Raw genomic sequence first — 71123 nt, forward strand, 5'->3', positions numbered from 1 at the left:
GGAGACGCAGACGGGAGACAGGATCCGGGGCCGCGGGCGTTTCTGACGAACGTCGGTAAAGGCCGGGCAAGGCTGGGGAAGGCCGGAAACAGTGCTGCTGCCTCCACACCCCCAGCCCTCCCACAGCAGCCGAAACAGAGAGAGGATGTGACGTCGCCAGGGAGGTGCAGCGACACGAAACCCTGCCTGTCACCCGCCCGCGGATGCGGTGCCAGGCGCCTTGGTGGCCGTGGCCGTGCAGGCACTCTCACTCTGCCCTGGCCAGGACGCACACTTTGCTTTCCCCGGAGACGGAAACGTCGCCTGCTCCTCCTTTCAGGAGCTTCCCAGGCCTCGTGATCCACGCATTCCGTATTTGCAAATTCACCCACCCTCTAAAATGCGCTGCCCCCTCAAATCAACGCGCGGGGCCTCGCGGTCCTCCCTGGACGCGCTGCGTTGCCCAGGGGCCGGGCCCGCCTCCTGCTGCCGCGCTCAGACTGAGAACACACGTGCTCTTCAGGGTCTGTTCAGGGCCACGCTTCTCAAATCTTCATGCTTCTTCTTGGTGATTTCACTGTTTACAACTGCCCTGTGTGTGATGCTGGTGGGCTGGAGGGTGTCCTGAGCCCAGGAAGGCAGTGAGGCCCTTCGCGGAGGGAACACGCGTGTGAGGCGAGCCTCCTTCGGGGCGAGTTGCAGGGATGCTGGCCCTGAGCTCCACGGGCGTGAATCCGTGGTACGTGCTCCAAAAGGTGCCCGTGGTGGGGGGACCAGCCCTGAGGGTCATCGCAGGGCCCTCCTTCCCAACAGCGCCAATAGTGGGGAAAAGAACTGCAAACTGTCCCGGCCGGCCTCACAATTATCACTTAGCATACACTGTACGTGTGTAACATTACACACCGTGTGTATTATATAGACACACACAGAGAGACAGAACCCGCGGTCCACATCGAATTTCTCACATCGTGAGGAGTGAGACTTAAACTCAGAATAATACTCCCCCTTTGCCTGTACCTCATCACAGTCTTAAAATTCACTAAAACCCCCGGAAAATGTTGCTCAGCTGACGTCTAAGGCCAGGATTCTCAGGTGTTTTGTAATCCCATAATTAGCAGTTAAATTTGGTTTTGCAAAGCTACATGCTGCTCACGGTGTCTGTCCCCAGCCGTCACACAGGTGGGTGCGAGGCCTCTTCTTAACTTGACCGCCCACTTGATTCTTTGGATCCACACAGCAAAAATTAAGGTGTCTTATCTTCAGCAACGAGGACAAAGCCGGGCTCCACAGTGAGGAGCCTCAGCTGACGTGGGTCTCCTTCCAGCCGTCTACACCAAGCTCTGCCTCTGCCGAGCTCGGCCCACATTGGCTGTGGCCACCCTGCCCCAGGGAGCCGTCTGATGCATTTGGGGCAAGGAGGACTTGAACTTAAAAACACAAAAAACTCCATTGGCCATTTCTCAAATCTGCAAACGCCAGTGGAAAGGCTGTTTACAGAACAGAGCCTCTGGAACGACACCCCCGGGAGGCTAAGACGGTGCCAGGATTGTACGTGGTTCGTCTCACTTGGCTGCAAGTTTCTGCCGCCGTCCCCGGTTCTCCAGCCTGAGAATCTGGGCATGAAAGCGTGGTCATCGTGGAAAGAGCAGCTCTCCCCAGGTGACGCCAACAGGGCAGTCATCACAACAGTGTCCCCTGTGCAGCAGCCAAAGCTGCCTCTCCAGGGCCCTGCACTGCCTTACACGCAGGAGCTGAGGACGCACACGGCACCAGCCAGGGCACGACGGCCACGCCAGGGACCCCGCGGTGCCGCCCGCCGTCAGCAGGAGCCATGGTCCTTTGCCAGACATCTGCACATCCGTCCCCCCGTCAGCATGGCCTTCAGTTATTCAGATCCCACCTCGGAGGTGAGAACAGTGTTTTGGTAACAGACAACAGCACGGCGGCAGACAGCAGGCAGCTAAACCAGCCCGACCCCCCGGGCACATACACACTCACACTCATGTGTTCTCACACACGCAGGTACGCACACACACGCAGGCACACACACGCGCATGAACACGCAGGAACACATGCGTGTACACGTGCAAACACACTCACACGTTCACACACATGCACACATTCACACACACGCACAGACGCACATGCATACACACATGCACACACAAACATGTGCGCACTCACACGTGTACACGCACAGACAGACATACACGCACACATCCACACTTAACACGCACAAACACACATGTGCATACACTCACACATGCACACACATGCACACACCTTCACACATGTGTACACGCATTTATTTATCTGGCAGAGGTGAATCATCTGCTTTGAAACTTACCCTGAGGGACAGTTGCTCATCTGAGAAATGCTTTGCGCTCAGCCTTAACCTTCACAGCTGAGGGGCCGGGGGTGGGGGCAGAGGGGGCAGGGGGGGCAGACCAGGCAGCCCCGCTCGGAGCGGTGTCACCCCTTCCCTTCCACATCGCGATTCTCACTGCACAGGCCTCTTCCGTGCGGCCCCGCACCTGAGGGTCTGCGCACGTTCCCCACACCCCGTGTCACAGGGCCTGGAGTGACTGTGGCTGCTTCGTGGACAAGAGCCCTGAGACCCAGAGACGTGTGGGGAGCCGCGAGCCAGTCCCTCCTCGGCAGCTTCAGACCACGTGGCCTCTTCCAGCGCCGCCCACATTGGCCGCGGCGTCTGGGACCCACACCTGTCCCCCGGGGCAGGCGAGCAGCCCCCCAGAGCCCTAAGATCTCCCAGAGCCTAGATCTGTCCTGTTTTGCTCGCTGACAAGCTTAGTTCCTGACCCACACAAAAACACTTTACCCAGAGAATTGTCTGAGTTCTATCCGTAAAGGAAATTGCCAAAGATTCGCATGCACAGAAATGCACAGACGCACACCTGACGTGATCGCAGGGCTGCGGGTGAGAGCAGCCGCGGGGACCTCCAGTGCAGCCGCCTCACCTTGCAGACGGGGAGAATGAGAACCCGGAGAGCACCACAAAATCCCCCCGCCCGGATCTTCTTCTTTCCTGGAGGTGTCTGCTGGGAAATATATAAATTCAGCCATGAGATAAAATCAGCATTTCCTGCACCCAGAACAACAGCAGCCTCAGAAGACCATCCAGGCAGACGGCACAGAAGCCGAGACTGAGCTCCAGGGAGCTTCTGCAACCCCACACCATTATCCACAGAGACACACTCGCAAGTACTGACGCCTCCCGTTCCCATCTGCCCCCTCCACCCACGTAAACAGAAACCCAAGGAGGCGCCCCAAGGAACCCTCTAGAACAGACTTGAGCCCTGTCTCAGGGACCTCGCGAGGAACCAAGGCAAATTTCAGGATCAGACAGGAATTTGGAGCCGCAGATACTCGGGACAGCCTCTCCTGTCCAGAACCCGCTGGGACACAGACTCTCGTCCCGAACCTGACCCTGCGTGTTTCACAGCCCCCTCCCGGCCTGTCCCCCCGCACCCATGTGTCTGCGAAGCTGCCCCAACCTCACGGCCACTTCTAGCCCTGGGAAACCAGCCAGCTGGTACCCACTGGAGACCCAGGGCCAGTCTCTACCCCTCGGGTCCCGACACTCCAGCCAGAGGCTCACCCGCCCCTGTGGGTCATTTTTAGTGCTGCGAGGGCCATGCCCCTCTGCACCTTTCCGCTTCTCCCCTCTTTCAGACCATCTGCTCCTTGAGACCAGGGATGTGCCTTATTTATTCTTCTGTTTCTAAGGCTGAGAACATTGCCTGACACGCGGTGGGCTCAGCAAACGTGCGCAAGGGGTTAGGGTGAAGCTGAGCGAAGCCCTGCGATCCACGGCGGGGCGCGTGGCCGCGCTGGAAACCGGGAGGCTGGCTGATGGCTAAGTTCGGCGTTAATGCAGCCGTATTAACTACATGCTGTGTGGAATGCTGCCAGGCTAGACATTCAGAGGATTAAGGTCAGGATAAGATTTTAAAAGGAAATAGTGAAAAAGGAAGGAAGGAAGGAGGAGGACGGGAGGGAGGCTAATCTGTTGTCCAAAGACTGAACACCCATCAGTGAAAATATTTACATCACATATATCTAGAGGGAGCATTTACAATATTTACCGCACACCTTGTGAAATATGCATCCGATATTAAAAAGGAGAAAGCATTACATAGAGAACCTAAGAAAGAACACAAATACAAGAATAACAATTTACACTGCCAAAAGATTCTAGTCTTTAAAACAATATTATCTCTAATTTCTTTCAAGAGAGAAAAAAGAAAGTTCCCTAGTAAATCTGAGATGCAAAGCACAATTTGTTTAAATTCGATGTACTCTGCTAGCGACATGCAGTGACGAGCAGGCTGAGTCCCACACACTAGACACAAGGCAGGAAGGGTCCCCGCCTGAGTTGGGGCGGGGGGCTTGACCACTGGACAGGCCTCTGTTGGACTCTGAGCCCAGGGCATAGACGAATCCTGCAGGACAGCCCGGGACTCCCAGCTCTCAGAACCCAGGGCCCCTGTGGGAAGCATCAGGCCCTCACCTTCCAAGGAGTCAGGGTCTCGGCCAGACCCAGGCGGCCTGGACATCCCAGGCCCTTTAGGGCTTCAGAGGGGGCGGCGAGCAAGGGCCCCACCCAGCCGAGGACACGGCCAGGCCTGTGCTCCCTCCCAGCTCCACGTCCACTTGGCCAATTTCTTCCTCCACATGGTGACACCGGCTGAGGGTCTGGGACAGGCGTCGCGCACGGCCGGCAAGGACGTTAGAGGCCCCGCGGGAAAGAGACTTGGATTAAGTGGCGGGTCACGGAGAGTCCCATCGTGAAAAAGCCATGAGGACACTGAAGGCAAGGTCGCAGGAACGGCCGAGGTCCAGCCTGGTCCCTGCTTTCTGAGGAACACAGTGCTCCGACACCTTCTGTCTCATCCTCTCTGTTGCTTTTTATTTTGTTTCTGTCTAAGTGCTAGTTGTCATGAACCCAGAAGTTTGAAAGTCACTGGCTGGTGGGACCTTGGACGTCTCCCCGGGGCCTCGCTGCTCTGGGGTCTCACGGGGAAACCCCCCGGGGGCTCCACTGCCCCTGCTCTCCTTCGCAGCCCTGAGGATGTTCCGGCCACGTTGGCTCGGGGGGAGCGCTGCCCGAGGGGTAGGCTGCCTGCCAGGGCCGCGGGCTCCCACGCAGTCCTGGACCTGCTGGCCTCCAAGCCCCCGCAGACAGGCGGCCCGACCGCGGCCTGGCTCGGTGGAAACGGCGCCCGCCTCGGGGGTCCGGGGACGGAAGAGAGGACCAGGGTTGGCAGTGAGGCCGCAACCTACTGCAGCTGCTGGGTGGTGGTTATTTAAGGACAGGTGATTTGCCCACATTTCCAGGACCAGCCGAAGGACAAGGCAGAGGGTGGACGCTGCTCTTTTGGCATCTGGAAGGCGTGTCTGCTGCCCCTCAGATCCTTGAGCTCCTGTCCTGGCTATAACCGACCTCTGCGTGCACCGTCCACCCTCACACGGCAGCAGCATCACGGCCTCCATCGCCCTGCTGTCTCCTTGCCATCCCGGTCTCTCCTGAACCCAGGGAGACCACGGCCACACCAAGGAGCGTACTTTAGAAACCAAAGTCTTCTTTCACCTGTCACTGGACAGCTATTAAGTTTTCAAAGTCAAAGACATGGCTCAAATTTTAGCAGCCAAATACACATGCAGAAAAAAATCATTCTTCATCCAACTCAATGAATGTTGGAAGACATGGCTTTCCTGCTGACTTGCATGGCCTGCTGTGGATTGTGTCAAATAACGCACCATGCCAGGTGCCCCAGCGTGGTGACATACTGTAACACATTCCATCAACCTCCCGGAGGTTAAAAAGCACTAAATTGAAAACCCTGAAACTATAGGAACTTGCGATGGTCTGGACGACATGAACTTTCAGTTTCAGTCCTCCAGCGCACTGCGGAGTTTCAGAGTGGGCGTGTCCCGTGAGAGTCACGGAGGGCTGTGACGGTGACGGGAGGGGGCTCAGGCGCGGCCCCTCGGCGGCTCCTGGACGTGACGGCACCGCTGGGGTCGCTCGCGTCCCGTCCGGAGAGGTCGTCGGAGTGGCCCCTACAGCCGGGCAGGTCCTCGCTGAGGCAGTCACTGCCCCAGGACCTCAAAAGACAAGAATTCCATTTTTTAAAAACCTAGTTAACATATCAAAGAGCAGTAAATGTGCAAATTGCTGTTGCAAGGGATCCTTTATTGCCTTTCCTTTTCAGATGTCCTCCCCGCCCCCTGCGCCCGGCCCCTCTGACGAGGTTACTCATCGGGGAGAAGAGCAAGCTATTTATGTTCCTCAGATGTTTACCTTCAGTAAAGACACTTCAAAGGGCGCTTTCGGGGCGCTCCCCGCCTGGCAAACACTTAAAACCTCTCGCCGTGATGGATGGAGCCTCTCCCCAGGTTTCATAAACAGGAGCCGCGGCCGCTTCCCTCTTCGGGCAGCTGTTTTCCTAATGGGCGCGCAGCTCACGGGTGGCCTGGCTGGCACAGCTCGAGAGTTAGGCACGGCTGCAGCCACGACCCAGGGCCCTCTTTTTGTTCCTTCCCCCACGTCTCCCGTCCCAGAGCCCGACAGGCTGCTGCTGTTTCCTGCCCCAGCATTCCACAGCCCTGACGTCATCTCCCTGCAGAGGATGATCCCGTAAAGATGACTCGCTCTCCTTTTAATATCCAGTGGCCCAAATGGGTCTGACGAGCATCCTTAATTAAGGAGAGAATGTAAATACACCTAAACGTTACCTCATCAAACACATGAAGTTGCTCCAAAGGCTTGATGACATCAGGAGCTCCCAGGAGGACACCCAAGGGGCAGAGCCCTGTCCGAACAACACAGGTTGGAGCGCTCACTAACACCAGCCAGGCTTCCATCCAGCGGCCGCAGAGGGCTTGGAAAGGCACTCGCGCAGGGGCTCTGTTCAGGCAACAGACAGCCCATCATAACTGTAGGGCCCGAGGCGTGCGGTACCCAGGACACTTTGGGACACTCACCCAGCTTCCTAATCTCTGTATTACTGGCCCCTTTTAAACACACAGTGAGGCTGGGAGAGGTCAAGCGTCTGGGCCGGGATCCCTCAGCAGCCTGACCTTCCGGCCCATTCCTGAGCTTGCAACCATGCTCTCTGATCGCCTGACCCCATGTCCTCAACGCGAGGGCGACTGAGAAGAGGGGGCGCACCGCCAACCACACGCAGCTCAGAGACCAGTTTCAACGTCCACGGAGCCCCGAGAGACAGAGGTGTGTCCCCACGCGGACAGGGACAGGTGCCCCGAGGTGCTTCGGAACAGCCAGGGCAGCGTGTTGCCACAACACAAGAGAATTCTGAACGGCGCCTGTCGTTTCCAAAGTTCGTTCGTTCCCTGCGCTGAAGACGAACACACAGCTGCAGCCTGCGCGTCGGGTTTCGTGGAGAAGGGGGCTTCTGCCCGACGGCCGCTGCCTGCGCTTCGGGGTGTGTCCTGGTCCCAGCTGCAGAGCCAGGGTTCTGGGCAGCCATGCGGAGCCCCATGACGCTGGACGGTTCTGCCTACAGGGATCCCCCAGCAGGAGGGCAGGACGGTGCATGGCCGAGGCCACAGCAGACACCCCAGGAGGAGAGGCCCTGTCAGGTAAACCCTCCGATGCCTGTGAGTTGAGGGCAACAGAGGAAATTAATTCAGGAAATACATGATGCTTTTGTGTCATTTCTACATCCTAGTGAGTCCTAAGTGACTTAGAAATGTAACCACAGATGGGAAAAACTAAAACTTGATCTTCCAGGAGAAAAAAGAAAAGTTCAGCCAACGGGTGGTGGGTCAAGCCCTGAAACCGCGATCGAGACGCCTGGCAAATTCCTGCGCAGACGCCTCCAGCCCTGGCCTGGCCCAGCCCCCGGCAGCACTTGGGCAGACCCCGAACCTCTTCCCAAGGACCGGTCACGTCCAAGATGAGTCCCCTAGTTTTATTCGGAGGTGTTCCCTTGACTTTCCATCCTGGAGCCGCAGGACGAGTTAGAGGTCGGAAACGGAAGGAGCGGGGGCTGCGTGTTCTCGAGCTGACGTCCCCTCCCCTCTCAGGGTCACAAGGCGGGACGGCCCCCCACCCCGCGACCCCGGACCCTGCAGCAGACACGCCGCCCGGACCAAGCCTGGCAGCCGAGGCCGCTGCTCTCCGTGCGGCCGGCACCGCCCTGGGTCCCAGACCCCCAGGGACGCGCAGCGGGCTGTGTGGCGTGCCCTTTACCTCCGGGGAGAGGAGGCGAGCAGCTGAGGCCATCTGCCCGGGGCCACCTTCCTCGTGGCAAAGCCCGGATTTGAGCCCAGGAGACCGGCTCCAAAGTTGGTGCCTTACCTGCTATGCTGGGTTCACAGCAATCGACCGGCCTGTGTCTGTGTCCACAATCTCTGTCCACCCGGTGTTTGTGTGGGAACTGACATGAGGGGAGGTGAGCGGGTGTCCCCGGGCTGCTGTCACCCAGGGAAACTTCCGGAAGCTTTGTGCCCTCACCTCAGGGCCACAGTCACCTCCACCATCCCCTACCCTCGGCCCATCGTGGCTCCTCCTCACGTCTCCAGGCTCCATCTCGAGGGCAAGCTCCCAACTCCAGCGCCCTCTGTCCTCACGAGGCTGCCCCCCTGGAAAAAAACCTCATCTCCGGGGCTCTGGGACCCCCAGGCTGGTCCCGTCACTTCTACAGTCTGCCCTCCATCAGCTCAGCCCACACCCCACCGAGTGCCTGCTGTGTACAGGACACACTCGGGCAGGAGAGCAAAGCCCCCCCGGGGACGTGTCCCCCACAGAGGCAGGCGGGCGTGTCCTCCACCCTGTCAGCGGCAGGGCGACACTGGGGACATGGGAACAGGACCCAGGGACTGCCTCTGTACCCAAACACAGGTCATTAACTCCATTCTTAAAATTAGTCCTGCCGGGCAGAGGTGCGTTGTACTCAACACCATCAGCCTAAAGGAAGGATGGAAAACAATGCAAGTCCTATGACAGTAGCGTTTTTAAGACTTACTGTGGTGATTCTGCGGTTACTCCTATTATCATTCAATAAATAGCATTTGTTTTTCTCTAAGAGGAAAGCTTTGGGGGGAAAGGACATGATAGATTCGGACTGAGGGCAACCCTCTTCAAGCAGACACCGGAACCGCGGACTACGCCAGATCCCGAGGACGGGACGCGGTGGCGTCACCGAGGGTCAGGTGACAATCGCTTAGCACAGTAAAGGTTTCTGTGTGCTGACGTGTGCAGAAGGGGTGCATGTGCTGAGTGTGCGTGTGTGTGCACACGTGTGTCTGTGCCTGTGTCTCTGCGTGTGTCTGTGTGTCTGTCCTCCACGGCACGTTCATCTTGCCATCCTAAAATATCAGCTCCAGGGTAATGAGTGACCCTAACTCGCCACGACGCGAGTTCATTGGGAAAGACGGAACTCTCTGGGCCCCAGCACAGGCAGGGGCGGCTGCTCCCGCGGGCCGCTCAATTCTGCTGCAGGTGCCTTTGATGGAGGCACACGTTGTAGTGTTGTAGCTAAACGACCAACAGAGTTAATTAAAAAGAGAGAAGAGTACTCATCACACTCTCAGGGAAACGAGGGATGTGTGCACTCGGCTGAGGACCGGCCTGCAGAGCCCCTAGGAAGATGTGGGGGTTGCCCCCCGAGGCCGGCTCCTCCTGAGATTACGGAAGCGGAGTGACTCCTGATGGCCGTGTCCTTCAGGTCTGGGTGGACGAGAAGGGGCAGAGAGATGCTCGGCCAGGCGTCCGGGGCCCCGCGGCAGCGTCCACGTGGCCTGCGTAGGCTGCCCGCCTGCCCACGGCCGCTCTGCTGTCACGCCCACCAGGGACGGGCAGCGAGGAGGCTGGCGTGGAGCTTTGCTGCACCTGAGGCCCCGACTCGAGATCAACCTCGCGCAACCCCAGCGGGGCCTCCGTCCGGAAACGCTGGGGGTCGGCATCGCTCCTCGGGTCCGAGCACCTGTGAAGACCCAAACCCAGAAGCCTCCCTTCACGAAGACCCCAGGACAAGGTCCCAGGGCTCTCTGCGGCGGCCGGCGGGGTGCTGGGCGGAAGGGGCCTGGGGGTGGCCCGCGGGCACCGGCCCCGCCCCGCCCTGGGCCCTCAGGAAGGGACGGAGAGCAGGGCATCACCAGAGGTGCGGGCCCGCGCCGGCTTGCACGTCCTCCACAGAACCTCGTCCTGGGAGCAGGCCCCGTCCCAGCAAAGCAGAGGCTGACCAGAAGGGCCCGGCCAGGGCCTGGGGGACACCGGGCTCCCGGGTCCCGCCCCTCGGCCGGCCCACCTGGCTCTGGCGCGGCTCCGGAGGGCCCTGCAGCGTCACAGCGTCCGCGACCCAGACCCCGGCTCCCTGCCCCGGACACTCTGCATCACGGTGTCAGGAAAAGTCACCCGCACGCGTTTGGGGAGCTCTGCCAAGTGGCAGGCGCCGGGAGGACGCGGAGACAGGGTGGGAGACGGGGAAGAGGAGCCCTTGTGTCTGGTCAGCTCCGGAAGCACAGCCAGGCCGGGGCGGGCCAGGACGCAGCGGCTCTCAGCGTTCTTCAGAATCAGGACCACGCCAGGGACCCCTCAGACGCCACGTGGCTCCGTGGACGGTGTGCAGACAGCCCCAGGGCTGAATTCTGCACGGGAGGAAATACCGTCCATTTTCGTTTTAACTGAACTGACCAGTCAGAAGGCAGGTACGGCTGTCAGAATCCAAGACGTACGATGCTTCTTTAACGTTTAACCGTGTGAGACTTTGCTCCTGTGCACCAGAGGCGCCAGGGCCCGGTCTCACGTGCCCAGCAGGCGGCGCCCCTCCCGACCCCGCCGCGCCCCGCACACCCTCCGTCCAGGCAGCGAGGACCGGGCCTCGGACGGCACGGCAGACCCCGCAGGGGTCCTCAGTCAGAGCCCTTGCTTCCTTACATTTTTAGGGCGACGCAAACAACTCGGATGTGGACACTCGCGCCACCAGCCGTTTCCCCTCCACTCCCCGCGGCCTCTGTGAGCACACCTCCCTCACTGCCCCCGCCTGAGGGTTTCTTCCTTCTTCACGCTGACCCCAATCTCTCTCTTTTTCACTGAAACACGGCACAGCGCCTTTTTTAAAGGGATCTATACTGTTATTTCTTCTCTTTCGCGACTATTTTAGGAGGAAAATAACAACCGTCTATGACGTAACAGCTCAGGATGATCAGATAAGAGGCATGATCTCGTGGGTTTTCTGATTTCTGGGAACAGGAAACACGTGCTGCTTTAGGGCTTGGTTCTGGGATCCGGACTCTGCCCACAGCTCCCTGCCCGCACCCCCAAAGCACAGAACACGGCAGAATGCGGCCGTCTAGGGCCCTCGCGTGGGTCCCTGGAGGTGAAGCGACCTGGTGTCCTCACGTCCCCGGCAGCTGCCGATGCACAAGCCGTGAGGCGGGCGGGCGGGCGGGCAGCACCGCAGCCTGGCCTGAGGTGTCAGAGCCGCGTCGGCACAAAGTCAGGGCAGCCCTTTCGTCTGGGAGAGCGATGCCGTCTGGGCGAGCTGGCTGCCAGCGGGCCCTGGTCTCCAGTGCGGCCACGTCGCCCAAGAAGGCGTGGGAGCACGCCCTCTGACTTGCAGCCTCTCCAAGCTCCACCAGTGACCAGCCGTGTGTACCTGGGCTGGGGTCTCGGGATGTAGAGCTGGCCTGGTGCTCTCAGGATCTCGGGGTGCCGGGCTGAGCTGTCAGGATCTCGGGGTGCTTGGCTGAGCTGTCAGGATCTCGGGGTGCCAGGCTGAGCTGTCAGGATCTCGGGGTGCCGGGCTGAGCTGTCAGGATCTCGGGGTGCCGGGCTGAGCTGTCGGGATCTCGGGGTGCCGGGCTGAGCTGTCAGGATCTCAGGGTGCCAGGCTGAGCTGTCAGGATCTCGGGGTGCCAGGCTGAGGTGTCAGGATCTCAGGGTGCAGGGCTGAGGTGTCAGGATCTCAGGGTGCAGGGCTGAGGTGTCAGGATCTCGGGGTACATGCCTGGCCTGGTGCTGTCAGGGGTTCCTACGCTGGTCCGCGGTCAGGCCCCACCTCTCTGCATGTGTATGAGCTGAGGGGCCCTCCTAGTCCTCCCAGCAGCCGACCCCTCGGAGGCAGCTCGTGTCTAAACCACCTGTTTGGTCACAGGAACCTCCCAGCAGGGTCCTCCTGGCTGCCCACAGGGTGGTCGCTGACCGACGGGGTCGACAAATCCATCTCAAGTTCCGGAACACAGAGAAGCAAGTGGCAGGGAGAGCAGAGCCAGCGTGAAGCCACACAGCCCTGGAGGGCAGGCGTCCCCTCCGAGCGGCCAGCCGGGCTCCGCTGCCTCTTCGTCCACGGAGGGGTCGTCGCCCTCGAGTGGGAACCAGCATCCCGTCCAGTCCCTCGGCAGAACCCGAGGAGCTGGCTGTCCCTGCAGGTGCCCCGGACACGCGTGCTCTGTGGTCAAAATGAACCCCATCCTCTGTCCCGAAGGCCGCTTCTCATTAATGCCACCATTGTAATTAAGAGTTTAAAAAATGCAAGAAATGCAGCATTCAAAAGTCCAGTTGCTCTGCAAGGTAGGTGTGCGCCTTCTGATTGTCACGTTTCTCACCCAGGACCCCTGTTGCCTGTCAGAGCGTCTCCTGTTACCGCCACCACTGGCGTCGGATTCTAAGGAACAGTGAATTTCCCGAGAGTGGAGAGCAATTAGCCGAGACGCGCGCACTTGACCGCAGGGGAGCCCGGGAGTGACCCTGTCGTGGCCAAAACAGTGGAGGAAACGGGGCTGGCGTGGGGGAGGGGCCGGGTCGCTCCCGTTCTGCGCCTTTGGGAGAAGTCGGGCTTTCTGCACAGGGTCCACTGTCGCGCACTTGCTTCAGAAGCACAGCTTGGTTCCCGCTTGGTGTCAAATGCTGGGTGCACGAGGGTCCCGGTCTGCGATTTGGGAACCCCCCCCCCCCCGCAGAAGCGCTGCCGGGCGTCAGGGCGCCTGGACGGGCCCCGAGGGAGAGGCGGCACCAGCGCGGCGGAGGGTACGGCGCTCGGAGCCCGCCCAGCCCGCGCACCCAGCCCTGCAGCCGCGGACCATTGAGTCTGGGGGTGGAGGGAACTCAGCTCGCGCCCCTCCGCCGTGATTATAACTTGCTGCCGACGTCCAGCTCGGACAGGCTCCATCCCGTCTGCCCCTTGGCTCTGTGGCATTTGTTTACAACCTCGGAAACGTCTCAAACCCAGCGGCTGGCGCAGATGCCAGGGTCGGTGACGGATGGACGGTGCAGAGTGAGTGGGACAAACAGCGGAGCGGTGACGGCCACGCAAGTTCCTCAGAAACCGCGCGGGCGGCCTCTGTGGCCGGAGCCACGGTGACCTCCGTGGACGGCGGGGCCGCGCACGAGGGCGCTGGCTCACCGCCTCACCCCACGTTGACGGTGTCTCCGGCCTACCCACTTCAGCCCGAGGTCCCTGCGCCTGGGAGAACGGAGCAGGCCCCCACCCGGGCATGCGCTGCCCGCTCGCCCTGGCCGCCTCTCCTCTCCTCATTCTCACAGGCGCCTCTGCACGTGACTTGTGGCACCGACCTGGGGCAGCTTATACTCCCTCTACCTGCCCAGCTGACGCACCACAGACCTGCCACGTGGCAGCGTGGTAAAAGATGCCACGGCCTTATGCAGAACAGAGCCCGGCACGTGGCAGGTGTCCGTCGCTGGCCGTGAGGACCAGAGCAGGTGGTTCCTGCCACGTGCGCTGTGAGGATGAGCAGGGAGACCGCACCCAGCCCTGTTCTCCATGAACAAAGCCTGACCCGTGTCATGCTCCTGAGAAGGTTATCAGAAGTGAGGCTAGAGGCCAGACATTTGAAAGACAAATCCCTCGAATGACAGAAAAATTTGCGTTTTACATAGAATATCCCATTTTCAATAATATATTATTAAACTTTGCAAAATCACATTTTATCATATAATTTCATGCATAAATGGCTGCTACGCTTCCTGTGAGTACACGGGCGTGTGTGGAGTGTGAGAAAGGGAGCGTGGTCTTCGGGGCACACGGTCTCGCTTCCCGCGGACCTGCGGGCTCGTGTGTCCGCCCGCGCAGGGGCTCGGTGCCGCAGCCTCCGCGGCTCCCAGGAGGGGAGGCCCTGCGTGTGCGTGTCTACTTTGTGTCGGTCTCGGCTCTGGGGGGCAGCTGGCCAGCATTCGACAGAGCAGCCGCTCTCCGCCGGAGGGGCTCCTCTGTGTCCCCCTGCAGACCGCGCTGGAGCAGGGCCCGGTACGGTGGGAACGGCTTACCCGCGCTAAAGGGTTAGAGCAGGAGCTACGCGCCCAGCGGGACAAGAGCGTGAAAGACACAAACGCGCCCGCGTCAGAAGCCTTGACGGAGACGCAGCGCGTGTGCGGTCAGCCCCTCCACCCGGGCCTCCTGCTCGGAGCCCTCCGGCCGCTCGGGGCTTCTCCCTGGCCGCGTGCGGGGCCGCCGCCCAGAGAGACAACGAATGGTGGTGGGCTTGTTTTTCAAGGGCGCATCTTCCTTCCAAGCCCACACCTCCTCCTGTCCCTCTCACCCCTGGCGTGAGTAAAACCCTACAGATCCCTGGGTCACTGAGAAATGCTCTTATTAGGGCTCCTTTGCTGGAGGGATTGGGACAATTATCCTTCTTTCTTTCCTAAGAGCGAGCGGAATCCACTTCCCAGCGGGGCAGAGGCCGCCGGCGCTTGGTGGCCTGGGGCGGGAGCCGGGCCTGAGGGAGGAGGCACCAGCCGTGGAGGAACAGGCGGTGAGGAGGCTCCGGGCGGGGCCAGGAGGGAAGATCAGGGAGGACATTCCAGCACCTCCACTCCGGGGGCCGGGCCCACAGTCCCTGCCGCATCCCTCCTCGTGCCGGTGGAAGCCAGGCCGCGGGTGGTAGAGGAACCGGTGACGGCCTGCACAAAGCCAGCGCCCAGCGTTCACAGCCCCGGCGCCAGCTCGAGCACGAAGGGGCCAGACAGGGACAGCCCAGCACCCCACGTCCCCAGACGCCCAGCCCGGCCCGAGGGCGGGGTAAAGATGAAGTCGGACGGGTGGACGGACGGCCCCGGGGTGGGGCGGGGCAGGGAGGGGGTGCTCCTGTCCCAAGATCACAGTCTGTGCCCATCCTGGTCAGACTGGGAACGGATTCAGGACGAAACAGACCTCGACGGGCCCCCTGGAAAGCGGCAGAGCCTGTGATGACTGTCGCAGTCTCAGCGGAAATGGGTGTTAATTGCTGTCGAGACTTCTTTACCCAGCAAGGTGCTGGTCACCTGGGTCAGCCCAGGCCCAGAGCGTTTGGGCCGAGGACCCTGAGCCCCACGCAGCATATTCCAGGGCTGCTTCCGGGAGAAAAGCTTCGGGGCGGGGAACCAAATCCGTTTTGTGGGTAGAGATTTCCCGGATTGTGAAACGCAGACTAATCAGCTGTGACTTTCAACAGATTCCACCAGCCACATGACCTCTTTTCCGCCTACATACTTCTTTTATTTTCATTATTCTTGCAAAAAAATTTTTTTAATCACTTTTCAACCACCTACTCCCAGAGGCACGGGCCTTGCCTGGAGTTCGAGGTGTAACAGGGTGAAAAGGATGGAAAGGGGGAGCTCTTCCTGCTCTGACAGGGCCCGGGCGGGCCGGACGCGGGCACCGTGCGGCCTGAGCACCACCCTGCTCGGACCCCGACTCTGGACCAAAGTCCCAGGGGGCACCACCCTCAGCTTCCTGTGGGTTTTTCCTCATTTGACCGTAAACTGCAAAAGAAGAGGTGGAAGGGCGGCCGGGAGGCAGGAGCGGGGCTGCAGGCAGAATTTCCAGGGAAAGTACACGTGAGACTTTCCTGCTCCTGCAGGGTCACCTCTGCCTCCCCCAGGCCCTCGCTCATGAGAGCCACAAACCAGAATGGGAGAAAAATCTGGAACCTGGAAGCCGTTTCCTCCACGTTAAGTGAAGGCCCTGCAGCCACTTTCCAGGCCCCGAGCACCCGTGGCCGAGCCTCTGGCCGTGACCCACAAATCACATCCTTCGGGCTCAGCTGAAGATCTGCAAGGCGTCCGTGCAGCCGTGCCCCTGCTCCCGAGCCCCAGGGAAGCAGCCCAGGCCCCGGCGTGCGGCGCAGAGGGACCCCGCGGGCAGAGAGGCCTCCCCGGGTCACTGCCAGTGCCGACCTCAGGAGCGGTCAGGCTGCTCTGCCTCACAGACCTGGGAACCCTGTTCTGTTGGCTCCTTGGCGATGAGCAAGTGCCAGCCGGCAGGGGGTGTTGGCATGGATGTGGTTTTATTCTGGGGTGTTCTCAGGAATGACAAAGGGCAAGTCACAGCGGTCTGTGTACTGAGTCCCCAAAGGGGGAGTGGGATGGAGGCAAGGGCCCCGGGGCCACGGCGGTACCCTGTGACACCCCAGTATTTCTCCCCAGCTTCACCACCCGCAACCCCCGCGCCCCACCAGGGTCCACAGGCTCCCTGTGACTTCAGCCAAATCACTCTAAAAAAAAGTGCGGGTTCTTCATCCCAAAGTCTTGAGTCTACTCCGCGTCTTGCTAATTAGGAGACGAGGCCTCTCGGATCTGCCTGGACACGTGTTCAGCTGCTCCAGGGCACGTGTGACCTTGTCACCCTGCGGGTGAAGCTGGGCATCCGTCCATGTCACGGAGAAACCCTGTCAACCGGCTGCGGGCGTGTTCTGCTGGAAAATGCCGGACGTGCTCAGATTCTCCACAGAACGAGCTTGTCTCCACCAGCCACACAGAGGGCACAGGAGGCCCCTTCTGAGGGTCCGGCCAGGGGCGGGGACCCTCCTGCAGCACCCCCCCAGGTCCTGCCCGCAGCCCCGCCTTCAGGAAACCCGCCTCAGGTGTGTGTTCACTGCCCGAAAGCACTGAAGGAAGCAGAGAATTTTTTTACTCAAAGAAAAGTGCGCTTGATTTATTTTGACTTTTTTTCTTGTTTTTAACAACTTTATAATTTAATAACAAGTTCATAATAATGTAACGTATAGTCAGCCCTCTGTATCAATGGGTTCAACCAACCACGGATGGAAAACATTCATTAAAAAAGATTCCAGAAATTTCTGAAAACCAAACTTGAATTTTGCATGTGCTGGCAATATTTACACATCAATGACACTGTGTTGGGTATTAACGTAAGTAACTGGAGGTGATTTCATGGATGGGGTAGGATGCGTGGAGGTTACACGCAAATACTGGGCCAGTTTACGTAAGGGACTTGAGCATCCTCGAATTTCGGTACCCGAGGGGATCCTGGAACCGATGCCCCACAGACACCCGGGGACAACGGTACATCCCACAGAGTTTAGTTTCACGTGCACGTGCAGTGTCTTCAGTATGTTCTCAGAATCATGCAATCAGCATCACAGGCTAAGTTTAGACTATTCTCATCACCCAAGAAAGAAAGTTTATACCCATGAGCAGCCACCCCCCACCCCCGCACCCAGCCCCCGGGCCCCCGCGAACCTGGCTAGTGTCTGCCTCCACGTGTGCTTTCTGGACGTTTGTGTAAATGCTACCACACGATAGGTGGTCTTTCCTGGCTGGCTTCTCCCCCAGAGCAGAACGTTTTAAATGCCAAACAGTATTCCACATGTGGATGGAGCCCGTGTCTTCCATCCTCCATCAGCTGATGGCCACGACATCTGGGTGGGCTCCACTCTGGGGCTCTGGTGTGCAGAGCTGCTGTGAATGTTCTCATGCAAGTTTCGTGTGGACACGCATGTCCATTTCTCTCAGGGTTCTCTCCCTGGAAGTGGGGTTTCTGGGTCATGCGGTAACTCACACTTACCGTTTTGGGACACTTCTGTTGACTTTTATAGCTGTTGAGCTCCAGGACCACCGAGAACGCCTTTCCCTTTGCAAGCTCTCTCTCTCTGTCTCTCTCTTTGTCTCTCTGTCTCCCTGTCTCTCTATCTCTCTGTCTGCCTCTCTCTCTGTCCCTGTCCCTCTCTCTCCCTCTCTGTCTCTCTCTGTCTCTCTCTCTCTCTCTCTGTCTGTCTCTCTCTCTCTCTCTCTGTCTCTCTCTGTCTCTCATCCTCTGAGAGATCAGCCCCTGCAGCCCTGGTTCTCGTCTGCACATCACAAAGCGACAGCAGGACCCTCCAGTTCTGCTGCACAAAGTCTCCGGACGCACAGGAGCGCAAGCCTCACTTAACCCGAGTTAATCCAAGTGTGGCCACAATGACCCGGGGCCAATGGGTGTTGTTTTATTTCCTGATCCCCCGAGGGTCCCGGGAACGGGCCCCAGTTTGAAATGACCTGAGAAGCACTTGCCCCCGACCCAACCTGGAGCGTCTCAGTGACAGGAGGCCTTTTATCCCTAAGCTCCGTACATTCCTTCTGCGCGTAATCTGCTCCTAACAAGTACCTGCTTTTGCTAATTCTTTTCTTCTGAAAAAAGCAGTAGAAAAGGAGTTCATGTTTTACAATTCATGTTTGCCGAAAGAAAAATTACTTTTCAACAAGCAAAAGAAGAAGCAATTTGGAAAAACAGTAGCTCAGTCTGAGATGCAGTGATTTTGTAAAATCCGTCTTTTCACTCACAGCGTTGCAAAAACAGCTCCTCTCAGTTTTGGAGAAAGTTTCCACTGAGGCCTGCAGACGCCCTGCTTGGCGAGTCGGTGAGACCCTCCCCAGATACAAGAGGTCAGAGTTTTTAACCAAGTCAAGAGAGTGAGAGACTTCCTAGGTGGCGCAGTGGGTAAGAATCCGCCTGCCAATGCAGGGGACACAGGTTTGACCCCTGGTCCAGGAAGATCCCACATGCCGCGGAGCAACTAAGCCCGTGAGCCACAGCTACTGAGCCCATGTGCTGCAACTACTGAAGCCCACGCGCCTAGAGCCCGTACTCTGCAAAAAGAGAAGCCACGGCAATGAGAAGCCCACGCACCACAATGAAGAGGAGCCCACACTCACCACAACTAGAGAAAGCCCGTGTGCAGCAACGAAGACCCGACACAGCCAATAAAATAAAGTAAATAAATTAATTAATTTTTTTAAAAAAAAGAGCGTGAGAGAAGGAAATCATTGTGCAAGAAGGGCCTCCAGCCTCCTGAAGCTTTCTGGCCAAGAGCAGCGGTCGCCCGTGCAGGGGTATGGAGCCCGGCTGCACCCCCACAGGGCCCGTGGCTCCCTGGAAAGGCAGGGGTCCAGGAGCCGCCGTCCAGCAGGGCTCACACACCCACGCCCTGGCTGCTCGTCTCCGGACCCCAGGCGTCCAGGGGACCAGGGTGGACCCCCCGCCCCGGCTGTTCTCAGGGGAAGGCCCAGCGTGCACTCCCACAGGGGCCATCCTGACCAGGGAGTCCGGCCTCTCCTGGGTCCAGAGAGGGCCCGCGCCCAGGCTGGGCAGCTCCAGAGCCAGGCCTGGGACGTGCGGGCTCCTGGCACCGCGGCGCGCCCTGCCCCCGTGGAGAGCCTGTGTCTTAGCCGATTGCACCGCAGCCGAGTCCTCCGCAGCTGGAGTCAGGGACGCACCCGCAGGGGACAACAGCCAGAGCGGTGACACCCTTCATCCACGCGACCTGAGCGTCTGCGGCGCACGAGACCCTCCATCTCGGTTCTGACAACGGACCGTGGGCGGGTCATCCCGCTCACCTGTCGGCCTCTCAGGCCTCGGGCCTGGTCTCCGCACCAGGGGCAGAGAGGAGCAGGACCGGCGGACTCTGCGCAGATGCGTCGCGGGAGCCGTGCCCAACTGTGTGAGCCGCCATCCTGCCCTCGTGACCTCCACACACGCCCACCCCTCGTGACCTCAGCGCCTCCCAAAGCCCCACCTCCTAACACCATCCATCACCTCACGGGCCGGGATTTCAACACATGAATTCAGGGGGGCACAAACATCCAGTCTTTAACAGCCACGGTACCCAGACATCTGGTCAAACACCGTTCCAGACGTTTTCCGAAGGTATTTTTGGATGAGATTAACCGTTAAGTCTTTACTTTGAGTAGAGCAGGTTGCCTTCAGTAACGTGAGCGGACCTCGCCCGGTCCGTTGAAGGCTAGTCCCCCCAGAGAGCAGGGGTCCCCCCCGCAGACGGCGGTCAGATGAGCTGCAGCGTGAGCCCTTCCCTGGCCTCCAGCCACCCTACAGACGTTGGACTTGCAGCCCCAGAGCCACACAGGCCGCTCGTTCCTTAGAGCCCATCTCCCTCTCTTTCTTCATGTAAATACATGGTTCTCTCTCTTTATACAGGTTCTGCTTCTCCGGAGAACCTGTGCTAATGTATTCTTATACACAAGATTATCCTGAAACCATCATGCCTATAAAATCTAAACCAAAAGAAAACATATCAAAGGTAAGAGAAATAATTTGAAATCAAGACATACAAATGGAAAACACATTCCATTTCTCAATGTTTCTTCTTTAATATTTTCAGAGAAGAATGTAACATTTAGATATTTAATTTCTGATTGCTCCTATCGTAAATCGTTTGTGAGACATCACAATTGTTGGACCAGAAACTTTTAAGTTTCCTTTCTAAATTACAGTTCTCTGTTTTGGGTTTAGGTATTCGGTGGTATTGATCAGTAGAATTTTTTAAGCGAGTTCTTTGGAGCAGTGATCATTCTGTAACAGATGGAAATATGGAATCACTATGTTCCCCACCAGGAACTAAGCACTGTCTTGTAGGTCAATGACACGGCAACAAACAGGCCAGTCCCCATAGAAAGAGATCAGATCTGTGGTTACCAGCAGCTGGGGGGTTGGGGAGGGGAAGTTAGGAGAGGTGGTAAAAGCTACAAACTTTCAATTACAAGATAAATACTTACCAGGGATGTAAAGTACAATAGGATAAACACAGTAACATTGCTGACTGTTATAGGCAGAAGCTGTTAAGAGAATAAACCCTAAGAGGAAAAAGCATTTTTTCTCTTTTATTTTGCACCTATATGAGGTGATAGATGTTCACTAAACTAGCTGTGGTCATCATTTCTGGTGTATAAAAGTCAAAGCGTCACGCAGTACACCTTGAACCTGCAGGGTGCTGGATGTCAATTACATCTCAATAAAACTGGGAGAAAAAAGTGAGTTCTTTGGAGGATATTTTCCTTCTTAAACATGAATTCAGAACACAAATTAGGAGTGTTAATACACAAAGACAAACACTAAACCATTTGACTACTACAAATCTCATCGTTTATATCTGCTTATATACTATTCTTTTCCCCCAAAAAGAGTTAAGGCAACTAGCGAAGGAAATAACACGGGAACACACAGCCAAGCAAGGAAGGAAGGGGGTTCCGCTTCCCTCGGGTCCAGCGTCTCTCGTACAGCCGTGAGGGGGTGATGGGGGTGCCAGAGGGCGCCGAGGCAGACGGGCACGCCAGGCAGAGCCCGCGTGGAGGGACTCCGGGTTCCTCCACATCACAGCACACACAGCCCTGCCCGGAGGCGGCCCCCAAGACCCACACCTGATATGCCAGGTTCCTCTCCCTGCCACCTTTTATTGGATTAGGGTGGGTCCCTGACCCAGCTGAGAAATTCAGAGCTGACCACTGACCTCTGACAAAAGACAAGCCCCTGCACGTTCCTTGGCTACATCGTCTGAGTTCAGAAGAACCAAGGAAAGGATGCGGTTGATGGTAGGAGCTGGAAACCTAAGGCGGTGAGTGGGGCAGAGGGGCCGGCCAGGCTGTGAGGGGCCGTGTGCGTGAGGTGGACCTTGCAGAGACAGGAGAGACTGGGAGAGACAGAGACAGGGAGACACGGGGAGAGACACAGAGCGAGCGAGGCCCGGCAGGGACAAGGAGGCAGGGGCGTCCTCTCCGGATGCCGTCGGTTCTGGCGCTGGCGGCAGGGCCTCGCTGCCCCCGGTAGAGACAAACTGAAGCCGTCCTCCCCCGGACAGCAGTGCGGCCTCTGCCTCGTGCCTGTGAAAGAGCCCAATGACTGTATTAACGATAGGAAAGGGCCCCCTGGGAAGATACAGCTCGAAATGGAAGGAATTTCCCTCTGGTGGGAAATACGATTTTTATTCTTTTCGCCTCTCCCTTGCCCCCATACTTGACAGATTGTCAGCACTTTTACCATCAGAAGCATCAAGTCCTATATGTGCAGGAGCCGTTTTTCACCCTCAGAACTGAAATCGGATGTGTAGTCTTGCAACCAGGGCAAAAACCACGTGGACTTGGCGGTGGCCGCGAGCGGGGGGGCCCCCGGGCAGGGGCGTGGAGGGCGGGCGCTACCCCTAGGGTCACTGCCAGGAGCGCCCACGGTCAGAGCAGAGACACGGGCGCGGATGGAATCAGGGGCGGGAGAGGCCGCGGCTACACTCGGGGCGGGAGGAGGCGAGCGTGCGGCCCGGGCACGGGCTCAGGGCACCGCGTGCGGATGCCCGCGTCGGGGGAGGCGGGGCTGGGAGTGCCGGGGGGCCGCTCGGGGCGCCTCCACGCACCCACACGGGGCTCGCCCCCGGCGGGATCACGAGGGCAGGCGAGGAGGTCCGCAAAAGTTGTGTGAAGAAAAGCAAGCCTGAGGCCACGTGTGCCGCCCGCGCCCCACACGGGCCACGGAAAGGGGGTGATAGTGTCCCCACCACGTCCCAGAGCGATCACCCTGGGAGGAGCCACCTCCACGGTGACAGCGGTTGGCGGCCCCGCCTGGCAGGCAGCGGCACACGGGTTCTCACGACAAGGCCACGCGGCCCAGGCGGCAGGTCCCGCTATGACCTGCAGACCACAGATGAGCGTGGAAGGGACCTGCCCAGGGCCACCCGCCTGGCGCTGGCCGGGCTAGAGTCGAAGGCAACTGAGAGACACGTGGGGGTGGGGGCTAGATGTGAGCAAGAATGGCTCTCGCTGAGCCTTTCATCAGGTTCAGAGGTTAGCTAAGCTGCCCAGCAGCCACTCAGTGACACGCAGGTCAGGACAAACACGCCTGCGAGACGGGGAGCCCACGTTTTCCAAACCCATCTGGCCCGTGTCTAATGGTCGCCGGCCTGGAAAGTCCTTTTTGCTACAGGGACCAGCATCTACGTTCTGAACAGCGGTCCCTGGACGCGGCCCCTCTGCCCGCCCCGGCCCTGCCCCCGGGGTCCCTCTCGAGGCCCCGCGCAGCTGCGGGCCCAGGGTCTTGCTAAGCAGCGGCTCCGTCCCGGGCACGCTTGTCCGTGGATCGGGCTCCCGGAGGAGCTCCGTGCCTGAAGACCCTCATCTACGATTGATCAGCCTGAGCTCTGATATTGGCTGGTGTCGGAAATCACATAATAATATCAGAAATCTCACAGTTTGTCAGCATCCTACAGGAAAACTTCTTTCCATCACAAAAGACAAAAATATTCTGCCTCAGGTGCCCCACATTCACCACAAAACGCGGTAAGTAAAGTTGTCTCCGAGAGTCAGCACCAGATCCCTGCTGCTTCAGAATCACGGGCCCAGCCCTGACCTCAGCTGCCCGTGACACCTCGGACGAGGCCCAGAATCTCCACGAGCCGGGTTCTTCAGCTGTAAAGTGGACACCTTCCCTGACTGGAACGGTCGTCGAGAGGGTTAGAAGTTGTATAGAGAGTGTGTGTAGGCGAGGACTTCTGCATTGTACTTTATTTTATTCTTATTATGTGCATCTGAACTTGTAAGAACCAAGCTGTGTGAGTCTGAGGTACTCTTTTCATGCAAACTGGGGATAATTTCATAATTGATCACGTTTACACACGTCCACGCATGTGAAGTGAAAGGAAGCACACTCGGAGGGACCGCGGCACCTCCTTGAACAGCCATGATCAGAGGAGCTGAAAACTCCCCTTGTATTCACAAATACTTCCCAAGTCACATATTTGTATGCATGTGAAAACAGATGCAAAACATATTTGGAAGTTCTCTGTCAAAGGAAATTTCCTTCAACTGTACTGAAAATGTTCCAATATGTGATTAAAATGTTTTTGCCATGTGCACTGCCGAGCACATCACTTTACAGCCTGCGGGCATGCTTAGGGTGTCACAGAGTGGAATCCCCTGTTGTTATAACTCATGACGGATTGTAGATAAACAGTGTGGTGTAGGTCTGCTGAGAGCACTCTCTGTAAGGGGCGGATTGTAAATCGTCCCGGCTTGGAGGGTCCAGCATCCCAGTTGCAGCTTCGCGACAGCTCTTGTCCAAATGCCACATCAGTGAATGCATGGCTGTGTGCCAATAAAACTTTATTTGTGGACACTGACAGGTCAGCTTCACATGACTTTCACATGTCAGCTTCACATGACTTTCCCATCAAGAAATTTGACTCTTCTTTTGATTTTTTTTCATCCATTAAAAGAATTTCAAAAACTCCTTCTTCGTTTGTGGTGCGCACAGAACCCAGCCGCCCAGAATACAGTTTGATATACGATCAGGTTCTCTCGTATCTGCATGAGCAGACAAAGGTCCATGTGTACGTGGATTTCGTCAAGGTTAAAATGTAAGGTGTCTTCCCAGAAACTCAGGTGACTGACCCGCTCCACCCTCCACACAACCCCTGGTGCTGGCCAACGTGTTCCGACCGGGACCTGCCGGGTCGGGGGGACGGGAGCCGCTCCGGGGGGTTCTGAGCTGGGAGGGGAGGGACGGAGGGCTCAGGGGCCTCAGAGGATGGAGAGCTGAGGGGGGACCGGCCCGCCCGCCTCTGGCTCCGTGCCCCGTCCCGTGGCCTCCCCCTCCTGCCCGGAGCCCAGCCCTGCCGTCCCAGCCGGGGCGGCCCTCCTCCCCACACCACGCCCTGCTCCCAGAGCTCAGCCCTGGATGTCCAGGGACCAGCCCCCTGGTCGCCCCCACCCCCGCTGCCACAGTCCTGACAGGGCCGGGGGGGTGGGCAGGCTCCGGGGGCGCGTGTCCCAGCAGGTCGGAGGGACCGCGGCACCTCCTGCAGCAGCCGCCTCCGGGCACATCCTCCAGCACAGAAGCCTCGCTGAAGATGGAAAGCGTCGAGAAAGCTGTGCTCTTCTGGATAATTGAATAACCAGACGCGAAAGAGAAAAGAGAAAGATCAAATAGTAATCAGAACAATAAAAACAGAATTATCCTGAAATTTAAATTGTGTGGAACAAGTTTCAACCTTGTTAGAATTAATAAAAAGAGCAGCAAACAAAGGCATCTGCTCAGGGAGCGCGTGTGTGCGCGCGCGTGTGAGCCCATGCCCGCGCCGCGTGCCCCCCACCCGCCCCCAGGGGAGCCCCCGTCAGGCCTCGGCCCCACACGCTGCTGGACACAGGGCGTCGCAGACCCCGCAGCCCAAGGGGGAGGTGGGTGAGTGTGCTGGGGGGGACGGGGGACCTGGCCCTGGAGCAGCAGCAGGTGACGTTGGAGGACACAGGGGCCCTGGCTGGGAGGGGCGGGAAGGGCCCCTAACGGGCCTGCTGGACGAGGACGGTGACAAGGGGACACCGTGTGCCCGGGGCGGGGGGGACTCACGGCCCAGCCGTCCCCGGCCGAGGCGGGAGAGAGGGCCCTGCGCGTCCTCCGGGGGCAGCCCCACCCAGGCAGCCTGCTCACCACCCCCCCCCCCCCCGGCTCCCCGGGCGGCTGTGCCATGCGACGGTCCCGGGTCCGGTGTGGTGAGGGAGACCCGCGCACAGCCACACGCACGTGGAGCCGCGGGGGCTGTGGCCCGGGCCCCTGGGTGGGAGGCAGAAGGTCCCCCGCATCACAGTGGGGACACGGGACGAGGCCAGGACCCCAGCCTGCGGCAGCCACCGCACCCGCAGCCGCCACCTGTCTCCTCCCAGCCTGGGCCCCCGGGCTCTGGGTGGGGACCCGCCGCTCCCCTCCGGGCGGGCCGACCCCGGGGGCCGCCCGCGCGCCTTCCGAAGCCCCGTCCCGGCCGCGGTCGCTCCCGCCCCTCACCCCCGCGCCCCCGGTTCCGGATTGTTCCCCGTCTCCCCGGTGACACGGAGCCACCGGCTTCAGCTAGAGACGCAGCGGAGAGACGCAAAGCGGCTTAGCGTCCCGCAGCCTGCAGATTAAGTGCCTCTTCAAAGACGCCCGCCCAGATGTGGCCGCGGCGCCCGCTCCCCCGGCCACAGCTGGGCGCCGCACCCGCGCGGCCGTCTGTTCCCGCCGGCCAGCTGGAGGAAGGGCTGCCTTCCCAACGGCGGGGCGTGTGCGGGGGCATCGTCTTCTGTTCCCACTGCGAAAGGGCAGGCCTGCGTGCTTTCACTGCCGACACAGGGACAGGCCAGCTGCTCTCCCGGCACGGCCCCCCCGTGCGCCGGCGCCGATGGGGCGGGAGTCGCCTCTGCGCAGCCCCCGCTCGGCGCTGCGCCTCCGGACAGAGGCATCGGCGGCCAGCACCCACCTTCACAGTCTGATCAGGGCACCCTGGTCTGTGATGCTCAAAAAACGAAAAAGAAGTCACATTCTCAGCTATTACTTGCCGGTGGATTCCAGCAGATAGAAGCTACAGCACCCGAAAGCGTCCTGTTGGAGTTCTGGGCTGACGGGCAGGATTTTAAAAGGACTCAGAGCTACGCGCTCAAATTTCGCAGATTAGTAGCAACCATGAACGCACGGCCGCTGACAACCGCCCCGTGTTGGGAGAATCTCTTTGAAGAAATCTGAGTAACAAAAGCCACCCCTGTATCCGCATCTATTTGTGAGCCGGATAAGCTGAGACGTCTGCAGCTGCCGGCCTTGGCTTACGGCAAAGTCAACTTTTCTGTCTGTCACCCAGGTGTGATCCCTGGAAACAGTTATTAGCCACGCTCCTGAGGAAAACTCAGAAAACGCTATTCAGCCAGCAGGAGACGTCTCTGTAGACGGTTTCAAACGTGCCACGTCTTCCTAAGTGAGCCTCTTTGCTGTGACACAGCTTATCGTGGGTTATCGGCCGACAGAGAAGAGATCGGCACTTTCGTGGATCCAGGTGCAACGGTGGACGCATCTCACTCAAGTTATCAGACAACAGAAGAAACTTCGAATTCGGCATTTGTGAAATGACTTGTAGTCACAGAGCCTCGCCTTTCGGAGAGCGTCTGCTGAGTGCTCAGCTTCCCCGTGGGCTCCCACTGTGCACTGCGTGGGGCGTGGTCCTGCATAAACTGAGCATCTGCCTCGCGAGGGGAGGGGCCCCAGAGCGAAGACGGGTGCTCAGGCCCGGCGGAGAAGCCACGCGGAGGACGAGGCACCACCTTGCTCCGTTTTAACTGGGATGTGACTGGCATTACGTTAGTTTCAGGTGTGTAACACCATGATTTGGTATTTGTATATATTGCAAAAGGATGGCCTCAGTAAGTCTAGGTGACATTCATCACCAAACATGTTACGGATTTTTTTCTAGTGATGAGAAGCTTTAAGATTCACTCTCAGCAACTTTCAAATACGCAGAACTGTATTAACTGTAACCATAAATCATTTCTTCCGAAGTGTACACTTTTGAGGTGTTACCTTTAGACCCCTCAGTCTTCCTCGGGACCAGAGGTTGTACTTCCTGGACTGTTACCACTGAGGACAAGACTCAACCTGAGCTCCTTGAGAACTTCTGCTGGGAGCTGAGATGGGCCTGTGACCTGGCAGTTGGCAGCGGCCACTGGGTCACCAGCCGCGGGGAGGTCGTCTTGCAGGGAGTGGAAAGTTCTGCTCTTTGGAGCGAATCCCCTCTTGTTGATCCTCCGTCCCACGGAACAAGGCCACTGCTCTTTCGAGATGCGGAAGCACGTATTACGCCACATGTGCTGTGGGCTGACTGTCCTGGGCGCACGGTTCGGCCGTGGTCCCTGCAGCTCTGAGTCCCGTGGGCCACGCCACGGGAGTGGCTCTGGAAGCCTTCGCGGACAGACGGGACGTGTGGCTGCCGCTAAGCCAGGGCCCCGTGGTGACAACGGTGGGGAGAGCTCCTTGGAGAACCTCCCTGAGGACGTTTAGGAAAAGAAAACACCTCTTTGCTGCCCAGCTTCCCACCTCCCGTCACCATCAGCTCGTCTCCTCTCCCCTGCATCGGGGACCACACGTTGCCAGGGACGGTGGGGTGAGCTCTGTGGCCCTCCTCTCTCTCCCATTACCAGAAGGAAAAGGGGAGAGCGCTTGGCTAACAGCTTGAGCTCATCTGAGGCCTCGCGACCATGGTTTCTGTTCAGGAGGCAAGGTGGGTGGTGAGGCCCCCACAGTGCCTGGGACTGACAGGATGATGGTGTCCATCCCCAGAACCAGGTACCTGATCCAGGTGACCTCGAGTCTACCTCTGCACCTGCCACTCTTTCCCTGGCGGGTGAAATGACACCAACAATTCCTGTGAGAAAGGATGGGGTACAGCAGAGTTCTCTGGAGAACATAGTGTCTGGTGCCCGCGTGACGTCTATTTGGGGAAAGTCATCTGGACAAAAATGCCCCCAAAGAAAGACACACGTGTCCTCTGACACGCAGATCGATTCCTGGAATCGAGGGGGTTTGGGCTGCACATCAGAGAGGAGATTCAAGGGGTCCAGTGGCAACCGGGTGAAACCACTGGGGAGAATTCGAGCACCGTCACACCCCCCATCCTGTACCCTCCCCCCCCGCCCCATGCACACACACGATGCGAGAGACGAGGGAATTTACATCAATCTTCAGAGCAAAGAGGAGGCACTCGGGCCGGCCCAGCCCTGGGCCCCTCCTGCGGGCGAGGACGGCCACGCAGCCGGTGAGCCTGCCCTGGAGCATCACGCTGCCGGGTTCGTGGCAGAAAAGGTGCTTTGAAACATTGCAGGTGCCACACGGAGGCCAGAAGCACAGGGGACGGGATCTGAAGCCCTCCTGGTCCTCACAGAACCCAGGTCTTTATTCTTCTCTGGAGCCAAGAAAACCCCGAGTGGGTCCCGGGAGCACGCGGGAGCCTCCTCTGTCCCCCGCAGCCCCCGCGCCTCCTCTGGCATGTGGGGCTCCTAACGGGTGACTCTGTTGTCACACGTCACCCTGGGGTCCAGCTCTCACTCTCCATTTCCTGCGTCTCTCCCCTGAGACGTCGCAAAGATGGTAAAATGAGTTCAGTGAAGCAAAAGCCCAGGGACAGAGCGCGGTGTCCGTGCCGCTCGTCTGTGGACGGAGGGGGACGCGCCGGGAGCTCAGCGCCCCCTCTCGTGGAACCGAGCGACCCCCCCCCCCCCAGCCCCGGGCACCAAGCGCGGGCAGGAAGGCCGTTTGCGGGACACGGGCCCCTCCGCCGCCGTCTGCCGCTTCCCCGTCCGAGCCCGCGCGTCCCTGGGAAGAGATGCTGGGTCAGGGCCCTCCCCGGGCTCAGGGGGCTCAGGGAAAGTGCCCTCTCGGGGCCCTCGCTGCCGTAGGAAACGACGTTCGACGGAAAGCTGTTCTCGGGATGGGTCTTTAGGGACAAAGGCCATCCAATTTGGTTTCCAAACACAGTTTCATGGAGTTAAAGGTTTCCCTATGGATGAAAATCAGTATTTTTGAACAATTTCTCACCAACGTGCCATTGGTATCAATCCCCTCGGAATTTCTTCAGACGCACGTTTCCCGGAGTGGATGCTCTGGGCGGCCTGGGACACGTGCGGGCTGCTCACGCATTCCTCCTCTGGACGGACGGGCCAGGAACGAACTAACTTAGTCCAACCAAGTTAACCCGGCCGCGTTCCCACGTTGGAGCTTGTCATGGAGGCGAGGTGCATTTCCACAGCTCGGACGTGGCAGAACCAGCCGTCTCGCTGGACCCCGCGGGCGCGGCCGCTGCCAAGGGCGGGCACAGAAAACGAGGAGGGATGGCTGGACAGGCAGCGCGCGGGGCCGCGGGGGGACGCACGTGGGCACGGACGCACCTCCTGGGGACGGCGGCTTTTCCCTGGAACCTCACCAAGAGGCACTGTTGCTTCCCGGGTCGACCAGGCGGAATGGCACTTTCTCCGCGGCTGGAACTCACCGAGGAGGACGTCAGCCCACGGCCCCAGCCTTCAGCTCTGACGGGGGCGCAGCGTCTGCCCGGGCTCCCCGCCGTGGAGGACGCCGACCAGGCCCGGGTATCCGAGGCCGGGCGGCAACAGTGGCATCTCAGCCCCTCGCCCGCAGAAGAGGGGCTGCACGTGCAGTGTGTGGAGAATTTGAAAAATGGACAGTTAACTTCCGGCTTAACGTCAGTGTGTTTAGTAAGACTGTAAAGAACAGAGCACAGGGCAGAGAAGTCTGGATTGAAACAAGGAAATGCGGATTCCCTCTCTGGCCAGAGTTTCTGTGTGGCCCTAACCCTTCTCTCTCTGCATCGCGACGCCTCCATCACTCCATCAGAGTAGAAAAACTCTTTATGTCTCTCTCCCTCTTGTGACCCTTGAGGACAGAGACGTCCAGGAGGAAGGAGACCCGGCCCGGAGCCTGGGCCTCGGGGAACCCTCGGCGTCGCGGGTCTGCTTCCGTGTCTGTGCCTCGGGACTTGCCGTGCCGGGCCCGCCTCCCAGGAGATGCCAGCGACAGGCCTGGGAAACCACAACGCGGGGCAGGGGGGTGTCTGCTGCAGCTAAAGGTGACGAGAACCAGCCCCGTCACAGAGGGTCTCTGTCCCTCCTGGGAAGGCTGTGCACACGCGCACGTCTGTGTACACAAGGACGTGCGTGTGCCTGTGTGTGTACACGTGTAACTCCTGGACGATGTGTATGTGCGTGTCTGTGTGTGTATACACGCGTGTGCCTGTGTGTGCACGTGTGTGTCTGCGTGTGCATGTGTGCGTGCCTCATCATCGCACGTGTGCCTGCCAGCATTGGTCCCTGCTAGCAACCGCGGAAGCTCGTGGTCCTGAACCCGGCTCTGGCACCTCCCCACCTGGGGCCCCAGCATCTTCCCTCAGCGTCCACACGTCCACCGCCTACGGTCTGAACCCCAGGAGCTTCCTGTGCGGAACAGTGAGTTATGACAAATCACACGGTGATGTTTAAATCGCCATGCAGTCCAGTTTTTAGTAAGAATGCCTATTGCAGCATCACGTGAAAAAGCATGAAAGGAAAGTAACGTCTGGTCTCTGCTGTGCCTGAAGTAGAAAAAGTAACTGAGAGAAAATACAAGAAAATGGTTTGTTGGGAGATGAACGATTTCTTTTATTTTCCTCTGCCTCTGAGAATGTTTTAGTTTTCATGCAATGACCACACGCGTGTTCAGAGGGCCGGCTGGGGGAAGAGGAGCCGTGGGGTCCAGCTCTGTCTTCTGCACCTGCCCGTGTGCCCAGCAAAGAGCTCTCACGTTATTATTTTTAACCCCAAGCTCACTTTGACACCAGCTCTGCCAGGTCAAGTGCGAATGTGGGTCTGGACTCCAACCCCTCCCACCACTGTTCCTGAGGAGGGAGGCCGGCAGCCTGGGTGCCTGCGGGCGCCGCGCTGGTCCCACCAACAGCTGGACTGGGAGCAGGTGCCAGGCCGGGCGCTGTGGGAGGAGCAACAGGTCTGAAGCCTCGGGCCCCGGTCAGGGGGGGCCTCAGACTCAGCAGATCCTAACACGGGGTCCCCACACCCCTGCCGCACGAGCCCACCCTGGGGTCACCGTGGGTGCGCGAAAAGGACTCACCGCAGCCCTGAGCGGATAACCTACGTCCCTCCCAGGAGCCGGCCTGCAGCTGAAAGAGGACGGAACCGTGTCCCCTGTCCCCAGGGCACTCGTTTCCTTCCTGGGTCCCCCCCCCGTGGCACCCTTTGTCCCCCTAAACCCCAGTGCCCACCTCGCCCCAGAACGGCCCCGAGGGTTTTCACGCCAGGTCTCTGAAGGGTTGTTTATTTGCCTCAAGTACAACCAGTCACGTCGATGACACTCCCAGTTTGGAACAAATATGCTAAACAAACAGAAAGTTATCCAGAGAGGAGAGTGTGGTTTCATCACAGGACTGGCTATGTATATAGGGTGGCATGCAGAAAGCTGAATTTGCCACTAGTTCAAGCAAGCATTTAGTGAGCACCTACTGTGTACCATCACTGTGCTAGGTATTGGACAGAAGAAGAAAAAGACATGACAGCCCCTCCAGAGGCCAACACACACACACACACACACACACACAAATTGCTGCGGCTCAGAAATGCCACAAGGAGGGAGCCTGGAGGCTGAGCCAGGGCCTGGCATCCATGCAAGGAGCCCACGCTCCTGACAGCCTTGCCAGGCTTTTTCTGAGTCAAACTTAAGTTCAGAAAAAGCAGATCGCTTCAAAGAGGATTTAACTTAAGACAGACCATTTCTGAGATCAGCCTTTCCCATTTTTTGGAAATGCCATCTGGGCATCCCAGGAGTGGGCCTGCCTGGTTCTCCAAAGCAAGGGGCAGTGTCTCGAGGCTCGAGGAGCATGGAGCTTTATCAGACACGTGGGAGCCTCGCCTTGGCACCTGTGGGACTCCGGGATCGCACAGCAAACGCGGTTACTAAGTGGCAGCGTGCACTTGGTCTCTGTAAACGTGTAGTATCATAACCCGTGCTGGGGGGCAGGGAGGCACATTTAATACCTATGCTCTCTTGGTTCCCCATCCAAAAGCTTTCGAGAGATAATTAGGGAAAATTAAAGCAGAATGGACAGTTAAGAAAAGCAAATTGGAGGGTATAGACAAATGGAATTATTCTAATAAGATGTCTCTTCGAGAGTTCTTTTCTTTACCAGGCCCAAGCCTGACTGCTCATTCAGTTATTCCACTGGAAAGGAGAAAAGAATCACCTCTAACATTTTTTAAGAACAGCTTCATAACCTTTAGTCCCTCATTCCTGCTTTGGGCCGCAGGGGTATAAACCTGTAATTAACAACCTCTTTACTGCCTCCTCGATAGTAATTTCCATGTACAGCCTCAAGGTAGTGAGAATAAAACCCTCCCGCCTCCTCCCACGCGCCTCCCCACCTTCAGCCTGGCCGCGATGTTCGGATCTTGCCAAGATCTCACCTTTCACAAAACCTCATGCTCTGAGCAGTTCCTGCACTGTGACCCCTCCACGAGGCAGTCACTACGTCTGCTGTAAGAACGACCCCCTTGCAGAGCAGCCTGGAAAGGAAGGGAGAGAAAAGAAAAAACACGCAGGCAGGGCTGAGATTAGATTATCAATAATCAGGAAACCGTCTGCAACTTCAAAGGCCGGGAGCTGGGGAAAGCGCAGTTTATCGTGACTCTAACGAGTCCTCAGTTATCTCCATGTCGCCCGGATGTGGAGTTGCGTGGGGCCAACAGCTCGGGGCTCGACGGGAGCGTGGGCAGGCGGCCTTTCCTCTGGAGCGGGTGTTGTCGGGGAACCACAGCCATGTGTCCACTCGGGGCCGGCATTTCTTCAAGGACACTAGGAAGCTCTCACCCCCTCCCTGAAACTCCAGCTTTCACGCTGGTCAACAGATGGCGAAGAACCCGTCAAAGGGTGATGCCTCCACGGTCTGCAAGGCTGCAGAACTCCGGCCTGGAGGACCCACGCCTGCGACCGCACACAGGAACACCAGCGACTGGGACACGCCAGCTTGGAAGCAGGGCATCGGTGACTGACATCACTTCCTGATTAGGATTCAGGGGACTTTGGGGGGTTTTGCTTATTTGGGGCTTTTTCCAGTGGGATTATTGAGACTTGGATTTGACCCACAGTATCTTAGAACTAACCAGAACAATGGAACATTAATGTAATGTTTATCGATACAGAGAAAAGTCCTCTGGCTAAAAAGATACCAAATAAAAAACAATTAAATTCTCCTGCGGTCACAGGGCTGGTTAATGAACAGCCCTTGCTGGGCGCTGAGCGCCGCAGTGTGGAGCTCCTCCCACAGCTCCCGCCAGCCTCCCGGCCTCTGCTCCTCCAAACCCACCTGCTCTGGACGGCGAGCCGTCCGCACCCAGCAGGGCCCGGCCCCGGCCGCCCAGTCAGGACCAGGTCTGAGTTCGCGAGAACAGGACACTGGGAGCCGCGAGCCCTGCTCCTCCGCCTCCAGGGGAGGGCGGGGGCACCTTTCCTCCCAGCAGAGAAGAGCCGGCTCTCACTTGCCCTCCCCCACGTTAATTTTCACTAACTCAAATTCCCAAATTGCTGTTTTTCAGAGCACAGCCTCTCAGAGTGGGCTGCGTGTTTTTACTTCATCACTTGTTTCCAACTTATAAATTCACTGTGTGTGTCGTGTCGCTTGCATAAATGAAACATATAGACCCTTCCTTTCTCATCTTCTGCTTGCATCGGGGGAAGGAGCTCTACCTATGGTTTAAACACACGCGCGCGCGCGCACACACACCTTCCAAAAACTGAGACAGGATAAAGCAATATTCTTTTTAAGATCACCCCCAAACCCAACACCCAGGGGCAACCCTGTCCCACTTTGTCACATTTCCATCTTCTTTCTGGTTATTTTTACATTTTGACAGCAAATGTTTCTTATCATTTTAAGTCTACTTGGTTCAAAAAAATCTTTCTTAATGCAAACAGTTTTTCATGCCCTTGAAAGCTCTACAGATGCCTTTAAAGCCCTCACAGCATTCTGTCTGACAGGAGGCAGTGCTTAGAGCCACCAAGAGCGACCTTGCCTCCGTCACCGCAGGCGCTGGCCACTGTCCTGGGCCGCTCTGGGGTCTGGCCACGGGTCGTCACCAGGACCCGATGGTCCCCGTGTCACCGGCGAGAATTGTGGAGCGGAGAGGGCTCGCCCAAGGCCTTGCGGTGAGCCACCAAGATGCCTGCAGGGGCTTAAGTGGTTCCCAAGCCGCCCGCAGCTCCGTGCCCAGCGCCAGGTCGGAAATCGTTTCCAGTTACCGCACTGATCTCACGTCAATGTATCCAGCTTCTGCCCGCTCCCCAAAACATCCAGGGCCGCAGAGATGCAGCCACGCTGCCGTTTTGCTCCCTTTCCTATTTCCCGGTGTGACAGTGAACGGCAGTGCGGTGGGACCAAGGCAGAAGAGAGAGAAACAGAAGCAAAGAGCCTAGGTGGTCCACAAGGCAAAGAGCCACAGAAAGAAACAGACAAAACAGCGTCCTTGAGCTGACCGCAGCTGTGACCTGGGTGTCAGGCAGAGACCCGTCTGGCCTTCTGTACGCTGTAAAATAAGTGCTACACGTCGCCGGACACCAGGCCCACGAGGGGACAGAACCTCGTGACTTGCGGGGGGACGCGCCCCAGTTCAGACCTCCTGCCTCTGCCTTCCCCGGGGGCTGCAGCGTCTGCGCCACCAGGACGACGTGCTGGCAGAGACGGTCTCAACGATGCCGCCTCCCTTGAGCATATCTGCAACCCAGATTTTCAGAAGGAAAGCCCAGAGAAAACGAAGAGCAGCCTCCGGTCTGGGAAACCGACCCTGCGGCCGTGCGTCACGAGGCCACCGTCCCCAGTGAGCCCCTCGTCCCCTCACGGGCGGGCGTCCACATCATCGGAGCCGCCGTTGAATGGCTACCAGTCGACGTCCTTGTTAGCACGTCAAGAAAAGGTTTTCAGACGAATGGATTTCCCGTCACCCTTTAAAAATAACGACGGGGCAGCACAGAGATGTGCCCGAGTTCTCTGAACAGACGTGGTGAGCACCCGACTCCGGCACGGCCGCCGTCCGACATCTTCATAACCCAAACCACTAAAAAGTCTTACAAAACTAAAGCACAGTTCCCTCTTTTGCAACGACGGTTTTTTTGCTACCTATCACTGAGCCAAATTGCCAGTCCAGACATGCTAGAGGAGGAACAAGTGCCAGCAGGGAGACGCTTAGCTTTTATGTGTGTGCTGCTTTGAGATAAAATAAAATGATACGTAATCTCAAATTATGTCATGATGCAAAATGCTGTGATTTCCTGGAAAATGTGGAGCTAATCAGGCATTCATTTAGGCATTAACTAGAGCATCAGTTGTCAGATTAAACTCCTTTAAAATTCCCAGTTTCCCTTTCGGGGTGTTAACACTCTAAGTATACTGAGTCCTTTGTGTATATTTAAGCAGGAAAGAGGAGAAGGCTTTCTCACGCGCCAAACGGAAAAAGAAAACAAAAGTATCCTTTGCTGCCGTTGTTCGGCCAGCACTTGGTGATTTGCCACAGTGGCTCAGACGCTCAGAGCCGCAGAGACACACTGGCCACATGTGTGTCCGGCAGGCAGCGCCGTCAACTGCCCCAAACTGGCAGGCAGAGGCGGATGTTGGGGGATTATGCCCTCCTCGTTGCCATGCTTCCCCGTGTCCACTCCCAATGCCAGTAAATCGCCACGTCCACCTCTCCAAACCCCCCACTTTCTTCGCACACTTTAAACTGTAAACACGCTTCCTTGATAAGCTTTGTTGCTTCAAAAACAGCCAATCTTAGCCCAGTATCATCTTGAAATATATAATCTAGAAACGATGGAAGATCACACTGCATATCTTTGGCAAAGATGCTACACAACCTTCTATCTCTACACAATCAATACCTCTGTCCACGCGGGTATTTTACGTGGCTTCATATGCATTTGCATCTTGTGAGAACCACGTATTTTTCCTCTTCTGTCTCCATTTTCTTGGTTTGGCCGCGTGTCCTGAGCATCTTCTAGAGGCCACGCATGCAGGACAGGTGAGGACCCCAACGGGCAACTTGGGAGCTGCCTGAGTGGAACCAGGGGGCCAGGCATAGATTCTGGTTCTGTGATTTAGTATAAGCTCAAGAATTATGGATAAAGATTTCAACTTAAAAAAAAATGTTTAAAGCAGCTGGAAACATTGCAGAAATTTCTGTACTTTTGCTTCTTCCCTCAGATATTCCGTCTTTTTGTTTGTTTCATTTGGTATTTTTAAAACTTTGTCGTATCTATCATGTTTTGTCTAGATGCTCCTAAAGAAAGAATTTCTTCCAAGCTTTGTGAGCCTTTGGAGGGAAGCCTGGCTGTGTTTCTCCATCTGTGTGGCTGGTGCCACAAAGGTTCCTTTTTTATTCAAATCTCCCAAAGATAAACGCAAGTTCTGAAGCCACCGGCAACGAAGTGGTAAGAGATGTGACGTGCTGTAAGGAGCCAACGTTAGAAACAGGAGTTTTATCCAAGGCTTTTTAATATCAATAATGCTTCACACTTGCTGAAAGCCACTGGGTTAAAACAGTCATCGTACATGACACACAAAGGTAAAGACCTGGGAATTAGGGCTTACTTTGTAAATCATCCTGGAAAGTTCTAGCATATAGAACAAGGCACATACGAAGTTTATCCATCTGAGAATATGGTGAATACTCAGGTGTATTTGCCGGCGTATCATTGATGACCAAATACTGGTAGTTCTTTTCCCAATCAGTGCTCACTGTCACCATGGAGAGGAGACCTGGGCCTGACAAAGTGAGAAATGATCTCTTTGTGGACGTTATTTTCCTGTCCAGAGCTAATAACCCACATCATTTCAATGTGGTAGGAATTCCTAATAATGAAAGTTAAATCAGAACCCACTGGGTTGGGAACCAGAGCGTCACAGACAGAAACCAATTTTCTCGAAGGTAAAAGACCCCCATTGCTTAATGTATGCTATCCAAGCACGTCTCACGTCTACAAAAATACCACATTGTATATTACATATAAGACATGACTGTATTCACAACAACCAAGACATGGAAACAACCTAAATGTCCATCGACAGATGAATGGATAAGGACAGGGTGTATATACACACAGTGGAATATTACTCAGCCATGAAAAGAATCAGTGCCATTGGTGGCAGCGTGGATGGACCTAGAGATTCTCACGCTAAGGGAAGTCCGTCAGACAGAGAAACACAAGTACCATGTGACATCACTCACATGTGGAATCTAAAATGTAACACTGATGAACTTACCTACGAAACAGAATCCGACTCACACAGAGAACAGACTCGTGGTCGCCAAGGGTGGGGGAGGGAGGGATTGGGAGCTTGGGACGAGCAGATGCAAACTGGTATATACAGGATGGATAAACAAGAAGGTCCTACTGCATGCCCCAGGGAACTGCATTCACGTTCCTGTAATAAACCGTGATGGGAAAGAATATGAAAAAGAATGTATGTGTGTGTATAACTGAGCCGCTCTGCTGTACAGCAGAGATTAACACAACATTGTAAATCAACCATACTTCAATCAAAACTAAATTAATAAAAAAGATATGATTGTGAAGCAAGGAGACTAACAGGTTTAAACAAACACACTGATTTAAACATGTGAACGCTTGGTCCTCGGAAGCCGTGCGGTTTTCCCCTTTCTCCCCTCTAACCGAAGCCTCTCCGGGCGCCTCCTCGGGAGCTGTCCTCAGAGCCACTGGAAACCAGGCCCCTCGCTCACGACAGCCCTGAACTCAGCCCAGCGGCCCAGCAGCTTCAACGCGCCCTGCTCAGCGCAGCGGGTCCCCGGGGCCCCTCCCATCACACAACGCGTCGCCCCGGGCCCAAGGGGCTCTGCCCGCAGCGATGGACACGGGCGGCAGCTCCACGTCCAAGTCGTGTCTTTGAGCAACGGACGTTCCTCTTGACCAAACGCACAGATGGGGTCAGGAGTGGTTGTTCTGAAGAAAGCTCTATTTGGAGCGTGAATTCTATGTTTGTTAAGTCAACCGCAGTCTCTTTCTCGTCATGCCTTCCGTGCCTTCAGAAAGCCTGTGTGCTGGAGAGAATATTTCATCCTAATTTCAAGATCTGAATTACAATTGTTATGAATACAACATTTGTATTGGTTTTACTCTTGATGAAAATTGTAGCTAGTATTGAATAACACACTAAACCCCTTCCACATGTCACCTCACTCGGTCCCCACAACAGCCCTGTGGGGCAGGAATCCCACCCCCTCACCTTTCACAGGAGAAAACTGAGCACAGAGGCCCTTGGACCCCACGCTCTGACGTGAGCGGCAGGAGCAGACCCGAAGGTGGACAGGGGAGGCCGTCTGGGACACGTCCCCCCACCACACCCAGTGGCTCAGAACCCGCAGGAAGGAGCTGCTCGAGGTGGGCAGGCCCCTCCGGGGTCGCTCCGCCTCCCGGCCTCGGCCTCCCGGGTCAGCGGATGGGACGGGGTGTTAGCGGGCTCTCTTGGACCCCTGCAGAGCTGCAGGCGGCTGCTGGTCCCCACGGAATGAGACACTTGGGGGGCGCAGGGGCTGAAGCCACCGTCTGCACCCAAGTTCTGCAAGTTCATCTCAGGTGATGGAGCCAGCCGGCCCCCGAGGGCCCCCGGGGGCACGTGGGAGGCCAGATGGCCTGGGACTCTGTGCTTGTCTGGGAGGCACCATCTTGACCCCAGCAGCCAACACACACGCGCCTCAAGACCGCCCGTGTGGACGGACGACAGGCCTTAGAGCTGGCGAGCTGGTTTCCGTACCCGTCCACTCACCAGCCATGTGAGGTCCAGGCAGCAACACCCTGAGCGCCGGAGTCCTGGCGGGGAAATGAGGTTGACAAGGACCTCCAAGCATCACTGGGTCAGGGGAGAAGATGCGCACGGGAGGCCACGGAGCCTGGACCTCCTGGGTCCTCGGGAGACGGCCGTCCCCAGATGGCAGTCCTTTAGCGGTTGCCCAGCTCCTACCAGAAGCGAGCCCCAAACCACAGCGCGGCTGCCTACCAGGGAGCAGTTACCTTACCTCCGAAATGAAGAAGCTACGTGAAGGATGCAGCCCGAGTCAGACCCAGCCGCTCGTGGCCCTGCGGCCGAAGCAGCCAGGGCTGCGCAGACCCTGCCGGGGTCCTTCCTGTGCCTCCCATCCCAGCACACTACCTGCGGCCCTGCTTTCGGACAGAGGTCAACTCTCGCTCAGCGGCAGCTGAGGACACACCTAAAGCTCTTCTTTACACACTTTTTCCAGAGGCTTTCGTTTTTGTTTTAAGGCTAAAAACCCTTTAAGTTTCAAATAAATGAATACCTGAAGAGACAATTTCAATAATAAGCAGGTCATAAAGTCATATTTTCAGTTCAATTTAACAAATTTCAAGGAGCGCTGTCTATGCAGTGATGAAACTATTTCAGGAGATGATAAGAAGGTGTCCTGCTTCCTCTCCGCAGTGAATCTTAGATTTAGGGAAAAGCAGTGGGGGTGGGGAAGCCAAGATAACACACAGACGGGAGAGGCCGAGGAAGCTAAATGCGGGGGAAAGGAGGAGGAAGAGAACCCCTGGAGAATCGGAGGCTGAGGAGTCACGTCCAGCCAGAAAACGCAAGAAGTGTGATGGGGTCCGCCTCTGAGGGCCTGAAAGCCCAACAGGCTTCCCGAAGAGGGGACGGAGGAGGCCCAGGCCCAGGCCCATGAGCAGGCTCCAGCCACCCCACTGGCCACATGAGTTACACCACGCGTGCTCTGAGCGGCAGCAGCTGGATAGGAAATGCAGCTGATGAGGGGACGGGCCAGAAGCCTGGAAATCCAGATGATGAAAAGTGCAGGAAGCAAGACTCTGTCAAGACGCCCTCCTCATGGGAAGGCCCCTCAAAGCATTGACTTAGAAACTGACGTGCTTCCGTTTGACCCGTTTTCTCAAAGAGTTTCCAAGGAAGCCCCTGAGTTTGTTCCACTTTCTTAGTTATTTCATGCCGGAGGGCAGGGCTCCGGGGCGCCATCCCGGGAACCCATTACCTGCAGTGAAATCCTCGGTTCTGTGGTTTACGAATCTTCAGCCTCTAGCAGAACAGAAGGGGTATTCACACCGCATCTGTGAATGCTCAGTCGTGTGCAATTTGCACATTGGGGGGAATTGTGCACATATTTGGCCTCACCGTGAGCAGTCTTGAAAGCTGCTCCGGGAACCCGCAGGTCCTAATCGGGACCATCCCCGGAGCCACGCCACCGTTTGCAGCAGGAACTGTGGAGCTTCATCAAGAGGTGTCTGGTCACAACTCAGCTTAAATTCAGAAAACATGCACCTACGCTGAGTAACAAAGGAAGCAAGGAAAACTAACGGTGAGCAGGCAGAACGATAAAGCAGCTTGTACCTCGAGAGCGGAAAAGGTTCTAAAGCATTTTTGCTGCAACTTGCATTGTAATTTATAAGATTTATCGGTTCTCATTCAGTCACCAAAAATACAACAGAGAATTTTATATTAATTGGAACATTAATAATGCATTTCTAAGCTAAATGATGTCCTTGGGATTTCAAAGGAAATTTCAGAAACGTGTGGCTGGAGTTCCGCACGTAACCAGACACGCTGAGCCCTGCATTAGGTATTCATTTGAATGGATTTTTCCTTCAGCACACTCAGTAAATGGGTGGATAAAGCAAATGTATTCTTGTAAACTGGTTTGATTGGCACCTCTTGCCCTTCCAAATGAGGGAGTGACATTGTGTGATTCTCCAACAGAAGCTATTTCAATCAGTTCCATTCAATACGCACCGCATCCCTTAAAGATTACAGTTTTATTAAAAGCCAAACAATTACAAAACCCAGAACATTCCACAAATGAGAAGGAATCATTAGAATTTCCTTCTTCTCAGAGGCCGAGAATCACTGGAAATTTATCCCCCAAAGCGATGAAATATCAACAGCATCCAATTCCTGGCATTGTCTCACCCCCCAGAGTGCAGACCGTCCTCAGGTCACTGAGCCCCACCTGCCCTCTCTCACTTCACCTTCTGTTGGGTCACTTTCAGCCTTGAGCTTCCATGAGTTCTCTGAGAAGACGGACCTTGTTTGAAGCTTCCCTGAGTGGCCCTGACAGGACCACAGCATGCAGGGTCAGGTCGGGACTGCAGCGTAGGTGTGTGGAACCCGAATCTAAGCATTCCATTCCTACTTAAGAACTCACAACGAGGTAGAACCTACTAGTTCTCTTCCCTCAAAGGCTGCTCCTCGCTTCTTCCTCAGCAATAATGCCCTAATTTTTAGATAAGCATATACTTTGTAAATGTTCCTATTGCTTTACTATTTTAATTCAAACCAGTTTGGCTGGTACACTTTTCTTTCAACTTTCAGGATTATGTCACTGACTAATTGAAAGGGAACTCTGTGTATATAGTGAAAACAATTACAGGCCAAAGAACATCTTTTTGGAAATAGTTGGAACATAATACAAAACACTGAAAATCCTATAAGGGACTAGAGGGAAAGCTTGAAGACAGACAGACAGCTGCCCACAGAGGCAGAGGATGAAAGTCCAACATGGGATAATTGGTGCCCTGAAGTAGACCACCAACAAATTGAGCAAAAAATGTCCTCAAAATTACAATGCATGAAATTTTCCTTGAAATAAAAAAGATCTAGATTTTTTCGATCAACAGAGGATGTTCCAGGAACACTGGATATGTGCATACGTAACACCTGACACCAAGGAAATAACTGTTGCCTTTGTCAACTGGGCCCATCCCAATTGCCTCCTAAACTGGGAACTATGTCTCCCAGGGTCCCCTTCCCTGGCCTTTGCCCTGAGTCCAGGCCAGGGAGTGTGCAATGTGCAGAGCTGGAGGTGGGGGGGGTGGAGACGACTGTCTAGAGACGCCCTCCCACTGGCCAGCTCCTGCAGGCACCCCGTGGGCACTCTCATCATGGTCGCTGCCACTGGCCCTGGCGTCTTCTTGAACTCTCTGACAGCTCGGCTGCTTCACCTGCTCCAGAGCTTCGGGCAAAACTCCTTGGGACAGAACCTTCCAGATCCTCCCTCCCCAGCTCCTCTGGACACCGTGTAAACCCTAAACCTTATTTTAAACTGTTTTATTCCCATATTAAGCCCCCCAAAATAACCCAGATGAACACACCAGTTAGGAGATTAGAAAGAATATTTAAGGAATATAAATTTTAAAAAATCAAATCATCTACAAGGACATAAAATGAGGCTAATCTCAGACTTTACCATAGGCAGAAAACAGCAGAATAATGACTCAGCAACTGCACAGTTGTGAGGAAAAGTAGGACACAGGCAAGATTTCATTCAAATATGAGAGCAAAAAGTACAGTGTAAGCATGAAATTAAGGAGATTATAAAATACCCAAGAGCCCTTCTTTTTAAAAATATAGCTTCCAGCAAAATCCAGCCATCTAAAAGTTTAATCAAACTATACCAGACCAACAGGGAAAAGCCAGGGAAAAGGGCTGGTGTCTGCCATGGAGTGACTGTGAGAGCTGTGGTTATGATGAGGGATGTAGGCATTGTAAAGCGGGAAAATGCAGAAAACACAGCTGGCCCTTGAACAACACAGTTTTAAACTGTGCCAGTCTGCTTACACATGGGTCTTTTCGGCAGTATATACTATAGAGCCGCAGGATCTGCAGTTGGTTGAATCTACATTAGAGTGCACTGTTAAAACAAGAATAGATAAACAAACCAGTGGACCAGAATTAGGACTCAGAAACAGGCCCTTCTATAACCAGGTGTTGGTTTTGACAAGTGTGATGCTGAAGAACCGTGGAGGAAGGACCAGTAAGTGGTCTGGCCTTTCACATCCCATGTGGGGAAAAGTGAACTGGATCCCTGCCTCACACCGTACAATCTCAAGTGGTGAAACTGCGAAAGTCTAAACAATAAAACCTCTACGTGATCATAGCAAAAAATATTGTCATGACCTCAGAATAGAAACAGAGTTCCTAAACAAGATGTATAAACTATCTGCAGAGGGAAAGCCTGATAGATTGAGTGACAGTACAATTAGGAACTGTTCACCAAACACAACCTCAAGTTCATGGAAACATAAGCCATGTGGTAAGATGTTTGCAACACACTAAACGAGTAAAAGGATCCTACCCACCCTGCAAAGGAGCCCCCAAAACACCCACAAGAAAAGGGAGGCAGGTCCTAAAGGACACTTTCCACTCAGGTCAGCGGCTCACTTCGTTACCACGGCAGCAGCCCCTCCAGCTCCGGTCAGCCCTCATCCCTTGCCCTCTGTGTTCACAGCCAGGGAGGTGTGAGCCCAGGACAAGGGCCCCATGTCTCCCACCACCACTGAATGTCAAAGCTGGAGGCTTGGAGATGATGAGAAAGCTCTTGGGTCTGAGTTCATCCCAGATGATACGTCCAGATTCCTGTCATCCTTGTCCACAAGTCCTGTCCACCTGTCCTTCCCAACTGCCTATCTGGCCGACACCAGGTACAGAAGGAACAGCCCTTTCTGACAACATGTTACCAGCTCCACAAGAGCTGAAGGCCAAGGCCCATAAAAGAGCCCCTTATCACAGACCCCTCAAGGGGTCTGTGCTAACTCTCTGCTTGGACCTGACACACATGTTCCTAAGAGGCAGAGCCTGGGAGTGAAGCAAATACCCTTCAGCCAGGAGAAGGGCTGAGTACTTCCTGCTGTACCCGTGTTAGGAGATGCACAGAGCCTCCTGAGAGAACGAACTGCAGCAAATCACCACGATGGGGTGAATCTTGTCATCACAGCCTCGGACGAAGACGCTGGACCAAAAACACGCAAACCCTGTGCATCACCATGTTTGGTCCAAAAGCCACAAAACGGAGGCAGACCATGAAAAATCAGGACAGCACTTACCTTTCAGGAGAAGGAAGATCACAGCCAAACTGCGCTGAGATTTCTGGGAGCCTCTTCCCTATCTTAGCAGTAGTTAAATGGAGCTCACCTTTCGTGCAGTTTGTTGAGCTGTGCTTTTATATTTCACTCACTTTTCTGTATCATGTTATTCTTCAATTGAAAAAAAATTAATGCAAATAGAAAACAAAAACAAAACCCTGTGAGGTGTTGTGCCCCATGTGGACAGGCGCTCCGTCTGCCCGCTCAGGACAGAGGTGTGGAAGGAAGGCTGCCCCAGGGGAGGGAAACTCCTCCCCCCCCACCCCGCCCCCGTGTCCTGTCCTGGCGTGATCGGATTATCTTCCCTGCACTTAATCCTGTTCTCTCATCTTCTTCCTCAGTTTTCTGCAGTGTCTGATACACTGAATTTGTCAAAGCAAACATTCATCTTACTCTTTTATTTATACAACAATCCAAGTAACAGCTTCAACTGCATTGAATTCACAAGGACTGAGAGAATAAACACCAATATTTCTCATATTTAGAACGGAATTTCCTGGTTCACTCAGATTCACTCTACCTGAATTACCAACTCTCAGAGTATTAGAAAACTGTAGACCTGACCTTACACCGGGCACTCAGGAGCCCTGGTGGTGGACGCGCCCAGCGAATCTGCTCTGGGGGACAGACAGACCGTGGCCTGGGGGCTAGGCCTCCTCCCCCAGAGCTCGCTTTCTCCCCAGTGTGTTCCAGTGGTTGATCATACCGAAGAAGAAAGATCATATAAGCACCCCCAAAAATGCGGAAAAGGCCTTTGACAAAACTCAACCATCATTCTTATGGAAACACTCCATGAAATATGCACAGGTGGGTATTTCCACCACATAATTAAACACATCTTGATCCAAACGCCAACAGCAAGCTTCTGTGATAAAATCTGTATATATGTAAGGTGTACCCCGTGATGTTTTGATATACATACACATTGTGAACTGATTCCTACAGTCGAGCTAATTAACACGCGTCATCTCACGTAGTTACCACCGTGGGGGGCAGGGAGGGCAGTGAAAACACTTGAGGTCTGTGATCCTAGCAAATCGCAAATGAGGTGCCGTGACCTGTAGTCACCGTGCTGTACGTTAGAGTCTAGAATCCATTCACCCCGTGTAGCTGAGACTCTGTGCCTTTCACCAACATCTCCCACTCCCCCCCGATCCCTGGAACCCCATTCCCTCTGCTTCTATGAATCTGACTTTCTTAGATTCCATGTAAAAGTGAGATCACCCAGTATATTTCTTCTGTGTCTGGCTTATTTCACCAGGCATGTTCACTACAGCCAAGATAGGGAAGCAGCCTGTGTGTCCATCAGCGAATGAGTGGATGACAAAACTGTGATGGATGGATGGATGGACAGATGGTATAGAGAGACGACAGGTAGAGAGACGATAGATACAGAGACGACAGATAGAGAAATGATAGATAGAGAGACGATAGATAGAGGATAGAGAGACGATAGAGAGATGACAGATAGAGAGACGACAGAGAGAGACGATAGGTAGAGAGACGACAGATAGAGAGACGATAGAGAGAGACGATAGAGAGAGAGATGACAGATAGAGAGACAATAGAGAGAGAGAGATGACAGATAGAGAGACGATAGATAGAGAGATGATAGAGAGACGACAGAGAGAGAGACGATAGATAGAGAGATGATAGAGAGACGACAGAGAGATGACAGAGGGAGAGACGATAGATAGATGATAGAGAGATGACAGATAGAGAGACGATAGATGATAGATAGAGAGACGACAGATAGAGAGATGACAGAGAGAGAGACGACAGAGAGATGATAGATAGAACGACAGAGAGAGAGATGACAGCGAGAGAGACGATAGAGAGACGACAGATAGAGAGACGATAGAGAGAGAGATGACAGATAGAGAGACGACAGATAGAGAGATGATAGATAGATGACAGACAGAGAGACGATAGAGAGAGACGACAGATAGAGAGACGACAGAGAGAGAGATGATAGAGAGAGAGAGACGACAGAGAGAGAGACGACAGAGAGAGAGAGACGATAGAGAGACGACAGATAGATGATAGATAGAGAGAAGATAGATAGAGAGATGATAGATTGATAGATAGACGGTAGATATAGATAGGATAGAATATTATCCATCCTAAAAAAAGAAGGCACTTCTGCCATTTTCGACCAAAGGGATGAGCCTAGAGGACGTTACCCTAAGTCAGCAGCTGGAGCCTGGCTTGCCATGAGGGTAGCTGTGGAGGTGATGTAAAGCCCCAGTGAGGACGGACTGGGAGGAGGTAGCAGAAGCACTTTGGGAAGTCCTTTCCGAATGCAAAGCATTATTGTTTGTAGAACTCAGGCCCCACCCGTAACCTGCCTGCTCCCAGCAGGGCAGGATAAAGAGGGTCTCTCCCCACCCCTGCTGAGCGGTGCTCTAACTCCACATGTGCTTCTGATCCGACTTCCCATTTACACCCAATTTGTCAGGGGCAGTTTTGCCCTGAAGCTCTGGCCCTTCTTAAAAGGTGTCATTGCTTTAGGAAAATCAAAAAGTCGCAAGGAATAAAGATAATAAAGACAGGAAGATAGGGAGCCGCTGGAACGGGCAGCTGCTACTCAAACCACTGCAATATGTCTTACTAACGCAGCCAGTTACTCCAACCTCAAGATTTTATAATATCTTCCTGATTCATAGTCACTTTTTCAATACTTAAAAGAAAAAAACTAGAATAAAAGCCCAATAGCAGCATCACTCGTAACAGCCTAAACGTGGAAACAACCCAAACGCCGTGGGCTCACGCATGGGCAGCGGCACATCCGCGGGCCGGCGGCGTCTTCAGCAGAAAGAAGGAAGGAGCACCGACCAGTGCTGCCAAGTGGGGACGCTGGAGACCCTGTGCTGCGTAAAGAGGTCGCGCGGGCTTCCTTTCTGTGACCTGCCCGCAACTGGCCGGTCCACAGGCCGAGAGTGAGGGTCGCCAGGGTCCGGAGGCCGGGGGCCATGGGAAGCGACCGCGAAAGGGCCCAGGGTCTCTCTTGGGGTGACGAGAATGTTCTAAACGCGACTGTGGTGATAGCTGCAGGAATCGGAGCGTGTGCAAAGACCCCGCACGTGTGCACATTCAGCGTCAAACCTGTAGGCCGTGTGACTTAGAGCTCAATAAAGCTGTGACGGAAATAAAGACAAACCGACTCTTTCATGCCGGCCTCGTTGGGCTGAGCGTTATCAACGGATCTACAGCGCCTGGAATGTCTGGCAAACAGATCCCTCTCATGCATCATACATACAGCTTAACACGCTCCTCGGGCACCCGGGAGGAGGGCGGGTCTCTCCCTCACCAGCGGTGAGGGCTCTGCAAATTAACCACGGGACGGTTCAGTGAAGCAGGTAATGGGGCGTCCGCGGGCCCAGCACCTCCGTGGGGGCGCGTGTGGTCACCCATACGGGCGGGCTCATTAGGGCCGCCAGGAGCCCTGGTGCAGGTGCCCGAGAGCCCGGGAGGCGGGCTGCACACAGCGCGCCCGGCTCCGCGGCCACACACGCCTCCACCACACACGCTGCGAACACCCGTGGCCGTGGTTTCCAGACACACCTGGTGTGAGCACACATGCACACGCTGTGTCTCTGGGGGCCAGGGGCATGGACAGGTAGACGGATGGGTAGATAGATAGATAGACAGATAGATGATAGAATATCATCCATCCTGAAGAAAGAAGGCAATCCTGCCATTTTGACCACAGGGACGAACCTAGAGGACGTTATACTAAGGGAGCAGTTGGAGCCTGGCTTTGCCGTGAGGCTTCCTCTCTCTCCTTCCGCGGGATTCCCGGGGTCTGGCCTGACCCTAAGGGAGACCAGAGCTCTGGAGATCAAATCCACTCTTGAAAACCAAAAGGCACCCATGACCAACTCGAAGCGCAGCGAGCTGGCCTGGACCCCCAGCCTTCGGGCCTCAGTGAGACAAAGAAGCACCGTCTGCAGCTGCGTGTTCCCTGGGGCTCCAGCCGCTTCACCGCAGCTGCCCAGGTCAGGGGGCTGTACGGGCTCAAGGCTCGGGGGGCAAGCCTCCCCCACCCCCGGCTCTCCTTCATCACATGTGCAAACCAGCCATGAGCAGCCACCTCAGGCATTTGGAGAACTCACATTTGCTCACGGGCGTGTGGTCCATAGAAAGGAGGATACAACGCGCGACGCGAGCTTTCTAAGCAGTAGACCCACCAGCATCTTCTACCAACGTCGTTCTGGCCACCCCCAGGCGGGAATGGAGAGCCAGGCAGAGGCGCGAGCCCCACGCTCACGGGGGGGGGGGGGGAGGGTGGCGTGGCCCGGCCGGCTTCTCAGCCCTACAGCCCAAGGGGGCCTGGCCTAGACGCCTCGCCCCTCGAGGGAGAGAACAGAGAAGGGCAGTGGCCTTGGCCTCGTGGAGGCGGGTCTGAATCCCAGCTCCGCCACCATCGTGGGCACCATGCTGACTGTTGGGTCAAGTCCACGGGCTTCTCGGCTGCAACCAGGAATGAGAAGAACGGAAGGGCAGCCTCCGCGGACCCAGGCGTAACACGGCACCCACAAAGGCTGTGTCTTCCCTGGGAGACAGTGACTTCCAGAAAGGGCCCCGAAACACCGCTTCTCCCCTGGGGATGGCAGGCAGGGGGAGGAAGGGCCACACGCACGGTCCTGTGTGGCCTGACGGGCTGCCCCTCCCCGTCTACACCGGCAGCGGGAAGCTCTGGTCCTCGCCCTCCATCGACACTGTCAGCAACTTGGTGCCTGGGGCAGAGTCGATGCAGGAAGGAGTCAGAGGACAATGGGGAGGACAGAGGGGGCACCGAGGGCGGCGCTGCAGCCACGGCCGCCCGACACAAGGGCATCTCAGCAAACATCGGTCCAGAGACGTGGGGAGACCCTGCCGTCTGGGGATTCAGAGCTCAGCAGAGGCAGCACCACAGAAAGAGCCACCGCCGCGGCCACGACCCAGACGCCGGCACCAGACTGCCCCGTCCTCTGATCCGCTCGTCCGTCCGCTTCTCTACGCCCTCAACCACCCAGGGGGGAGGCGCGCCCGCTCTGCAGGGAGCAGCCTCACAGCAGACCCCGCCAGCTGCCCATCCAGGATGAGTGACCGTCTGGGAGGCTGACATCGGGGCGGTGCCTGCGTAGGGACCGCCGCAGGTGTTGAGACTTCTCAGCACCCTCCCGCGCCAGGCACCCTCTCCCTGATGCCCAGACGCCCCTCCGCTCACACCTGAGGCCTCAGCCCCACAGACGCCAGCAGCACAGGAGCTGCTGTCCGTCCACGCTCGTTGCGTAGACTGGTTGTCCAGCAGTCACCTCTCTGGTTCTGAAAACCTCATTCTAAAGAAGCCGGTTTATTTCGGGATTTCCAGCACCTCCTCATCTCTCCGCTACTCTGGTGTCCCCTCATATATCAGCGAGCACAGACATACAGTTACGACAAACAGCTGGCCTCAATTGCTCTCCCAGCCTCTCTGCGAGCACGTTCTGCGGGCTGCAGAATGTGCACATTTTATACGCTCCACATTTGGCTGATAGATGTTGTTGCGAGCTCTGGGTAGTATGGTTAAAAATGTTTCTCTTTCATTTCTGAGTCTTTAATTTTATGTTTGAGCTCTGCATAAAAATAGCTTATAATTGCTTTTTGACAGTAATAAGCCTAAGATTGTGACTCAAAATTTTGAGATATTATGTTCTTTTGTAATTGTATTCAATGAAAACATAGTTCAATATGGAACTTAAAAAAAACTCCAGCTCGTGCAGCTCTCATGTTCCACCGACACCATTAGCGCTGCAGCGGGAGCTGGCCCATCGGGAGCTGGCCCATCGGGAGGACGGGTCAGGGTCCGCACTTAACTTTCTAACGAAGCTCATTTTCACCAAGAGAGAGGCCTTCCTTGCAGAAGCTGCAATGGGAAAAGAAGAACATTTAGAACCTTTCCCCACCCTTTCCTGACGCCCAGCCTACACTGCATCTGCAGCACCGCAAAGCCAGCAGCAGTAAGAACTCTAAGTCTCTGATTTCCTCCAGAGGACAAACTGACCGGAAAGTTTGCTTATTGCATAAAAGTGTACAATGCAGATAAAACAAGGCCAGAAATTAAAAGCCAAAGGTATGCAATGCGTTCCACACTTGAATTGAGACTGATACGGCTCTAAGCAGCAAAGACATTACCCAGAGATGGTGTGAGGTGCTGAAAATTGGTAACAGAAATCAAACAGAATAGTCTAGAAAGGTGAGAGCAACACCTATTAATGAAGTCCCATAAACATCAATTCTACGTAGACTCTTCATTTCTTCTCTGGTTGTCAAGTTTCTCCCGTAAAACACAGGTGCACACGTGCCCCCCCTTTACAGCGCGATGAACACCCTTGGCGGCAGGGGGCCTGCGGGATCCAGGCCGCCACCAGAATTTAGAACCTGCCACTCTCATATTTATTAAATTCACATCATGGCCATTTTTCTCAGTAGCAAGAAATAACGTGGAATAGTTTTCAGACACATAGACTATCATCTGGACGTTAGGAGAGAGAGGTGCTATTAATGGCCAAAGTCCAGGAGAACAAAGCGTGACAACCGTCGAGGGCAGCCGCCGTCGAGGGCAGCGTCTCTGCTGTGATGGGCAGGTCCTCTGCAGACCGATGGCTCAGAGCCTCAGCCTCTGTGTCCCCGTTTCAGGCCACGCCAAACAAGCAGGGCTCGGCCACGATCCACTGCTTTCATCACAAACTGAACAGAACCACCAAAATTCTCCTTTCTCAGCTTCAAAAGCAATGGAGTGAATGTTTTCATGCTCAAAATAGAAAACAGTTAATGAGGAACACAATTCATTTCCAATAAATTACACATTTTTAAACACCATCAATATATGAAATGAGACAATACCGGCAAAGAACAGAGCCATGAGGAGGCACCCGGTGGCATCTGTGGCGGGGACGGTGGTGACGACGACACCCGTCTCAGGGATGGCAGAGCCCCCAGGCCGTGGCCGAGCCCGGCGTCGCTGTCTGGGGTCTCCGTTCATAGGCAGATGCCCTGAGTTAGGGCAGGTCTGTGTTTCTTACATCACTGACATCAGCAGCAATAGCATCTGAGGTTCCAGCTCTTCTCCTGCCTTCTTCTGAGTATTTTTTTTTACTCCTTATATTAGGTAATGCAAGTTGCCATTGAAAGACTAGCCCATCTTCATAAATATAACTTTCCCTGAGCTGCCAAAGAGCAGCTCCTCCAGGATTTCAGAATTTGCCCAGAATTTTGTTTATTAACATGAAGAAAATGAACACTATTGAGCTGTAATAACCACCTGGCATGAACACTTTCCCCTGTCTCAGCAGGGCCCCCCCAGGGCCATGTCAGCCCCACTCTGCCTGGGGTGCAGCTATTCCAGACACAGCAGAGAGCTGAGGCCAATCACGTAACAAGGGAATCACTCTTAAAACTGTATAAACGTTACTACAGACACAACTTCCATTTCTTTGTAAGTTGAGGAAGCGACAATTCTGTTTTAAAATGTAGGGGATTGCAAATCTAATGCCACATTCGTGCTGCAAATTACTCTCCTTGGCACTGAAATATCACCGCAATTAAACATGCAGTAACGTGTTGCACAAAAGCCCTGACTATTTCCCGTGGCATCCTGAGGCTTCTCAGGACGCCCGGCGCTGAAGGCTGAGCCATCGGTTCTATCATTCACTTTTATTGCCTGCTCAACCGTCCTCCAAAACGGTCTGTTCCCGACTCTCTGCAGAGTGGCTTTGCGTCCCCCAGGGCCGGGTCCATTGCAGAGAAGGGGGGTATCCCACCCCAGCCCCCAATTTCCAGGCTCCGTTGGGTGCATGCCCCACTTCCAGCGTCGACGCACCTGGCCAGCTACATTTCATCACCTTCCGACTCTGGGAAGCACGTGATTTCAGGTCTTAGAACTATGTTCCCAATTCCTTTACCGTTGGATCAGCAAGCCAGGCACCTGACACCTCCTAAGTGCTCTGCGTGCGGGATAAGGGCACATGAAAGACACACGCATTCCCCGGTCTCAGGAAACATACCTTCCAGTGAGCACAGGTGACACCAAACCGAAGAGCGAGCGTGCTGAGTCGTCTGTGGGCGAAGAGTGGAGCGAGGCGTGAGGGGGGCAAAGAGGCTAGAGAACACTGACGCAGCGCGGGCAGAGCCAGGATGGGCGCGGTGCCCGCTGCCGGCGTGGGCAGAGCCGGGACGGGCGTGGTGCCCGCTCCCAGGGACCTGGCCTGTCTGCTCACGGAAGGCCTGGAGTCCTGTGAGATCCGGGGGAGGAAGGCCCTTCCAGCAAACACTGGGTGCCACCTGCCCTCTTCCTACTTCAGGACGGACTGCGGGGTCCACCCCAGCGCCCAAACCACGAACTGACGGGCGCCCGGCGTCGGTGCCTCCTGCGGGTCTGGGTCCGGTCTGCCCCAGACGCTCTGTCCTCTGGCAGAGTAAGCCCCACCTGCAGGCCCTCCTCCTCCTCGGAGTGCCGTTGCCTGGACAGCGGCCTCCGTCTAAGCCTCCCGTCCCCCACCATTCTTGCCCTCCAACCTGCTCTCCAGTCACATGGAACATTCCAGAACACGAACACTTCCTGTCACTGTCCCCACCCGAACCCTCTCCGTGGCTCCCACTGCGCTGCGACGGCGTCCAGACGGAAGGCACGCCTGCCTCTCAGGCCCCTGGCTCACCTGGCGGGTGCAGCCCGCGCCCGAGGAAAGCGCCCCGCACCCGGGGCCTCCCCGGCCCCCGGGCTCGTCGCCCCCTCGCCCTGGCGTTCACCCGCGGGCACGGCCGGGCGTGCTGGCCAGAGAGCAGCTCCCAGCGTGCACCGCCGGCTTCACAGGCTGCAGCCTGGCTCGTGGGCGAGCGCGGGCAGACGCGGCCTCGAGCGCCCGGGCACCTCCGCTCCGGGCCGAGCGCGCATCAGCCAAGGCGCGCGGGCATCAGCCGAGGCGCGCGGGCATCGCTGCCGCGGGAGACGCCGCCGCTGTGCGGCCCCCCGAGGGCGGCAGCGGGTGCAGCTGCGGCTCCCGCCGGAGGCCGACCGCGGCGCGCATCCCTCTCCCCGGCTCGGGACACCTGCGGCCCGACCCACCCAAGACGCTGGGCCGCTGCGGGCCCACGCGCCCCGTCAGCCCAGGCCCCGCGGCTGCCGAGCGCAAGGCCGGAGCGCGGCCTCCCCGCGGCCCGCGCGCCCACCCGGTGCCCGCGCAGGGGCAGCCCCGGGCAGGCCGGCTGCGGGCAGCGCCCGGCTGCGTGGCTCGGGGCTCGCGGAGGGCGTCGGGGCAGGGACGCCGCGCCTGGGGCGGTGTGTCCGTTCCCGCCTGCCAGCTCTTCGTCAGTTCTCGCCCTCGTTTTCAAGAGAGAAAGAGCAGCGGGGAGGAGGAGCCTCTGCGAGACGGCAGGACCGGGCTCCCCCCGCTCCACCCGTCTCTCAGGTCCTGAACTCCCGCCACCGCTCGCGAGGTTCACCTCCGCTCCGCTCCGGACACCGGAAAGGACGAGGGAGAGCGCCTCTCCCCTGTGCGCCCCCACGGACGTGGCCTGAAGGGACGGGGGAAGGCCACAGCCCGGGGGAAGGGCTCGCCCCGCTCCAGGAGTTTGCAGGTTTCCGCTTAATCACTGCACTGTGGATGTGCGGGTTTGGTTTTTGCTTCACAACCATGGCCTCTGTGTGCGTGTGCGTGCGGGTGTGTGCGGGTGTGTGCGCGTGCGTGTGTGTGTGTGTGTGTGTGTGTGTGTGCGTGCGCATGTAAGCTACAATTCCCGGGATGCAGAGGCTTTTGGGGCCGTGATGCTTCACACCAGCTCCTCGTGTGCCCGCATCATTACCCTGGGTTTCAAATCAGTTTAAAAAAATATGAACAGATAACTCTGCCGTTGGATTTCGTTGGGGTCATATTAAAAATCTGCATGTACTGAAACAGAACGAGGTCTTCGGTTAAAAAATTTCTTTAAGGAAACAAACTCGTATTATATGACATAACCCGATATTTTTGTGAGTGTTGAATGAATTAGGGTAAAAAGTCCAAAAGGAAACACATCAAAATGCTCGCCGTGTTATCTTTAGATTCCAGTATTTACCTCCACAGCTTTACAACTAGAAAGTCTGAAAGCTTGAGGCTCACATTCAAGGCCCTGGATAAAGTCCTCCTTTGCAGAGCGTCGCCCACTCTTGTCCTGCTGGCATCCTCCACGGAGCTCTTTCCCTCCTGGAAGCTCCTGTCCGCCATTCACCTTCCTGCAGAACATCCCAGAACTCGTGGAAGAATCTAGAAGGCAGCAAAATAGCAGCTCTGTGCTTGCCCCTTTCTTTAAAAAAAAAAAACCAATCATTTCTAAGAGCCCACAGGAGCAGGTGGGCGGTGGCGTCAGGGCCCTGGGCACGGGGCGGGCGTGGCGGCTGTGCCCACAGCCGGACAAGGGCTGGAAGGGCAGGACGGGCTCCTGTGGGTCGCAGCCTGTCTGCCACCGCCTCCCGTTCTCACGCCTTCTTTAGGTCCCCACTCAAGAGCTTCATCACGTGTAGCTGTTTGATGGGTGGATTCAGTGATTAGCTGCCATCTCGTCAGCTACTCCCGCAAGCACAGAAAGCACCCCTTGTGTGTGAGAACACGCGGAGTATCCGGACCAGAGGGCAGCCAGCACCACCACGGGCTGCCAACCGCCCCTCCCTCCACCCAGACCCAGGACGGGGCCGGGAGGGGATGAGGCTGGTTAGCCAGCGCGAGTCCGTGAGGATGCTGGGGTAGCCCCGTCGATGGTGGCTCGAAGCAGGACAGGGCAGAGCTGCGACCCTGGAGTGGCCCAGAGGTGGCTTCCACCCGGCCCTTCGTTCCCCAGCACCGGCCTGAACCATTGGTGACCGGGATGCCCGGCTGCTGTGGGTGCGGCTTGGGGGTGGGCAGGAACACCCCTCCTTGAGGGCCCCCTCCTGCCACATACACTGGGCAGGCACATCAGAGAGTGACCGTCCCTGGGTAAGAGCGTGCGGGCAGAGGGTCCAGGAAGACCTGGGGTCCCCCCACCTGGGGGACCCATCACCCCAAGTCACCGGGAAGAGGTCCTGCCTTGTTTCCCACCCCCACGCCACTCCCAAGAGCTCAGAAGGTGAGTTCACAAGACGTCTGAAGGGCTCCAGGACTAAGAAAGACAGACGATAGGTAACAGAAAGGAGAAAGACCACATCCCTGTCCCACATCACTGTAAGGAGCTCAGCGATGGGGCGGAAGAGCCAGCGGGGACGGAAGGGCATCGCCAGGGACCAGGCCACACGCCTCCCAGGACAGGCGTCCGAAGAGCCCAGCCTCGGAGGGTGGAGGGGAGAGAGAATGGCCCGGGCATCCCAGCGTCGAGGGTACGAGCGCTCAGACTAAAAGGATGAGTGACGCGCAAACAGGAAAGACAAGGGAGAGTCCGCCCTTACCCCCGTGGTGAACCCGGACCGTGTGCAGAGAGAGCCGAAGACGACGTGTGGGGAGGCCGAGCCCCTGCCGCCCCGGCCCCACAGCCGGTGACCTTCCGCCTGACGACCCCACAGGCCCGCAGGACTGGCCTCGGGACCAAGAGACCCTGTGTCAGCAAGCACTTGGAGTTTTAGAGACAAAGTGCGAGGTAAACGCAAAACAACACGTTTGCTAAATCAGCACCATTTCGGAAAATGTTCGCTGCTGGCGTATCAGCCTGGACACATCATCTGCCCAGAGTATGTGTTTCCAATGGAAACAAAATTCTACTTTCACATCACCTTTGAAATTAAAGTTTCCAGAGCCTTACGATGAAATGTATGTCAAATTAATTTCTGGGACTCAATGAAGCTTAAAATGAATTCATGATGAGGTGCATTTGAGAGGTGTATATAGGGGTCTGGAGGGGCTGATCGAGGAGGTCCCCTTCCTGCCATTAACTCTAATTTCGTGATTATGACACATTTAATACAGCACAACACATAATCTCAGAAATGATGTGCTTTTACAATGACCGTATATGCAGAATGTGTGACCAAATGAAGTTTGACTCTCGCTACTTCGTGATTTTCATTATTACGTAATTGAGTATCGACAAAGCGCGCACGTATGAGAGGCACAGTGAAGCGATCGCTCCTGTGTTGGAGATGTATATTTTAATTTAGACACACTTATAGTTCCAGCAGAACACACACAACCCGGGAACATCGCTGTCTCAAAAGTGCAGGATTTCCTGACATATGTGCTGCGGCTCCGGATGACAGCCTCCCACTTCCAACTGGGCGTCGACAAAGAGCGCCATTTAAGAGGTTCTGCTTTCAGGTAAAATAAGGTGTTTTCCATTCTTCACATGCAGATAGTAAAAACGTTAAAAGCATATCTTAAATAAATTCAGCTTCTTCAGCAAATAAAATGTGGGGTACCATAAAGACAGTGGAAAAGGCGCACAATGTCTGAACCCACTTCTCATGCGCTGGATACCTTGATTTCATGATTATTACGTTTAAGCTAAGCTAAAAATGGAATGTATTGTTTCATTTAGTTCCTGTGTATCCTACCTTCCTAAACAACACACATTCAACCAGAAACAGACAAATCATAGCGTTTGTGTGCTGAGCACAGGTACATAGATTGTTTAATTCCATCGCCACTTGGAGAAAACAGCCAGTGAAGACAATTCCCAACCACTCGGAGCAGAGACAGCAGCTCACCTGGATCTAAGCTGCTCCATGAAAGAAACGGTCCCCAACCAGAACGGCCAGGCGACCCCTTGGGTTGTGAGGTGACACCCTCCCCCCGGCCCCCCAGAAACAGGCTGCAGGAAAGACGGAGCCCGTGCATCGCACTTTTAGAGACACGTGGGTAAGGGCCACGCCGTCCCCCCCGCCAGGACCGGGAACGTGCCTTCACTGAACGGTTGCTATTTTGTCAATCACGTAACAGCGGGATGTTATCCACGTTCATATATTTATACATATAGATCTGGTGTTGCTCACAGAAATACTAAAGAGGATTAGATAATTGTCTAATTGTACAGAAAATTTACAGCATAGAGGTGAGTCTTGAAAGGACCACATATCATCTGTGCTGACCACCGGGAAGTCACAGCCAGACTGCCCGGGCCCTGGACGTGTGGGCACCCTCCGGCCTCCTCCTCCCCATGTCCTCCAGTTCTGCCTTCACGTCCCCTTGGGCTGACATTTGCTCTTTTTTTAACATTTTGTTCTTTTAGCTAAAACCTCAAATCCTTTTCTGGAACAAGTCATGATATAAATACAGTAAAACCTTGGATTGCGAGTACCTTGTTCTGCGAGTGTTCCACAAGACGAGCGAACATTTCTAATAAATTCTAACTTGATAAACGAGCGATGTCTTGCAATAGAAGTAGCACGTGTTGCCGGACGTCGTCGCATGGTCACAACTGAGCCAGTGGTTCTTCTCTCGCACGCTGCAGGATTTCTCCAGTTCTGCTTGGAGGAAACTGTGGCCTGACTGCGCTCCTGGGCATGACTCAGAGGAGCTTGCTGATGAACAGGAGCCGCAGTTGTCGATGAAATCGTGTCCTTGGGGAAGACCACGGGACTGGAGGTGAAGGAGGATGGCATTCAAGAGCTGGTGGAGGAACATGGCCAGGCTCTGACCACCAACGACCTGACGGGTCTGCATCGCGAGTGACAGCAAGAGGCTGTGGAGGAGATCTCGTCTGCAGAGGAGGAGGAGGAAAAGGCGGAGGAACCTCTCACCTCAGATGAGATTAGGCAGATGTGTAAAACGTGGGAAACAGTGCAAAATTTTGTAGAGAAGCACCACCTGAGTAAGGCTGTAGCAGTGCAAGCGATGAATCTGTCTAACGACAATGCAATCTCATTTCCTCGAAATCCTCAAAAGGAGGCAAAAGCAAGTGTCACTGGATAGGTTCCTTGTTAAAGTGGCACGAAAAGAAAAAGATTCCATTGAGCCAATAGACAGCAGTGATTCCGTTAGAGTGACAGTCATCCTACACAATAACCCTCCTCTCTCGTCTTCCTCACACCAGCCACGAAGGCTTTAAAAGGTACGTGCAGGTTAACTTGTTTTTCTTTATATTTTGTATTTTCTTTATTATTTTGTATTATATTACTGTATTGTAATCATTTTTATATGAATAGTTTGGGGTTGTGGAACGAACCATCTGAGTTTCCATTATTTCTTATGGGGAAATTCGCTTTGATACACAAGTGCTTTGGATTACAAGCATGTTTCCAGAACAAATTATGCTCACAAACCAAGGTTTTACTGTATATATAAAATTAGCCAAATAAAACCTTAAATGCTCATTTCATCTCTACCACAAATATAAAACCTGCTGAATTTTTTGATTAATTAGATGAGCAATATCTTCAGTTCCATCCTTCAAAACATGCAAAATCTAAATGAATGAATAATTAGATGTCTAGAAAAATTACATCAGCTCATTTCATTAATTGTTTAGCTTGGTATCCATAAACTTTCATTGCTTCTGAGAACAATTTATACATTGGTTCGATATTCCACCTCCCATAATTAGTGAATGTGCACCATCATTGCCAAGAAGCCAGGTCAATTATCCTTTAACTAGATACCACACTTTGAAAAATGATTGGCTCTTACATGTTTGCAAATTATATCACCATTATTTCTGGGCACCAGAACACGACACTGGGAAAAAAAGCCATGGCTCACTGAGATATAACACCCACGAAATCGGCAAATCAAAGCATAAAATATTTACATGCCTACCAGTTGCCAAGAAATAACTATCTAGACAGTTCCTCCTGACTCTCCCCTGCTGCCCCAGGCCCTCCCGTTCTGCCCCAGGCCTTCCTGTTCTGCCCCAGGCCCTCCTGGTACTGTTCCCAGGCCCCCTGTACTGACACTGGCCTGCCTGATACAGAACTGAGGCTTGGAATTGGTAGCAAAGGAAAGCCTCATTTTTAACAATTATTTTCTGCTGCAACAAGACAGATATTTGCCCCAAACATTCTTAAAACGGAAGCCAGTAAAATGCTTCCAGAGCAACCCTGCAACCATAATAGACAAAAACAAAAATTGGCCAGAAAAATGTTTTCTGATACATCCAAATATTCAGAGTTTGGGGGTTGTTTTCATCCAGGGATGGAAACGGCTAAAACTGTGCTCTATTAAAGGACCGTTAATCCTCTCTGCCCTCTCCGCGTGAAGAGCCATGAAGGGACTGTTTCCAGGTGCAAAGCAATGCTGCAGACGGCGAGCGGGGGCCAGGCGGGGACCGGGAGCCTCTGCAACCGTGCTCGTGCCTGGACTCACGGCTCCTGAGCAACAGATACAAAGAAACTAAACATAACTCCGTGAACAGCAAGACACAAAAAGGCCAAAACCCAACGGCCACTTCTGAGGTATTGGGGGCAAAAGCAGGGTCGCACACGTGCCCCCTGCACACAGCCCTCCGATGGTGGGCAGACCACCCAACAGCCCATCGGGGAGCAGCAAGGACACCCGTTACGTGTTCTGCCCCCCCTCCCACGGCACGGGAGCCCCAGCGAAGCCTGGCCTGCATTTCCCATCTGGCCTCTCACCAATTTCTATTGACGAAAGAGTCTGAGGACCCGGGTGGGTGACAAGCAGCCCCCTGCCGCCCCGCAGCTCCACCCTCATGGGAATATAGCAGGACAGCCCAGTACACACCCCAGGGAAGTTGTCGGCCAGCAGCTCACACCAGGAACGGCTCCAAGGGACATGCTCATTCCCTGATGTAGCGCGTGGTTTCCCATGAAGCCTCCTGCGGTCTCAAGGCCGTGTCCCCCCCCGAATTCAGATGCTCGAGTCCTAACCCCCAGAGGTGATGCTCTTAGGAGAGCAGAGCCTCACGGTGAGATCAATGCACTTACCAAAGAGACCCAGAGAGACCCGCCCTCACCACTTCTCCGTGTGAGGGAAGGACAAAGAGTCTGAGCCCTGGAAGAGGGCTCTCACGGACCGAGCGGGCGCCCCGATCTTGGACTCCGGCCTCCAGAGCTGGGAGCCGGACACGCGTGTCTTTGCTAAGCCCCCATCCGTGCTGTTCCATCAGCACAGGCTGAACAGACTGAGACCGAGTGTTTCCCAAGCTTTTCCATCAAAGATCCCAAAGCGTGCTTTCATTTCACGTTAAAATTTGAAAACCTGCAGGACAGTTGGTCCTAAGTCTGCTCTTGACGTTTCAGCAAAGTGTCCACATCGCCTTCCCACGGGGCGCCCAAGAGGACAACCCACCCCCAAAGAACAAGCATGGAACAGGCACGTTTGATGATGGAAAACGAGGAGGAGCACAGGGGGCCTCAGATCCGGGCTGGGAGGCAGCCCCCCAGGGCATCCACAGCCGCCCCTTGGCCTGGCCCGTCGCGCTTTCCATCCTGCTGCCAGGCAGCCCCAGGCTCGGGTCACGGTTGTCAGGCTCCTGAGTGAGCCCAGGCCCAGGGCGGGGGGCCGTACCTCGCGGCCCTCCCGCCAGCAGCCCGGGCCGCCCCAGGTTCAGCATTGCTGGTTCAGAGCCGCCCGATAACCTGTAACTGAAACACTGACGCTTGTTGGTACTTGAAGTCGGGGCGGCTGCTAGGCTGGCTGCGGGTCTTGTTATGTGATTATTGATGAAAAACGCATATACTGCTTTTATATGATACACTGTATATATCTCCTTGATTCGAGTATTTTTGAAAACCATATTTCAGTATAGTTTGCTTCCTTTGAATTTGTACGTATTTTATTTTGTGCATCTTAAAGCATTCTTCTGACGGGACCGTCGCTTCACCAAGGCCACAGGTGAGGGTTAGGACGCTGCCCTAAAGCTGCCACATTCACAAGCCAAGCACCCAAAGGATGATGAAGGGGAAAGGGCCTCCTGGCCTAAAGATGCTCAGGACCCCTGTGCGGGAGAATGTCTGCGGGAAGGAAATGAGGTTATGTTCTTGCTTCCTCTACAGTCGGCCCCAAGTGCAAAGGCAGAACAGGGTTCCAGCCAAGGCCGGTCCGCTGAGCTGGAACGCTGGAGGTGGTGAGGCAGGGGGGCCTCCAGCCGCTCTGCCGCCTCGCCTGCCATCCGCTGGCCCCCAGGCCTCCACCGGGGGCAGCCCAGCACTTCCAGGACCCCTCACGCACCAGCCCATTTCCTCTCTGAGGAGACCAAACTGCCACGTCCCCCAAGGGCGTCACCGTCACCCCCCAGCACCTGCTTTGCTTCTTCGGGGCCGCCACGCTGCCCCTGGGAGCAGCGCCGCCCGGGTCCGCCCGGCTCTCCTCTCCCGCGGGCGTGCACGGCCTCAGCAGCGTCTGCTGCTTTTGGCCAACGGTTCTCAGCGTGTCCTGGTCTCCTGCCGGTGCCACCCGTGCTGGCACGCGCCCCCGACAGAGGCGGCAGCTTCAAAGCTGCTCCCAGAACACCCCGGCGTCTTCCAGGTGGGAGCAGACGTGCCAAGCGCGCCGCCGCGCGGCCTTCTCCGCCCGGACCCCACTGCCGCCCTCCTCTGCCCCGCACCCGCTGCGCCAGAGCACCCACAGCGCCTCAGGACAGCGCTCCAGGCAGCCAGCTGCACCCACCTGGCGCCCGTGGGCCCCGGCAGCCCAGCTGCGTGTGGTTCCTGCGGGTCGACGCGGCACAGCAGGGAGCGGGCCACCGTAGACCTGATCCCGCAGTTCGAAAATCCACATTTGTCCTCGTTCATGGAAATGTCCAAAAGAATCTGCAGACTTGGTCGTATCTGCAGAATTGTTGCAGAAACCCAACCCCTCCCGTTAAGAGCGAAGGCGCAAAACCACATGAGGTAAAACCAGCCACTCCACAGCCTCTACGCCCACAGCTGAGAGCTGGTTGGTATGGATTGGACACCTGTTCTGTTTGCAGGGAAACTAGGTGAGGCCTTGCGGAGGGAGGCCGGCCGTTGTCAGAGCTGCGTGACAGCAGCCCCGTCACACGGCTGCATTGGCGTTTCTACACCTGTCGGAGCCAAACGGGCATCAGCTGAGGACAGAGGCCTCGGCCTAGAGAGAGAGGGTGCGTCCTCGAACCATCACGGAGGCCTCTCAGAACATCCCCTCCCGTGTCTCTGCTGCAGGTCCAGAGCTGGCCCTTCAGGACCACGGGGCCCCAGACGAGCCCACGGCTCAGGCAGGGCCCCCCCCCCACCATGTCTCTGTCTGCGTGGCGTCCACACAACAGCAGGAAGCGGCTGTGACCATGTGGAGCTCATCACGGGGATCCTGGCCTCCTGCTCAGGGTGTTGCAGGCCTGAACTTCACCCAGGTGCGCGAGCTTCAGCCCCAGGGCTGTTCCAGAAGAATTCGAATCCAGACCCCTGTCCCAACTCTGACCTCACGGCCTGGTTCCATCCCCAGCCTTGCGGGCGGGTGCGAGGCCGGGGAGACAGGCCTGCGGGGTCCACTGCGCCCCGGCGCCCAGCAAGACACAGCTCCATCAGCCTCAGCCCTGGCCCCAGGGCCCCTGAGCCCGTTCTCTCCAAATTAACGCATTTTTTTGCTCTCTTCTGTCTTCCCTGAATCTGAGAGCTACGAACACAGGCTCCTGACTCTTATGCAGGTGGGGAAGTGGGGCACACGGAAAGAGAACCAGGCGTCCACGCAAACCCACGTGGAGGGTTTAGCACTCGGGCTTCCCGACCCGCAGTGTCCAAGACACCCCCAGTGCTCAGCACCTGCGCCCGAGGAGGCGCCGGGGGCAGCTCTGGGCGGGGCGTGGGGGCAGCCTTGTGGGACTGAGCCCTTACGTGCGGATCTGACACTGACTCCAGGTAGACAGTGTCAGAACCCAGTTAGAACATGAAATGTAAAATGGGTGTTTCATCCGATGCCTGACAAGTGGCCGACACTTTCTCCAACAGAGTAACGTTTGAGGCTTGCATCGCAGGTAATGAGAGGAAACGGAACTGTAACTGAACTGTTTCTATTTCTTTGATCTCAGAGCATGTGCGCCTCAAGTCCTCCCCACTCAAGCCAACCACCTAAACAAATCCCACGGAACCTCGACCAGCCGTGAAGTCAGATGCCTCCCGTCCCCCCTGAGTGGTGAAGACATTAATGGAGAATAAGGGGGCACAGTTTATTTCTCCACCCTTCCCTCCAAACCCTCCCCCCAGTTAGATTTCCCGTCAATGGAGAGGATTATAAATGCGTTCACCTGGTCGGGTACCTGTTACAGGACTTCTAAACTGACATGCCCAGCTCTACGGGAACCAACCCTCCATCCAGAGACAAGAGATCTGCACTTTCCAAATCTGCTCCGATGATGCCATGCGGCCCGAGCGACGCTTGCTCGGGGAAAACCTGACACCATTTTGAGGGGTGACTGTGATGCCCGTTACGAAAATTAGTTTTCAATAGAATACATGCTTGTCCCGGTTCCGTCTGCCTTACAGGAGTGAGAGGCCCACAGGGGCCAAATCCAACTTAGGGAAATGAATTCTCAAGTTCGTTTAGTTTAATTACGAGAGTTGAAAACTGCCAGAGATTCTGCCCTGTTAATAAACGATCCTGGTTAATGAATGGTTCTGGTTAATTTGTAGCTCTTTCTCCAGTCACTTTCTTTACTGCAAACCTCTCAAAAAACAGGCTACGTGAGGTCACAACCCACATCCAAACGCTGCTCACATGTGCTCACGGGGAAGCAGCTGAAGGGCGCAGTTTTGGGGTGGGGGGTTGGGGAATTTTTTTTTTTTGCACAAGAAAATTTAGATTTCACCCCTACTCATTCATGAATTTGGACCACTGTCCCCACATCAAACACCGTGGACACATGGATGAGGTGCAGATTCTGCCACCCGCCCCCGCCCCTCATTTCTTCCTCCTCAGGAGCAGCTCAGGTGCCGTCAGACTCACCTGAGTTAGAATGTTCCTGTTCCTTCCGCAACACAGGCCTGGGCGCCCTGTTCCAGGTCTGCCCTCAGGGTTCCCCTCCTCTGCTCTGCCCTTTGCACGTCAGAAAATCTCAGCTGCATCCACACCCAGGCACATCCCACAGAGGCCACGCTCCCCGAGCCCACATCCAGCTTGTCTGCATGGACCACATACACACAGGCCAGGCATCCTCATCTTCGAATAAAACCCACAAAAGACAAAGCCTCGCCTTGGGGCCCACCCTCCTTGCACCCCTTCACCACCCACCCTCGGGGTAACCCTGCACCTCACTCTCCGTCTCACACCCCGACTTCTCGGCCAGGTTCTCTGGATCTGCCTCCAAGAGATCCTGCTCCATCCTCAGATTCCTGGCCTCCCCACATGCCTGTCCTGTGGACCCCGCCTCTGTCCATCATCCCTGGGCTCCCATGAGCTCTGTCCAGGCTCCCCTCCCAGTGCGGACGCTCCCCGCCCCCGCCCAGTGCTGACGCTCCCGAAGACCCTTGTTGACGTCTCTTCACCCGTCGGAACGCCAGGACCCTTGCCCTCCTCTGGCTTTTCCCTCCTCCTGTGACTCGTCCAGGCCAAGGCTTCAGCCACTGCCTACTGGTTGACAATTTTCTAATCTGCTTCCACCACCTCAAACACCCCCACTCTGACGCCCCGCAGACACATGAAGCTTGGCACATCCCTAACAGACGCGTCACCCGCTTTCCTGTAAATCTCCTTGGAAAGCGCGACTCAAGCTCAAACTCTGGAGTCACTCTTGGGAATTCCCTGTCCCCGACCCCCTCCCCAAATCATTCGATGACAAGGTCATATCAGTTCTCACCCTTAATTCTCTTTCGTTTCTGCCCTTCTCTCCATCACCCGAGCCTCCAGCATCTCTCGGGTACTTTCTCAGGTAGTTCCTAACGAGACTCTATGCACGTCTCTTGTGCCAATCTACTCGCTGCCACAGACGATCAAACACCATCCGATCACATCTCTGCTCCAGAGAGCCCTCGGGGCCTCAAGGCAAACTCCAGATCCACGGGGCCACCCCTCCCAGCCTCGAACGCAGTTCCCATCCAAGGACCCGCGGCCTTTGGGCCATCGCTCCCAGTTCCTGAGCTTGGAATCCCCTTTCAGAGTTCCACCCTCCCCACGTGGTCTGCATGCCTTTCACCGGTCCCTAAACCTCAGCTGGGGTCACACACCTTCCAGGTTCTGCCTCCCCCCGCCCGACCGACTGGGGACCCCGTCTGGGAGCTGGGGACCCCATGTCCGCCCCCAGCACTGCACTTGGTGCGTGGGACCCTGCTCTAGAGCTTACCTGCCTCCTTCACTAGGCTTTGAACTTCAAAGCCTACATTCTCGGTGTTTCCAGCCCACGGCTTCAGGCCTGACGCACGGTTGTTGTTCGGTGAATGTCTCTGGAGTGGGGAGTGGGTGTGGGCTGTGGAGGCTCCTACAGCCACTGGTTTTGACCAGACCCCTCTTCCGTGCGTTTCCCCCTCGGAGCTGAGTCATTAGCAGAGTCCTCTTTAACCAGGAGGTGCCTGTGCGCCAGAGACAACGGCCGAATTCGGGGCTCAGTGGACGGCTTTGTTTTGATTAAAGGCAAGCAGTTAGAGACCCCACAAAGGGGGTCTCTCACAAAGGGCTGCCCTGAGCACAAAATCTGCCGGAATAAGATTAACCAGGCACTTTGATGCTAGAACAATGAGGGTAAGTCTGCAGCTTTCAAAGGGTTGCAGGATGGTCTTAAGTAATCAACTTCCAGACCCTCAACGTCCATTCTTACTCTTTCCTAAAATCAATCTGCTGGAGAATGAGCCTGAGTCCTGAGCTCCCGTCCCACTTTCCTTCCACAGCAAAGCTTGTCACTCACTCCTCCAGATGGACTGCGGCACTTGCCCGGGCGTGAGAGCATCTCCGGCCAACAAAGGAATGACTGCAATGTTTGAAAACATGAGTGACGCCAATGACTGCATAAAAAGCCCTTCTGCACATCTGGTGGCTTCCAAATCTTTGCTGTCAACGAAGCTGAGAGCAGCCCTGACTGAGTCTTGAAGTGACAGATCTTTGAGACCCTTTGAGAACTGATCACCGTGGGGCCACTGGCAGGCAGCTCAGAAGGAGCTGGAAGTATCGCAGGTCACTCCTACAGCCAAGCTCCTTCCATTTCTCTGATGAATTTACATCCACAGTTTTCTTGGCAAATACGCCTGTAGAAACAGAAACCAGCAACAGACTTGAGGAGGAACGCACCCCACTCCAGCAGTGAGCAATGCTCACCTGTACAAATCTATACCCAGTCAGAACAACAAGCTCTCTTCATCGCATCTATATATACACTTCTGACTGCTGTGTTTAATAATTATTAATATTCATTTTAAATGATTAATACTTATTAAATTTTATAATTTGTTTTGATAGACTCTGTCCTTATGATAATTACGCTAATAAATCCAGAAGAAATCAGAGCTTTATGAACACAAAATTTCCAATTATTTTCATTTTAAGCACGTGGATTTTTTTTTGCAAAGAATCATAAGATAATGGATCAAAAAACTGAAACATCATATTATGTAACATTAGGGTAAATTCCTATTGGGAAGAGAAACAGAAATACAAATTTAAGGGAAAAAATATTTAACTTCTGGCTATTAAAGAAGAGTCTCTTTCATGTATTTTTAGATGGACAGTAGACTAACAAATTGCTATGGTACTTAAACTCCATATGATATGTTTTAAGGGTATTAAGAAGTTCGATTTTTAAAGACCAATATATATCAATATAGTGGAAATTACCCCTTTGCAACTCTTGAAACGTCTGATGAATAAACACAGATGTCGGGTTAAAAGGTGCAAAGGGTAACATTGTTGCATAATGTTGTTTAGGGGCTCCCAAGAGAACAAGCTTGAGGGTTGGTAATTCTCTGCCTTCAGCAAACTGTGTCCCCCTCAGTGTCCCAGGGGTCCCTCTGGGAGCTGGGGAGACACTCCCAGCCTGCAGGAGTGACGGCAGGAACTTGGAGACGTGAACAATTCACGCAGGAACAGTGGAGTTCAAGGGTCTGTTTGGGGGCCTCAGGGTCTTGCAGGGCCGGCTCCAGCTCCACCCAGAAGGCACGCGGCCAGAGCTCACGCCCTTCGCACAGCAAGGAAAGAAGGGAACCGGTCACTCGGTGTACCTGGAAAGGAGAAATGAAGTGTGTACTGATGGGGTCATTTCTCTAACGACAGCCAGAGCTCCATAATACGTCTCCACCAAGTTCAGCGTTCAGGTAAGCATTTTGGACAATCATTTAAATAAAAGTAAATAAAATTTTCGTTTTTAATAGAAAAATATAGAATTGGGAGCAGAAGAATGGGCCATGCGTTTTCTCACCCGTCCACACCGGAGGACCACCTAGAATCCAGGCCAAAAGGACCACCAGGACCATCACCACCTGCCAGTAGCAGCTGCCAGTGACAGAAAGCGGCTCAGCCTGTGTCGTCAGCCCATGCAACAGGCCTCGTGAAATCAAACCGCTTCATAGAATTAGGGGAATGTGAAATGGCACAGCCGCTTCGGAGAAGTCTGGCAGGTCCTTAAAAAGTTAAACGTAGAATTACTCTATGACTGTGTTGTCACGTTTCTATATGGGAAACACGCAATCGATGAAAAATAACTTAGAAAGAGAATGCCCGTACGACTCGGCAATCCCATTCCCAGGTCTGAGCCCGAGAGGAAGGAAAACGTGTCCTTCAGAGACCTGCACACAGGTCTTCACAGCAGCGCGCCCCGCAGGAGTCAAAATGTGGAAACAACCATGCCCATCCGCGGACGCCGACCATGGCCAGCCCTATCCGGGAACATCCTTCAGACAGAAAAAGGGATGGAGTGCCGACTCGGGCCACAGCGCACGTGGACCTGGAAAACATCACGCTCAGTGGAAGAAGCCAGTCACAAAAGGTCCCGCCTTATAAGGTTCCATTTACATGAAATGTGCAGAATGGACTAACCCAGAGACACAAAGAGCAGTTTAGTGGTCACCGGGGCCAGGGCTGACGGTGCGAATCCTCATTCCGGGTGATAAACGTGGTTGTCACGAGACCGTCCTGGTGGCCGCCCGTCACCGTGCGGGGCGGTGAAGGAAGGGAGTGGTTAGGGAGATGGGCCGGGCTCTCCCTCCAGGCTGGGCAAGGCTCCGACCGCTCCGAGGGACACAGCTCCTGCAGCGATTGAACGGAGACTGTGAAGACGCAGAGACCTGCGTGGCTGCGGGAGAGGATGGGTGACCAGGCTTCTTTCATCCACTCCATCTTCACAAGGGAAACTGGGGTCCGGAGGCTCCCCTTCCCCCGGGCCGTGCAGCAGGCCCGGCCTCCCCTGCCAGGTCACCTGCGTGCGCACAGAGTGAGAGCCAAGGAGGCCAGGAGAGGTGACATCTGTTCCGCCTTCTTTAGGCAAACATTTCCTAAACCCGTTGGATCACAGACACACACATCTCCCTTTAACATTTATCAGCATCACATGTACTGGGAAACACGGCTCAAGGTAATAGTGAAGATTCCCTACAGTTCTTTCCTTTGAAGAGCATCACTGAGATAGAATGGGTAAGTCCTAAAATCCACCCATTTAAAGCGTAAGTTCAATGGTCGTTCGTACATTCATCCCCCTAAAACAGCCCCGTCCCCCCATTAAAGCCCCTTGCTGTGCCCCCAGCCCACACTCTCGGCCACCACGAAGCTTCCTTCTGTCTCTAGGACACTCGTTTCTGGACGTTTCTTACCTACAGAATCATATGTGTCCTTTTGGGACTGGCTTCTTTCACTCCGAACAATGTTTTTAAGATTCATTCTTGTTGTAATCTGTGTGGGTACCTCATTCCTTTTATCAGCAAATACTACTCCCTGGTACGGATGTACAGGTGTGTGTATCCACTCATCAGGGGATGAACACAGGCTGCCTCCGCTTTTCGGCTGTCGTGAACAATGCTGCTATGAGCACGCGTGCACCAGTTTTCGTGCTGACGTGTGTTTTCATCTCTCTTGGGTACATACCTAGGGTGGAATTGCAGACTTATATGGTAACTCCATGTTTAACGTTTAGAAAACCCACCAATCTGTTTTTCCACAGTAGCTGTAAGACTTTGTATTTCCATCAGCAGTATTGTGACGGTTCCAGTTTCTCTGCATCCTCACTGGCACTTATCACGATATGTCTTTTCTTTTTTAAATTTATTTATTTATTTATTATTTTATTGGCTGTGTTGGGTCTTTTTTTTGCTGTGCGTGGGCTTTCTTTTTAGTTGCGGTGAGTGGGGGCTACTCTTCATTGCGGTGCGCGGGCTCCTCATTGCCATGGCTTCTCTTGTTGCGGAGCATGGGCTCTAGGCGCATGGGCTTCAGTAGTTGCAGCACGTGGGCTCAATAGTTGTGACTCATGGGCTCTAAAGCACAGGCTCAATAGTTGTGGCACACGGGCTTAGTTGCTCCACGGCATGGGGGATCTTCCTGGAGCAGGGATCGAACCCGTGACCCCTGCATTGGCAGGCGGATTCTCAATCACTGCGCCACCTAGGAAGCCCACTATATATCTTTTCGAGAAAAGCCATCCTACAAGGTGAGAAGTTGTGGTTTTGATTTGCACTTCCCTGGTGAGTCATGATCTTTTCGTTTGCTTATTGGCCATTTGTAAATCTTTAGAGAAATGTTTACTCAGATCCTTTGCCTATATTTAAATTGCTTTTTTTTTTTTATTGAGCTGTAGGAGTTCTTTATATATGCTGTGTATAAGTCTCCTATCAGATATACGGTTTACAAATATCTTCTTCCATCTATCAGTGGTCTTTCTACTTTCTTGATGGTATTGTTTGCAGCACAAAATGTTTAGTTTTTTACTGTTGAATTTTGATGAAGCCCAATGTATCTATTTTGTTGCTGCTGTTGTTGCTGTGTTGATATCCTTCCTAAGATACTATTGGCTAAACCAAGGTTATAATGATTTGCTACTATGTTTTCCTCTAAGAGTTTTATAGCTTTAGCTTTTACATTTAGGTCTGATACATTTTAAATAAATGTTTGTGCAGATGTAAGTGAGGGGTCAAAGTTCATTCTTCTGCATGTGGACATCCAGGTGTCCCAGCAGCATTTATTGAAATGGCCAGTTGAATTTTCTTGCCATCCTTTTCAAAAATCAACTGACCACATATGCGAGGGCTTATTTCTGGGCTCCAGTTCTATTCCATTGGTCTGTGTGTCTGTCCTTATGCCAGAAACACACTGTCTTTTGTTTGTTTTTGGTTTTGGTTTGGTTTTGTTTTTGTTTTTTTCTTTAAGAACTTGAGGTACAATTGACATACAATAAACTGCATATATTTAAAGTGTACGACTTGATATTTTTTTCTTATTAGTAATGTATACATGGCAATCCCAATCTCCCAGTTCAACCCCCCCCCAACCACACTGTCTTGATCACTATACTCTGTAGTAAATTTTGAAATCAGCAAGTGTGAGTCCTCCAACTTTGTTATTTTCCAAGATCGTTTGGGTCTTCTGAGTCTCTTGCATTTCCATATGAATTTAAGGATCAGCTTGTCAACATCTACAGAAAAAAAAAAAAAACCTGGGATTTTCCCCCAGAGGCAGGGGCTGGATGGGCGCTGCGTGGCTGAGGAGAGGACCACACTGTCCCGCCAATGACACAAGGACAGAGGTCCCCACCTGTGAAGCTGCAGGGGCGGGTGGGTGAGGGCAGCGGCCCCAGGACATCGTGGAGCCCCGACACAACGGGCGAGTGGGCAGCTCAGCAAGTCCACCAGAGGGACGAAGGGACAGGTGCACACAGGGGCTGCCGGAGGCCTGCAGCCTCGGAGGGGGAGGAGGCGGGTCCCTGAGGCTGACCCTCCAGGGACCGGCTGGCCCACCCTCTCCCACGGGGCAGAATCCGTACTCAGAAGCAGTACTTGCTGATTTATAGGGGCGTAACCTGAGTGCACAGAGCACCCGAGTTTTGTGAGTTGGAGTCTTAACCCTCGACCGATGGCGCAGGCGGGGCCAT

General features: G+C 55.2%; 1 long non-coding RNA gene across 3 annotated transcripts; it reads right to left on the reverse strand.

Moving 5' to 3' along the window:
• Positions 1-34911: 34911 nt before the first annotated feature.
• LOC130832023 (uncharacterized) lies at positions 34912-52411 on the reverse strand. 3 transcript variants are annotated; one of them, XR_009048170.1, is made up of 3 exons: positions 52283-52411; positions 37615-38410; positions 34912-37116 (listed from the first exon to the last, which is right to left on the reverse strand). It is a non-coding gene; the product is annotated as an uncharacterized LOC130832023 (long non-coding RNA). The 3 variants fall into 3 exon arrangements; XR_009048171.1 differs by lacking the exon at positions 52283-52411 and adding an exon at positions 40370-44489; XR_009048169.1 differs by lacking the exon at positions 52283-52411 and having other exon boundaries at positions 34912-36799; positions 36943-37116; positions 37615-40360.
• Between the last annotated feature and the right edge of the window lie 18712 nt (positions 52412-71123).

Source organism: Hippopotamus amphibius, chromosome 11 (assembly GCF_030028045.1).
Source record: "Hippopotamus amphibius kiboko isolate mHipAmp2 chromosome 11, mHipAmp2.hap2, whole genome shotgun sequence".
NCBI classification, from domain to species: domain Eukaryota; kingdom Metazoa; phylum Chordata; class Mammalia; order Artiodactyla; family Hippopotamidae; genus Hippopotamus; species Hippopotamus amphibius.